Source organism: Ochlerotatus camptorhynchus, unplaced genomic scaffold (genome assembly GCF_037179485.1).
Source record: "Ochlerotatus camptorhynchus isolate MF236.1 unplaced genomic scaffold, CSIRO-AGI_Acam_v1.1 ptg000222l, whole genome shotgun sequence".
NCBI classification, from domain to species: Eukaryota; Metazoa; Arthropoda; class Insecta; order Diptera; family Culicidae; genus Ochlerotatus; species Ochlerotatus camptorhynchus.
This window is the reverse complement of record NW_027040712.1, coordinates 5,365,510-5,437,287: the sequence shown is the minus strand read 5'-3', so window position 1 is coordinate 5,437,287 and position 71,778 is coordinate 5,365,510. Positions and strand designations below refer to the sequence as shown.

Here is a 71,778-nt window from a genome sequence, read left to right as displayed (position 1 = left end):
TGTAATATTCAACAACTTTTTTTTCTGTGTGTGGTTACACATGTGGCTTTTATGTGTACACACAAAGAAAAATCGTTTCTAAAATTAAAAAAAACCATTGGTAGAATTGAAAGTTTGCATTGGTTGTTTTTGGTAGAAAGCGGTTAGCTTTCAAAACGATAGTCAGCAAACTGTCAAATCAAAAGTTGCTCGCTAGCAACTTTTAAAAGTTAAAACTTTCAAAAAGAATTGTACTTCTGTCAAATTAAAAGCGTGACTGTGTTAAAATTAAAGGCGGAATATTGTCATCATTTTGACTTGAAAATATGGTATAGTTAAAATGACATATGTGTAATTTTGAATTTAAAATACAATATTTTCAGAAGCAAAATAAGCAATTTTAATAAAAATAAAATTTATTTACTTTTCATAAATATTACATAGTGTTTTTATAAGAAATAAATCGAGAAAACAATATAAAAAGATCCAAGAATATGTGTTATCGATGGTGATGCTTTCGTTTACGTCTTGGCCTCGGTTTTGGAGCTGTCTTCACTTTGAGAGGAACCACAATGTTCAAGTGCGATAGCGATAGGCTCGGCGATAAGTGTATGGATAGGTACAGAAGAAGATGACCCAACAAATAACATTGTGATCGGTTCCCGGTCCATTTTCGTCTGACGTCAGATATTGAATCGGACCGTCGGCGAGGAAAGTTTATAAAAATTAGTAACACACTTTGCATCTACTGTAAACAGTCGTTGATTACTCACTTGGATTCTGAGCCGATTCATCCTACTTGCAGGGGGGTTGATGATTTCCAGTGTTCGCTTTTCATCTTCAGTGGGTTGAGTTGAATAATTTCGTTTAACCGAGGATCACGTTGCTTTCCTTGAGGACATCGATGAGCTGTACGGATGGCATCACTCTTACCTTGGGTTCTGCAAAAATATCCAGAGCATTATTCAATTGTATTCTCAAAATTGTACTTACAAACAAAAACTCACATCGATTGGAACAGCGCAACAATGTCTTTCCCGGGGAAATCTTTTGATTTGATAGTATTTTCTTTTCCGTTTTACCTGAAATTAAATTATTAAACTCAAATTTTTATATGTATTGTCATTTCATCTTACCTGCAGCGAATGTTTTTCGCGGAAGCTGCTATAATTACTTGTAATTGATAAATTGATTAAAGTTTCGTCCCAGTTTATTCTACCTCTTGGTCTGAGTGACATCGGTTCAAATTTAGCGGCAAAAGAAGGCACAGTGTTGCCAAAAACTTTGTTATGAATTGGTATTTTTGACAGTTTAACAACTTTTATTTAAAAAATATGAGCTTTTAAAATTACAAGTCGAAAGTGAAAGAAAAACTTTTAAGCAAACAAAATTACATTCATTTCGAATATTTTCGTAGTTAAAACTACGAAATTCAGGAAACTTTTAATTTGAAATTGCAATATTTTTATAAGAACCATTTTTATTTTTTGTGTGTACACATATGAAGTATGTGTCGGACACATAGATATTATTTATTGATCATATTGCAAAAATTCATGTGTGGGACACATAAAAACAATCTTTGAAATTTTATCAGCGTAGGATATCTGCGAGGATATCTGCACATAATACCTGGGAAAATTTAAAAATGCATAAGAAATAAAATAATAACAGAATTGGCAAATCAAAGTTGGTGCTCGTGGAGAATAGAAGAACTATAAAAGTGATGATGGTTTCAAAATTTTCCACGGGGAAGTATACGAGTGCAATCTTAAAATGCTTTTATTTTGCAAATGGAACATTTTATTTAAATCTGGTTGCTGCTACAGTGGTAGAAAAGCTCAAATCTATGTGTACACCTTAAAATCTGAAAAGAAATTATTTTTCTATATTATTTGTCTATTGAGTAGTCCTTAAGTTTTCTACTAACATAGCACCAACCAGATTTAAATAAAATGCTCAATTTGTAAAATAAAAGCATTTTAAGATTGCACTCGTATACTTCCCCGTGGAAAATTTTGAAACCATCATCACTTTCATAGTTCTTCTATTCTCAACGCGTGCCAACTTTGATTTGCCAATAAACTGAAGAGCTTTTTGAGCACAAACGAAGTGACAGACGGAGCGGCTTGAAAACTTTGGTGACTAACCTGCTATTGCAATTTTTCAGTGTACCACATGGCAACACCACTACTACTGGATTGTACCACATGGCAACACTACTATTGGATTGAACTAGCATTTTCACCAAATGTACTAGAATATTTTGGTTCTATCTCTTTCACTCTACTCAAAACTGAAATGCATAAAAAAAATGACAAAATGATACGCACTCTTTGCACCGAGCTTTGCACACTGTCAAAGAATCATTGTACACAAAATCAACTTTGTTCAAATCAAAACAAAAAAAACTAACCCATCTGGTGGATGATGGCACAAGCTTCCAAGAAAATTCTATTACAGTGAACCACATTATTTAAATGGATTTCTTCGCCAGTAAGTCGTCTGTCACTTCGTTTGTGTTTTTGAGTGTGTTGATTTACCTTTTAATTCCGTTATAATTGCGGGGGGGGGGGGGAATTCATCCATTCTACATTTAATTAAACGGCAGCAGCTGTTTTTTGATATTTTCAAAAAGTTGTGCGGGAATAACATTAACCCACAATTTAACAATAACATTAAACCATTACAATTTACATTTCCCAAACCATCTACAACAGAAGCACACTCCACACAGCAAAAAAATGTAATATCGATCAACGTAATTCAAACTGATAAAAATTCACTGCTAATTTTTATGTGTCCCACACATGAATTTTTGCAATGTGGATAAACAAATGATATATATGTGTCGGACACATAGTTCTTATGTGTTATGTGTACACATTAAATTCACGTGTAACCACACATACTATTAATTTGACCCATACATTTCATGTGTGCTTATGAATGGATTCTGTTAATGTGTTGTCACATGAAAATCATGTGGAATTTCCCATGGAAATTCGTCAATAAAAATGTGTGGAATTTTATAAGTTTAGTTATACTGAAAATAAGTGGTTTCTCCAAAAATATACCTAACTATTATCTTTGTTTCAGTGTACCCTCCATTCCTCACCAAATATGTACTTCCGAAAACCCGATTCAAAACCAAACCCGATTCAGGCCAACGTATTGATGAACGTATTGAAGTATTTTTATCGAATAAACGTGTATTTTGTGTAATGGATCATTGAAGATGCTGAGGTTTTGACAGCACCGTACTGTGGCTACCACAGTATTTTACATTGGTTCGTCCGTATACAGTAGCGCCAAATGAAAGCTGTGGTGGGTTCAAAATTCAGCCATCTAAAATGATCCATTATGCATTATTTTGCACTTTTTGAATATATGTAATTTTCTGTGTATTAGAAAAATATAAGTGTATTTTTATGCATTAATGTATTGAAAATCAGTTATAAGCGTATTCTGTCATTTCAGTGTTTATGTTTGCCACTCGAACCGAGGATCAAACTCACAATGTTGACGTTTTGTTTGACAAATGCAAAACACACGGTTACTTTAAAATACCCACTAATGAGTATAATCTAACCCATTTGCAAGAATACACTGAAACAAAGACCATAGTTATAAATACTATTTTGCAGAAAACACTTATTTTCAGTATAACTACGCTTAATACCATTAAATCTACCATGATTTCAGTATAGTTGACTATAAATATAAACAAAGTTAATACCATTCTGTCAAAACTACTGTGCTTACTCAAACGGCATAGTAGTTTTGATAGAAAAAATAGTAAAATTAAATGAATTTCGTTTCTGCACAAATCTATTGGTGGGAGTATTTAATTTAAACCATCAATATAGTAATTTTGCCAATAGATTTTGTTTCTGTGTAGAGACTTATCTTCACGCTAAGATCAGATAACCCAAATATAGGTTTACTTTACCCAAATCAGGCGAAAACTGCACGAACTCAGATATAGGTAAATTTTTTAACCCAAATATGGGTAAATTTAAATCAAATTTGCATAAAAATAAATCATTTATGGTTCACAAGAACCCATATTTGGGTTAAAAAAATTTACCCATATGTGAGTTTGTGCAATTTACGGCCAATCTCGGTAATCTCTTTGTACCGTCTAGGTAAACTGATCTTTGCGTGTTATAAACTCATTCTCGCTTATTACGCATTAATAAGGATCTGTTACCAAGGCTGTTACGCATTTATGAATAATCGTTACTTATTTGTGGGTCACCACTACTCATTAATGTTTTTTATTTAATAAATGATTTAAGCCACCTTTCTTAGATATGGGTGAAATTCTAATCATTATTCATTATTTTGTGATTCGAGCTCGGATTAAAATACAAAATAATAGATTTACGCATTTTGTTCGAATTCAGCATTTTGATTGAACATATTTTCGAATTTTTCGTGCAAATGACGAATTATCGTGTATTTTTATTATTCGTCGAATAAGTGTGTATTTTTTTTCCGAATTTTGTATTTTTTTTGCATTTTTTTGAGTAATGACGAGTAATGATGAATTTTTGTGTATTTTTTTCATTTACGCATTTTCGATTCATTCTCGAGAGCAGTGAATTGCCCCTCGCGAAAACCAGCCATCGGCCGAAATTCGGTTGCCTTCGCAACCACTTCCACCTTCGACTCGGAGCACCACCAAACCGTGACATTATCATCGTCCTCATCTTTTCGTTTCCCGTTGTTTTGCTTCCTTTTTTAACTGTTAAATTCCTCTCTATTGACAAATCCATGTTTCAATCGACCACCGTGACGCGGTGATATGTCCGAAATAATGTGTCAAACTGAATACATTTTTGAAATTTCAACCAAAAAACTATTATTTTCTATTTATTCTAGCGAGTTTCTGTGGAAGTCAAAACATGATCCGAGCAAAAAAGTAGTACTCGTAATATTTAATGGTATATAATGCTGAATTTTATCGTGCTTTGTTTCGAAAATATCTTCCAAATAAACAAACATCATCCAAATCACCCGAATCGTCCACCGACTAAATCTATTGTCACTTAAAAATTAATTTCAGTCGGTGTATTAATCAGCAGATTAAATCGTTTTTCGTCTGGTGCTACACCGAGCAATCGGCCTATTTAATAGTTTTTCGTCGATTGATTTAGTCGGCCAAACTTGTCTGTTGTTTTATCGGCAGATGATTTCAAACCTTAACATGTTTTCAGTAATTTATAAGCCTTGAAGTAGCTTTTTATTTAAAAACAATGCATTACAAAATAGTTTTATGCATTTTGTACAAGATTCATCCATGCTGACAAGAAATTTTCATGAAATTACATTGAAATTAAATTTTTTGCAAACAATCAATGAAATTTTCAAGGGCTGTCACAGACTTATCACCGTCGGTTAGTGCTTATTCCTGCCACCAGGTGCGCATGAGTTTAAGTTGGATTTCTCAATTGAAATCACTGAAATCTAACAACCCCCATACGACAGAGGAAGCAATGTGAATGCATCGCCATCACTCCATCAACCATTCAAACAGCGGGAGAAAGAAACAGACGACAAAATCACAATGTTTACATCAAGGCTCGCCCGAGGGCTCGCCCTTGAGGTTCACATCGCATTGGACCATACCGCGCCGCTCCTTCACAGCGACCTGGCAACTTCAAATACCGTAATCTGTAATGAGATATTTAGAGATGTGACCCGATATTTTAGAGATGTGATGGATAAAAAATGATATAATTAATTTTAGAGATTATATCATACACACTTATACCCCGGACAGACTATGGCTTATATCATGTAATATAGGCTTGCTTGCAATGAGCACTCATACATCTAGTTTTCACTGGAAATCCTTTATATGAGTGCTCATTGCAAGCCAGCCTATATTACATGATATAAGCCATAGTCTGTCCGGGGTATTAGACTGTGTTCCATTTGGTGAATTTTCACTTAAATTTGACACTTCGAAAATAAATTAAGAGATTCTATAACATTCCCCAGAAAACCATTCCCCATAATCTCATTCCCCAGAATGCACCATATTCCCTTCTTTGAAAATATAACAACAAGAAAGAATTACTTATTTGGATATACGATAAAGAAGGGAATATTCCCTTCTTTGAATATATAGAAGAAAACATCATTAATTCGTTAAATATATGATAATGAAGGGAATATTCCCTTCTTCGAAAATATAACAAAAGGAAATAATTAATTCTTTGGATATACGATAAAGAAGGAAATATTCATATATAAGGAAAATATAATATAATCGATAGCTTTTCGCAAGGGATTCGGGGTAATGAGTATTTGCGATAATAACGTGTGGAATTATGTTATAAGTTTGTAATCGGTAGTTCTGTAATATAAAACTGATATATAATATCAAATGACCAAAAAAAAAAGTGATAAATTACTAGTCATCATCTTTTCTGGGGAATGGTACATTCTGGGGAATGTTATAGAATCAAATTAAGATGTTCGAAAATCCCTCTGTTGTTGATCGGCCGATTTTCGAGAAAGCATCTGTCAAAGTTGATTCCTTGTCTGCCAAAAATAAGTCTGCTGGAATAGCAGGTTTATTTGAAAATTTTCCATCTGTCCAATTTAAGTGAAAATTCACCAAATGGAACACAGCCTTAGAAATTATCGCCGGCTTCGGCAATTTTAACCGAAACCTGAACTGTTCGGTAAAATTTATGCAATTAAATTCAGTTGCTTTTCAGCTACTTTGAAACGAAATCTCCACTAAAATGACAAGATTTGCTCATTTAAACAAGGTTAAACATGTTTTGAAATTATTTTCAAATTCAATAGCCTATAAAATGAAGTTCAAAGTTTTACTGAACGTTCAGCTGGTACTAAAGGATATTTTGGGTCGCTTTTAAAAATTTAGTCGATTGCTGAATTTATGTATGGGCCCAAATTAGGGGCATATAGGCCGAAATTACATCCATTGTCCCCTATTTCGAGTCTGAAGTCTGCACATCGAAATACGTAAATAATAGATACCAAAATTATTTAAGTGGAATTAAATGGAAGATAACCCTTTTTTGCTGTTTTATTTAAGCCATTTACCACAGGATTACATTTTTCAAGGTTCTTTTCGGATATCTATGCTGCATCGACTTGCAAAACTAACACCTGCTTCCAGAGTACAAATGTAAATCGAAATTTATTGTTCCACCCTATTCCGGTTCCGAACAACTTACCATACCACCCTGCACCATTCAAGCCGCAACAGGCTCTGCCTTCAAGCTATCGGCTGTTATGTCCTTCATTTCCTTGATGCCATCCTTGTCGATAACGGATACTTTGAAGTTGGGTAAGTTAATAATCAGTCGCTTCTGAATTTCGGTAACGCCTTTCTTCATTATTTCGTACGCCTCGGCCTGGGTGATCTTGGTATGATGATATCGATCCAGAATACTGGCCACAAACAAGCCACCATAACCGTGGGCTGCGTACTTTACTGGCAGTGAGTTGGCCAGATAGTCGATGTAGTGCAACTGAGCACCGTCCGCCTCGTCATAGCTAAAATGCAAGAAAAAAAAGTTCACGGCAATTCCAAGACGAAAGCGACCCATCGCGTAATACTTACCCTCCCACCAGTACATTCACTTGGTACGGAGTACGAGATCGCAGATAATCAGCCAAATTCTTCCGAGTGAAATGGGCAGCCGATTTCGGTCCCAACTCGTATCCGTTACGCATTTTGTATAGCAGAATGTTTTTGCTGATGTATTCCGTAAATTGCACCCGATCACCTGCCTCTCCAATCGTTGCCATCATCAGATTATCGGAAATCTTGTAGATTTTATTTTCATCTGTAAATAGTCGAAATTACATGGCATTTTTCCTCTTCTGGATCCTTTAAGGTTATGATAGACGACAAACAGTATATCCCAACCCGTTTATGCTTACCATCTTTCAGAACCATAATCGAATGGGCATGTGTGCAGTCCGCGGCCAGCATGACAAAGTCTGGACCACGAATTCCGATCAAAGTTTCCATTTTTTCGGGTAAAACGAAATAGTTTTGATGAAATTAACCGGAATCACTCGCTACGTAAAAACGGAATGACAAACAAAATTGTCGGGGCTGTTTTGTTGATGCTTGCTTTGACGTTTTAAGAGCGTCCATGAATGACGCAGCACTTGAGGGATAGGACAACGAATGCAGTGCTGGATGCCGGAACGAAAATCCGTTCGTTCATTTTAGATTATATTCAGGAGCACACCACACGGTAAGAAAAAAGTCCCCAACAGTAAGTTATTTTCACTCATACTTGCATGCAATTCGTATGGAATTTTCCACTGGATTTCTACCCAAAAGTAAGTTAGTTGTACACTAGAGTGATGCAACATTTGAAATTTTCGCTCCACAATACTTAAACGATTCCAAATCGGATCCTGACTAACCTCTCAAAATTTGAACCCATTTGGTGAGAAACTGAGATGGCACAAACCATTTGAAGTTTATATGGGAATTACTATGGTAAAACCAAGATTTTTGTTCATGTCTATCTAATAATTCACCATATCGGTTTGCTTCAAAAGCCTTCAACTGTACTTGTAGGAAATTTTTCCAGCTTCAACTTTGCTGAAGACTACTTTTTGACTAAATGTAAGGATCGAAAGTTATCAATGGTTCAATGCGCTGATGTCTTATGATCATGCTCAATCAACTGCTCAGCAGGCAACATTGGTGTTTCTGGGGCGTTGAATAGGACACAAAAATCATGGCTACTATGTCACACTGCAAAATACAGTGTTGCCTACAGAGCAGCTGCTTGATCATGTCGTAAGTTTACCAATCTCTTAAATAATTAATAACTTTTTCCTGTCTCGTTTTACATAGAAAAAATCTTCAGCAAAGTTGTAGCTGAGTAAATTTTCTCTAAGAATGGCTATCGAACTGTTCCGCAGCTCAATATGGAAAAAGACTAGAAGGCAATGAACAAAAAGTTGAGGTTTCCCATAGTAATTTACATGTAAACTTCAAATGGCTTGTGCGAAGTCTGTTTCTAACCAAATGAGTTGTAATTTTGGTAGGCTAATCAGGACCCGATTTGAAACCATTTTAGCACTGTGGAGCGAAAAAGTCAAATTTTGCATCAGTCTATTGTACACTCAAAAATATAACTAATCGAAGAAAGATTAAAATTTAAACATGTTATGGTTAAGCAATGTTTATGCATAGATCGGCTTAAAATTTGATCCCATAATTATACTAAGTTCGAATATTGGTGAGGAATTCGTCCAATGTTTATTAAATTGTAACGTTGACAGGATGAAGCTTGCAGTTGTTCGGTTAGTTTTTAAGATTACAATTCAGTTTTTTTTAGTTTTTAGCAAGGTTCTCAATTTTAGATACTCAGGATCGCTGACATCACCGTGGATTTTTACGGCTGGCTAGCCAGTTGCATGCATCGGAAGCATTGAAGAGCTGGATAAGTACTCATGTGTGCGAATGAGCGTTCGCCATAGAGCCATCGACCACTTTGAAATCCCGTCGAATTTCCTGGGAAATTCTCCACAGTGATTGCTGGTTCGAGTACGGTTCGATGCCCTTCACACAGAATCACTATCCGTTTGAGAATGCTGCGGATTTCCTAAGCAACAGCTTACCGGCTGACTTCATTGGCGAGGGAATCGATAAGACGCGTGGTTGTTGGTCATTTTAACGGATTTGTTCAACAAGCCCCCGTTCTAGAACCTATACTGCACCGGACTAATTAGTGCTGACTAGTAATTCGATGGTGGTGGTCCACAAGTGCGATGCGGCGATGCGGCTGAACTTGATTAACTCGGTACCATGTCCGGTAGTGAACCGGATTCTAACTCGAGCGGTTTTGTACGACGCAGGGATCAGAACAATTTATAAATAAATATTCTTATTTATTTCTATGCTGATAGGTACCTAGTACCAAGAAAATAAAATATTTTTTTGTTATTTTTGCAGCATTTTTGATTTGCATTAAAAAACAAAGCAAATGAAACTGACAGAAAAGCATACTCTAAATACAAATAAAATAGCAGTTATGAATCGAATAAATACATGCACTTTATTCTATCTCTATCTATGCGTAAATCATTTTTATACTAAGTTCGTATTCTCTCACTTTATACCAAGCTATGCGTCGGTCAGGAGAGTTGCGATTTAGCGTAACTTTTAATCTATTTATATTTGAAAATCTTTTGAGTGTACGCAAAAGTAGGTGAATATGATTATACCCAACTTTGGGTGTCCACTCTCTACACGGAGATGAAAAACTACCCAAAATTAAGCACATTTCCCTCAATTCCGGGGTTCAGCCCAATAACCCAAATTTGAGTAAATCGCATATAGTAGTTTCCATTTAACACCAGCAAAAAAACTACCTACTCTTAAGTATATTCTACCCAAAATTAAGTTTAATTCACGTAAATTTGAGAATATGCAATTTACTCAAAAGTAACTTATAATTATTGGGCCGAACTATATCGTTGGGTCGAATCTCTCGTTCCTTTTTTGACAACAATAATGAGTGCAAGTGAGAGGCTGAAGTCAATATTAAGTAAAAAGAACTCAAATTTTGGGTAGTATTTTTTCTCCGTGTACTACTCCTGTTGGGTGGTTTTGCCACCGACAAACCGACATGAATGACCTTACAAAGTACACGCAGAAAAATTTATCGTTGAAACAAAAATATTTGAGGTAAATTTAAACGTAAACTCAGTTTGTTCTGGCCACAAAAATAAACAAGGTTTATTTCAAACGTATTCCATGTGTGAAGTCATATGATATTAATGTTGTAAACAAAAATAATGTAACATTTATTTTAAAAATATTCGTGTTGAAAATAAACGTGAATATCAGGGGGTAAGTCACTCTGCCACCTTGTGTTAACCTCGGTGTTAACACCCACATAAACACACTTCGACACACCCGCAAACACCCTTCCGCAACATGAAAAAAAAATCTAATAATTCTGGCACCACTGTCCAGAATGTTGTTATTTTTGCAAATTTATTGAGTTATCAGCACCGACGAATTATCAGTTCGACACAGGTTCGACAGTGGCAGCAAAAAAAAGCTATTTTTACGTTATTTTCGGTTACGAAAATGAAAAAATACTGCAAATTCTGCGGAATAATTTTAGTGGAACCGCGCGAAACCAACAAATATTAGGAATAATAGCAAAAATGACTAATCAGTTAACAATCCAATTTCAACCTGTTCTTTCTAAATGAGCATGTCTCGGTACGCTGTTGTAACTGTTTTTTTTTTTCCACTGAAGGTGTCCACATACCACCTGAACAGTTTTTGGGAAGGAATTGGCTCGTGTCCACGGCCATACCAATAGTTATAAATGTGTATGAGGGGGGTCATGGTGTAGAATCTCTTACAGAAAATAACGTGATTTGCAACAGCACCTTGGAATAACCGAAACTGTAATATCCGCGCTTGAGATTGGCACCTGTTCATTCGTCGGTTGACTGAAATCCTTCCAAAGACCAATCAATGACCAGTGGATGCAAACCAGGCGTATATAAACCCCAAAGGCTCACATCGTCTATGGCTACTGTAATCGTGCCGAACGTACGAATGTCCCAACAGCTCCCACCTTCGCTGCCGAACTATTTACACCCCTCATAGAATCGAAGTGTTCCACAGCTGATAACGATGAAGAAAAGGCTGCTGTACAAATCGGTGCCATTAACGCCAGGACCTCGGTCAATTCTGAACAATAACGACTTACAAGCGGTATTAACTTTTTAAAGATTCTGCCTCGGATTCTGCTGCTCACGAGCGAGCTCACTAGGCTGCTCACTTTTTGTTTACTTTTGCTTTGATTTGTTTTTTGGGTAATATGGTTGCCAGTTAGCTTAAAATTTCGCTTGAAGTTTTGACAGCTTGGTCGACACGGAGAAACACCCAAAACACCCAGAAACTCACAAGAAACACAATCAGCACAGACACTAGGTGGCAAAGTGACATACCCCCTGTTCTCCAGATTTGTGTGAACAAAGTCTGAACAGAAGTTATTATTAAAAATAGTACAAGTATTATTAAGCATGAAGTGGAATAAAATCGTCAAGAAGTCGTTTCTTCAATAGGCAATTGTTTGTTGGGGAAGGTCCCGAAGAAACGTGCTCAACTTTTTGGCTCAGCTCTGGTACTATCTTCGGTCCCAAGCTAATCGATGCACCCCTCGAAACATTGGAAAATCCACGAACCCCTCATTTTATCTGTCAAATTTTCATAGCGAATCAAAACAAACATAGTGCAGTACTAGAATGTCGACTAGAATGGGGTACGTTAATCGTTTTCTTGGGACCAATAGGCTAGTCAAGTAGTGAGCCAATTTAAAATCGTTAGCTTCCACCGGTAGGTTATACTCATTGTAGGATGCCACTTGAAAAATCCAACTTTTGTGACTGATCATTTTCGATATTGAAATGTTCTACAAAATTGTAGAACTCATCATTTCCATAAACTTTGCTCGATAAAAGCCCCCTAAGATTTTCGGCTTTAACTTTAATGTGTGATTTTTTCAAAGGATGCTATGTCTCGGATTGTGCATGGTGAAATCCTTAGCATAGAGATTTTCACGTCCGGTTGTGTTGGTGCGATATGTGAGAGCGTGTTAGTGAATATCCGAGGAAAATACATAACAAATCGATGTCAAACTCATTTTGACAGATCTACTTTCATACATTTTTTAGGTTAGCCAGAGGAAAATAATAAACAACTTTACACGGCGTTGCTCCCGCTAGTGTGCGTGTGTTAAACGTCACTAATCTCTATAGGTGAAATCATTGATATTATTGACGATATAGAAGGTAAATGGGCGATACCCTCGGCGATACCGACGAAGTAGCGCTCTGCCACATGTTATCGTTTATAGTTGGTCATACAGCTGCTGTTTCATTCGCCAGGCATGTTTTCTCAGATTTGGGTAACATCATGTTTACCCATTTTAGTTGGTACCCGTCGTTTTGAAAGTACTGGAGGAAGTTTTGTGAAGTTTAACTCATTTTTGAGGAAATTTGCCAAAGCGTGAATTGTTCTCATTTTTATGCTCTGAAAGAGATCTGAATTCCGAACCCCGCTTAAAATGTAAAATAACTGTCAAAAAGTCTCCGTTCCTCTTTGATTGTGTAGAGTAGGCGCAGTAACATCACCACGCGAGAGACGCACGGCGCACGACGTGAAAGAGGTGGAAATTTGGTAGAAAATCGCGTTTGTTTTCCTTTCGTGGCTCGCGTTCGCGGATCGTTGGCATTTTTGTGCGTCGTCAAAAAAAAAAGTTCCAATTTTGCACTGCAAATCATTTCGGGGAACAGAGTGTTCAGAGTTCGCGGGCCAAAATTTTCCCCGAAAGGCATTTCGTTACGCGGTCGCGACGTCCGAAAAGTGTCCGTAAATGTGGCGCAGCAGTGAAGATGACCGAAATACTGCAACAAGACATCCAGCAGCTGCTGGAATATTTCTCCAAAAATCTATACCGTGCAAAGGAGTGCGATGTTGTACGTATTGAATTTCGCCTAATTTGGCTATTTTGCTCGATAGTGAAGGGATTTTTCGTACGGCAAACGATAGCCGACGAAAGAATGTGCACTTTGACGGTGGCCACGATAGGATTATGTTCGAAGGATGGAACAAATTATGATTTGTTGGCGTATCAACTTCTTCTGTGACGGTCTGACCCCACTTGCAGTCATGTGCTGTAACGTGGTATCGCTTGGAGGAAAAAGAGAAAAAAAATGCAACCCTAACCTAATCACCTACATTCGAGTGGGGCTTCTCGATTGTTTGTTGTTGCTGGAGGCCACCTAGCATCGACACAAGCCCCCAAGAAATACGCTTCTTCCCGCTAAAGATTACCCATTCTGAGTCTGAGTATGCAACATTTGCTGTAGCTTCTTTGTACTCTTGTTAGTCAGCTCCTCGTCCGAGAAACACCCTCCACCTCCCTCACCCGTCTTTGTTATGTTTACATTCGAATTTTACTTTCTGTTTTCGCTTGGACTTCGATCGTGCGATATATAAAATTGAGCGTGTCCACCTCGTGTGATTACTCTTGTTGGTCCTTTGTGCCACTGTTTGTAGTGTTATTTTTAGAAACAGAAAAACCGGACCGTTTTGGGGAACAAACTCTTGCTTGTATTTATAGGTAAACTGAAATATTGATGACCAAGGAAGCGTATTCTGCCGTCAAAAAAATGTCAAACATTGCAAATTGAACTAAGTCTTATTTGAATTGCATCTGTAGCATTAGAACTTAAAGAAGACAATCTTGAACGGACACCTCGATACTGCTTCTCACTTTGTTTTGCAAGCTATTTTTGAAATAATATTGTTTATGTATTTACTCGCTTTTTGCCTTCACGATTTCGCACTTGCTTACTGTAACTACTAGCTGCTGATGACGCTAATGCTCACCCCCGGTGGTGTATGAAATCGAATCCTTGTTTCTCCCGTTATTTATGTTGTTTTTATTGTGGTCAATTCGGTTTGTTTTTGTGTTATCATCACCGTTCCGTCGCAAGTCTATCGTTATGATGTGGGGCGCCAAAGTCACAATGACGACGACGACAGCGCAAGGACAGACACAGATAAGACGCATTTTTTTGCTGTCTTCTACTGACTAATGCCTTCTTTAGACTAGAGCCCTTTTAGTACATGTTACACTAAACGGCTAACTCAAAGGGACTTTGCAATCAAGGAAGTCTTGTAACATGTTGCAATTACCTAATTAGGTCAGTGAGTGGAGGCATTTTTATGGCCCAAAGCCACCATAGTTTGAAGTAATCATCCCAAGATGTCTTCAGATGGGCTTTCCCCTTGATTCCACTGAATAATGTTATTATTATCCCAGTCATTCCATTGAAATGTTTATAACTAAAATGCCTTCAAAATTATCTATATAGTGTTAACTACCCCATTTCCGGCCTATTAAGCACAACCTGAACTTAGTCTTTCTTAATCTAGCGCAGTTTAGCACCAAACAGAATGTTATTATTACTGATGGCTTCCAAATTTATTTACCTTTCCAATGGTTGGCCTCCCTTAGCTCAATCGGTAAAGGCGCAGCTACAAAGCAAGATGCTGGAGGTGGCTGGGTTCAATTTCCCGGTCCGGTCTAGGAATTTTTCGGGTTGGAAAATTGGTACAAGCTCTCAATTAAATAACTGTGGAAGTGCATCTAGAACACTAAGTTGAGAAAACGCAATAAGCTAATATGCGATATGCATTAAGCTTGAAACGCGAAGAAGAAGAAGAAACCAATCGTTGAGATATTGTCAAAAGTTTAACACTGCTTCTTGACGCCAGTCTAAGTATTCTAAATTCGGCCTAACGCATTGAAACGCCAATGAATTCACTTCGGCCTATCGGATGAGGATTCAAATTGATTCGGTCGGAGCGCTTCTTTTGTTTTTGTGAATTCAAGAGCAAATTTTCATTATGTCGTAAGTAACATTCGCACCGATCCGAGAAAAATAAAGTTTTGTTTTGATGACCGAAAAGTTATTCCTATTTCCAATTAAACACATATAATCTGGTTTCTGGTTTTTGAGTCAAAAGTTATTATACGTCGTTTGGTGGCCCCTATTGTTACTTAAGTCAAAGTGTATTTACCAGGATATTCGGGAGAATTATCAATTACGTCTCCTTACATGCAGCCCATTCATCATTTTAGTACCACCGAAATCATCTTAGCAACAAACAGTTCGATTTATTCACTTTAATAATGAGGAAGCGAAACGACGAAAGTACACTTTTCACGGGTTTCTCAGTGCTGTTACTTAAGGCAAACGGCATCTCCATAGAAATCGGGTGGCTTAAGTAACATCGAAAACTATTTTGATCGGAAGGTGATTACGTCAAAAAGCAATTCGACTGGTAAATAAATTTAAAAATGAGATGTGATCCTATATTCGGACAGTATATTTGTTTGTTTATTTGTTATGGTTGCATCAACAGACTAGAAATAGTCCCAATGATGTGTTGTAAAAAATACAGATTATACAGACGACATACATATACTACAGTTACTACAGTTACAAACAAAAATAACTAGGAAAGCATTGTCAAGTTACTAAAAATGTATAAGTCTTAAATTTTACACTTAGCTGTTGGGCGTAAAGCGTCTTCGGTCAGCAAAAAAGGCAGAGAATTTTCGGCGAAGCATATTCCGTGTCAAGTGGAAATCGAACATCGACGCTACTCGGTTGAACACTAGCTGCAAGCCGTAAATAGCGCTCCCTATGCTATAATTAGTTCGAAGAAGTGGAAGTCTCAGCATAAGACTGTTGCGTAGTGATCGAGGTTGAACATTAATGTTCACTTGTTGCAGAATTGCTTCGCAGTCAATTCTTCCTTGCAGAGTATCGGCGACGGTTAAGGCTCTGAAAACATCTCTTCGGATACGTAAGGGCTCGATATTGATCAATTGGCAGCGATTCTCGTAGCTTGGAAGACGAAGTGGGTATCTCCAAGGCAGCTTACGGAGCGCGAAGCGAAGAAAACGTCGTTGAACAGATTCAATTCGCTCGGCCCCATTATTGTAGTTCGGGCTCCAGACAGCAGAGCAGTATTCCAACGTAGATCGTACGAGAGAGCAATAGAGCGATTTCAAGCAGTAAATGTCCGTGAAGTTCTTAGTAATCTTGAAGACAAAGCCAAGCGTTCTGGACGCTTTGTCGACGACATACGATATATGGTGTGAGTATGTCAGCTTTGAGTCTAGAAAAACGCCTAAGTCTTTCACGCAGTGCACCCGTTCGATAGTCGTGCCTAGTAGTTTGTAGTTGAAAATAATCGGTTGTTTCTTGCGTGAGAAAGTAACAACTGTACACTTAGCTGGGTTGACCACCAGTCGGTTTAGACTACACCAGTCAGCAAAGATATCAATCTGATTTTGGAGAGAACGGCAGTCGGCGAGTGAGCTGATGCGCAGAAAAACTTTCAGATCGTCTGCAAACGATAATCGTGGCTCTGTGATAACATGGTGAACGTCGTCGAAGTAGAGGAGAAATACCAATGGTCCCAGATGGCTGCCCTGAGGTATACCGGACTTTGCGCAGAAGCTTGCTGAGCGACAAGTACCCAAAGTTACTGTCAATTGGCGCTCCGTGAGGTATGAACGAAACCATCTCAAAAGATTTCCACCGATCCCTAGTCTATCAAGCTTAGCGATCGCAATTTCGTGGTTCAGCTTATCGAAGGCTGCCGTAAGATCTGTGTAGATAACGTCCGTTTGGGTCCGAGCAATCAAACTGTCTGTGATGTAAGACGTTAGGCACAGCAGGTTCGTAGTTGTGGAACGCCCAGTTATGAATCCGTGTTGATCTGTACTTAGATATTGCCTGCAATGCGCATTTAGGGACTCTATGACAACCAATTCAAAAAGTTTTGATACAGCACTCAGCGATGTGATTCCTCGGTAGTTGTTTACGTCGCGTTTGCTTCCCTTTTTATGAACAGGAAACATATCCGCAGTCTTCCAGCAAGACGGAAAGATGCCGCTGGAAAGAGAGAGCTGGAATATGCGGCGCAGTGGATCTAAAAGACAAGTGATGTTCTTTTTAAGAATAATCGACGGAACACCATCGGGTCCAGCCTTAGTTGAAGTCTTAAGTTTAGATGCTGCTCTAGAAATCGTATCTGTAGTGGCTTCGACCATGCTGAGCGTTTGGTTGATCAAAGGAACATTACTGGCCGCGGAAGTAATGATATTAGCGGAGAGTTGCTCGGCTACAAACACACTAGCAAATTTGGCTGAGAACAGGTTGCAAATGTCTTGTTGATTTCCAGCAGTTTCACCATTAAAAATCATGGAAGAGGGTAAGCCGACTTCCCTGCGTTGCTCATTTACGAAGTTCCAGAAGGATTTCGGGTGTGATTTTAGCCGCCGTTGAATCCTCCTTTGATAGCGTTGAAAACAGAGACGACTTAACCGCTTATACTCGTGGTTGAGTCTGACATAGTAGCATTTCAGTGGCAGTGTGCGGAGTTTAGTAAATCTTCTGAGAGCAGCCTTCTTAGTTCTTTTCAACGAGCGAAGATCTTTCGTCATCCACGGGACGCGAGAGTCGATATGGATGATCTTTTTGGAAACGTGTCTGTCAATGACATATGCCAAGACGTGAGAAAAGGTTTGTGCAGCAATGTTGACGTCTACAGGATCTAGAATATGCTCCCAATCTATATTAGACAGCACATGGACGATACTGCAATGGTCAGCTCTACGGAAGTCATATGACACAGCGTTTGGAGTGCTGGTGAAATCATGGACAATATTATTTTCGATCACGATAACTAAAGCAGGGTGATGATGCACTACCTTGACTAAAGGTTCGGGTGCCGTGGAGAGGAAAGGAGCTGTATCACGAGCACTCACAAAGCAGAGATCCAGGGTGCGGTTGTTTTCATTCAACAGGCCATTGATTTGTGACAGAATTGCGGTACTATAACTGTCCAGGAGCTGGATGGTTCCTACGTGGAAAGATGAACGCTCGTGATCAGGACAAAAGAAACCACTATGGGTTGGAGTCCATGCAATGTCCGGTAGGTTAAAATCGCCAAGAACAATAACTTCGTCGGAAGGGCCTGCTTTGTCTGAAGCGGCCAAGACGGATCGACAATGTGCGTCAATAAGCTCCAAGTCACGGGTTCGATCTGGAGGAATGTACACTGCACAGAGAAGCAATTGACGATCACCAAGTTGAATAGCCACCCACATTTGTTCAACCCTGTTCCAGGAATCGTCCTCGATAACTTCTGCTTTCAGCTTGGAATTAACTGCGATAAGGACGCCTCCCCCAGTAGTTTTCCTACTATTATTCGTGTTTCGATCGCAGCGAAATATTTCGTAGCCAGCACCAAAGACATAGTTTGAAATGGTTCGATAATTGAGCCATGTTTCGGTCAAAACTAAAATGTCGTAGCAGTGATCCATGACGGCCAGATGATAATCTTCCACGAGGCCGTTCATACCACCAACGTTCTGATAGTAAATCGTTATGTCCGACCTCCGCTGTTCGGGAACAACGGAAGGTTCAGCGTGTAGTTGCATTTGGGAGCTGGTAGATGTCACTTGACGGAGGAAGGATGTTCGAGTAGGGTCGCTGGAAACCAAGATATTTTCAGGCGATAATATATTCGTCGGTTGATCATACTTGCCAATAACAGGAATGTGGAAGACCCCTTCTCCCATCTCAAACGCAGGGCCGGGACGACTGCTGGTTGCTGGCAGGAGGGGCTCGACTGCGATGAGTGGAATAGGGGCTTCCTCAGGGCGGACGGCAAGAATGCGTCCCGGAGTGCAGCTGACTGTGGTGGCTCCATGTTGCCGACTGGCAGATGTTTGAGGTGAGTTGAAGGCACTGGAATTATGATCATCATCAGGCAGTGAAAGTTCGCTAGTAAGTGTGTACTTGCCTAATATAGCAAGCTGGGAGACCCTCAATCCACATCTAAACTCAGGGCCAGGACGACTTGGATGAACGCTGGCTGCAATAGGCGCGACTGATTTAGAGGAACTGGGGACTCCCAAAATGCTTTCTACGTTGCGTCCTGGTTGAGAAGTAATTTGCCTCAATAGATTTTCAGAGGGCATCACCGAAAATTCGCTTTGGACCGGGGTCAGAATAACCTGAGTATGGGAGAACTCATCACGCAACGATAAACTTAAATCACAGAGGTACTTGCCTATGCAAGCATGGTGGAAGACCCCCTTTCCACCACCAACTACAGGGCCGAGACGACTATGTTGAACGAAGGCGGCGGTAGGCGGGACTATGTTGGGGCGATCGGGGGCTTCCATCAGACTTTCTACGGTGCGTCTCGGGGGCATTGTTGATTCGTCAGATGAGGGGATTAAGGGGTGACTATTATACTGGGTGTACCTAAAGGGGCTGGCATATCGAGAGGTGCTGGTGTCCCAAACGGTGTGCCCGTTGGAGAGCCACCCGGAATAGTCTCTGGAACAGCAGGGAGTGCTTGGATATCAGGAGGTAGCCACACATTGTTTTTCGCCTGAGTATCCTCGAATTCTCTGTATACAATCCCCTGTGGCCAAGTTTCAGGGTTCAAAGCGTTCTCTCTTAGTTTCATTGGAATGCCGACCTTGTAGGAGATGAAGTTCATCGATAGTGGGTCGGTGCCTTTTTTCACTAAAGAGACGACTTTAACTGGTTCAGTCGTTCGCAGTCCATCACGAACAAGTTTCTCAACCACATCTCTCTTAACACTGGGGTGAAACCGGGAAAGGTAAACCCAAAACAGGCTTGATGGAGCATTTACAGCGAGCGTATCGCTAGTTCCAATGACTCTTGTTCCAGTAGTCGGTTTAGTCGGTGTTTCCGTATCACCTCGACGGCGTTTTGAGGGGCGATCATGATTCGGTCTAGCAGATGTACCTGGGGTAGCAGCATTAACTATGTGAGTGAGTTGAGCGACCTGATTGTTGTTTTTGGCCATTTCGGTTTTCAGCTCGGATAAGCCGGTCAGCTGACTACCTATCACCGTCGAAATTACGTTACCGAGGGATGAAACAGTGTTTCTGAATCGGGCGTACTTCATCAACTTGCTACATTCATCACACATCCAGAACAAATTGATTTTCTCACGAAGAATCCTGACGAACGGCAAGTTCAAATTAATGCATCTCACATGATACACTTGGTCGCAGAACCCCATACATTCGATGTGGTCTTCGTCCGGTTTCACTGTTTTGGCACAGCGGTCGCACGCACTTGTACTGGTCATTTCGTTGAACGGAATTAATGCCCTATACGCGTAAAATGCCCAATAAGCAGATTACTAAATCCAGATGTAGGTGGCGCGTCGAATGTTAGACGAACGATCGAAAGGTGGTTTTTGCAACACCACTAGCACAACAAACAGAAAATTCTATGGATGACTGGCAATTTCACAACACCAAATATACGGTAAAACTAAATAAAGTCAACACGAATCAACTGATTTCCACTTTCCACGTAAATTCACAAAACTAGAGTTTACAGAGGTACACGAATAACTTCAGTGAAGTGACTTTGAATGGACTAAAACAAACAGAAACCGGCTGCGAATGAGCAGTGTTACTATCAAAACAAACTTCTATATATATATATAGTATATAGTGTAATAGCAGGAGCATCGATTGACACTGATAGCTCGACTTTGTTTACCTATGTTACATTCGACGTAATGAAAATTTGCTCTTATGGGTGCAAACCTTCATAGCACGCGATCTCATTGACTTCGTTCGGTAGCTTATTAACTAAAGTATAGTACCAAACGCATAATTGACTTGTTAACGCCGAAATCATGGATTTATTTGAAGTTTACTGCTTGATAGGCCCAAAATGGGCGATTATGTCGAAGTAGTTCTCTACCCTACCACTTTTGGAAACCCTTCTAGGAAATTCTTAGAATTCAATCAATTCAATCTTGGTATTCTTAATAATTCTCGCGAATTTTCTTATAATTTTATGTAAATTTTTAACATTTGGAGTGTTCATCTCAGAATTCTAGAGCAACATATGAAAAGGGCTCATGAGCCAAATGTATAATTGGCTTTAAACGACGACATTGGGGCATTGAGTCTGGTCGCCAGTGTAATTTTGGTGACCAATACACCTTCCATGCAGCAATCAAAGAGATAAAGATGAGATGGCTCTTAGATAATGACGGAAAAGATCATACGACGGGAGGCTTCAAATGCCTAGCATATAAAAAGGCGATGGCAGGCCAACAGTAATGGAGGTAACCCAAATAAACCTCAATCATTGCGACACTGGTCAGCAACTGTCGCAGTCGACAACAGAAACAAAGTTCGACGTTGCAATCATTGCGGAACCGTATCGAGTCCCTCCAGATAACGGTAACTGGGTGGCGGATAGAGCTGGGATGGCTGCTATACAAGTTATGGGTAGATACCCTATTCAAGAAGTGGTTGCGAGCTCATACGAAGGTTTCGTGATCGTCAAAATTAACGGAATCTTCATATGTAGTTGTTACGCACCCCCCAGATGGACGATGGAGCAGTTCCGTGAGATGCTGCATGGGCTTACCGAAGAGCTGATTGGACAACGACCGATAGTCATCGAAGGAGACTTGGGCTTGGGCAGTGGAATGGGGAAGAAGATGGAACAAGAGGGCACAGTCTGCTGGAAGCTCTGGCAAAACTAGAAGTTATGCTGGTCAACGAAGGCACCAGCAGCACTTTTCGCAGAGATGGTCGGGAATCCATTATCGACGTTACTTTCTGCAGTCCGTCGCTGGTGACAAACATGGATTAGAGAGTATGTGAAGGATATACCCATAGCGACCATCAGACGATACGATATGGCATCGGCCAATGGAATACTGTGGCAGTACGGAGGACGAGAACTTGTAACCGGAAGTGGAAGACGCAGGATTTCGAGAAGGATCTTTTCGTTAAGGCAGTCCGTGTGGACAGGAGCCCCGTGGTTCTGGACGAGCTGACAGAAACGTTAGTTAGAGTCACATGCCGAGTTAGTGACACGAAAATGCCGAGGAAACTCGCGCCAAATAACAGACGGCGTCCAGATTACTGGTAGAACGAGGCACATAGCACCCCCCGCGCTAGTTGTCTCAGAGCCAGAAGACGGGTTCAGAAAGCAAGAACTGAAGCAGACAGAGAGGAACGAAGAGGAGAGTTTCGAGCGGCCAGGGCCGCACTTAAACAAGAGATAAGGCAGAGCAAGTTCAACTGTTTTAAGGAGCTGTGTCGAGACGTTGATGCCAACCCCTGGGGCGACGCATACCGAGTCATAGCGAAGATCAGAGGTCCAACGATGCCCGCTGAAATTTGCCCAGAGAAGCTGAAAATAACCGTGGAAGGACTTTTCCCGAAGCACGACCCAACGACCTGGCCACCTACACCGTACGAAGAAGGAGCGGGAGATAACGTCGAAGTCACCAACGAAGAACTCGTAGCAGTGGCGAAAGGATTGAAGGTGAAGAAAGCTCCCGGTCCGGATGGAATCCCCAACGTAGCGTTGAAAGCGGCGATCCAGGCATCCCCGGACATGTTCAGGATGGTGCTGCAGAAATGCCTCGACGAGGGTCACTTCCCTGACAGGTGGAAAATATAGAAGCTAGTGTTGCTGCCGAAACAAGGAAAACCGCCGGGGGATCCAGCATCGTGCCTGCTGGATACACTCGGAAAACTCTTGGAGAGGATCATCCTAAACAGGCTGACAAAATGACAGTGGTCGACAGAGCTGAGAAGGCGTCCAAACAGAAGCGGAGAGGAGATCGATATTGCGCCGTGATAACGATCGACGTCAAGAATGCGTTCAACAGCTGGGAGGCCATCGCCGATGCACTGTATAGAATGAGGGTCCCTGACTACCTATGCAGGATCCTCAGGAGTTATTTCCAGAACCGGGTTCTGGTTTACGAGACAGACATGGGACAGAGATCGATTAGGATCACAGCGGGAGTTCCACAAGGCTCCATCCTTGGTCCAGCGCTCTGGAACGGGATGTACAACGGCGTGCTGTCGGGAGTGTGGCAACATCGATGAAACGCCGGAGCATGTGGTATTCGACTGTCCAAGGTTCGAGGCAGTGCGAAGGGTGATGCCCGTCCTTAACGTGGAGAATGTCGTCGTTGAAATGTGTCGAGAGACGGGCACTTAGAATGCCGTCAACAGGGCAGTCACGCAGATTATTTCGGAGCTGCAGCGTAAATGGAGAGAAGAGCAGCGATCTAGCAATGCCAGCTAGCGCTGAGAGTACGACAAGTGCACCCCCCGAAGTAGTCGCTTCACAGTGGTCCCTCGGGAATCCAGGCAGAGGAGAGAGTAAGGAATGGGTTTTAGTGGAGCTGCACTAGGGAACTAGTGGATACCACACCGTGCCAATTTCATTACAGGCCAGGCTTCTTGAAGCTTTCCTACACGAAACGAAAATCAGTTATTTTATTCATGTGTTTTACTTATACATTTTTGCCAAAACATCAGCCTTATACATTCCATAAGACTGATAAGACAAACCACATAGGTCCTATAAGAATGCATAAAAGGTATGTGTGACCGCTTATACATTTCATTTGACACATGATCTTCATTAACTTTTTGCAACGCGTCTGCTTATTAGTTGACTTATGCATTTCTTGATAGAGCTGGAATTAGGGCGTAACAGCTTTTGTAAACAATGACTTTCGATGATTTCTCGAAACTCAAGGCACACCTACGCAAATTAACATAACCAAGACTTCCCCTATCCGATAATGACGTGGATTTGAGTGAGCGAGCCTTGGCTTTCTAGAAATCATCGAGAGAAGTCATTGTTTACTAAAGCTGTTACGCCCTAATTCCAGCTCTATCTAGATTTTATGAATAATCAGCAATGGAAATTTTCCAAAAGGTATAAGGAGATTTCTATCCGTGTAAACCTTACTAAAAAAAACACACACAGACACACACACACATATATAGATTTAGATTTACCGAGAAAATTGCCAAAATCTCGAGAAAAGGCGGTAAATTGCTAATCTGTATTTGCTGGTAGAGGCCTTCCAGGAGATATTATATTTTAAATTGTATGCTGTATAAACTCATCTAGACGAAGTTCGAAGGTCTTGAAACAAAATGAGGATTCCCAAGAGTTCTTCAAAACATGTTTCACAGTATGTTAAGCGAAGGTCGGAGACCTTATAAAAGTACCGCATTGAATTTAGGTCGACGCTTGATCTTCTAGTGACGATGGCCATTATGACAAGCATTTGCTTTTTTTTTCCGACATACGCGTTACGTTACGATCCCACTGTAGTCTGCCGTATTTTACTAGTTTCACAACATTCGCTCCCAATCTGGGTCAACTCGTGCTGTCTAATATACTGAAAAATAACAATAGTAATTAACACATATTCCTCCCTTCGTTTTACACTTCTCCAGGGCGATGAAATCGTGCATCGATGCAGTGTGCTGATGCGAATGGACTACAGCGTAGTCGACATCCCGAATCCGAACGGTGAACTCTCGGCACACTACCCGGTCAAACTGCTGATCCCCGAGCAGGAAGTGAAAAAGACTTATCCCCTCGGGACAAACGTAACCGATACGTACGGCGAGTACAATCCAGGCGACGTCACTACCAACGCTCGCAATGGAGAGGGCTCCGATGCCAGATGTTCGCCGCCAAACCGCGATCAGGTGATCGTCGATGGCAAGCTGGACGCGCAGCGGTTACGGTACTTGATATTGCGGGCGCGACTAGCACGGTGCCGGGCTCGGTTTCCACTGCCGGTTATCCTGTACAATGGGAAATATGTCTGCCGATCGGCAACGCTATCCGGTGGACCGGAGATCTACGGTCGGTCCGGATTGGAGTACTTTGCATACGCAGCGGAAGCTACGTTACCGGAACCTGGAGGTGAGTTGGGAAATAGAATGCTACGATCTTTTGTAATAGATTCCATTTCCGATCCTGAACCAGACGAAGCCTACGAAGCACAGGAAGAATCTTCGTCGGACGAACCGGAATCCAAAGATTGGCCACTATTTGGGCGGTTGCGCAGGAAAGACATCCGTCTGCTGAAAGCACTCAACGTAGGAACCATCATCGATTTTATGGTGGAGAATAAGAAAGTTAAGTTCTGGCTGAACGTTACCTCATCGGAGAAAGTGGACAAAGAAAATCGGTACAGCTTCTTTAAGATACTTGCACTGCCTTATCCTGGTTGCGAATTCTTCCGGGAGTACCGCGATAACAACTGTCACGGTGAGGGACTGATATTCGATTGGAACCAATCGTACGTGGACGCAGGAATTCGCGTTCCCGAGGACACGGTTACGGCTCAGTTGAATATTGACTGGCACAACTACAAACAGTGGGATCTTGTGAAAATAACTCAAAACTATCTTCGATTGCTGCTCAAGTATCTACAGGAGAGCAGTTCCGGCATATTGGTCCACTGTATCAGCGGTTGGGATCGAACGCCGCTGTTCGTATCGCTGTTGAGAATATCTCTTTGGGCGGATGGTGCAATTCATCAGTCGTTGGATGCGGCTCAGATGCTCTACTTTACGATCGCGTACGATTGGCTGCTATTTGGCCACAATTTACCCGACCGGCTGAACAAGGGCGAAGTCATATTCTACTTCTGTTTCTACATACTCAAATACATCGTTGACGAGGAGTACAGTGTCTTAACTCACAGGCAAGCTGCAACATACTAGTGAAGCGGACAAAAGCTTAAAGCAATGTTTACTTGCAGATTCCGAAGTCAACACAGTAGCGGTAGCAGTAGTATAGACGTGATTAGAACCGATAGCGATAGTATGCTCGATGCACTGTTGCTGGACGGTGAAAGCCGAGGATCCAGCGTCTCGTTGAACTCGGTGTCTAGCTACACAAGCGGGAGAAGCTCATCGACGCACGATACGCAGACGTGCGTGAGTACCGGCATCGGATTGACCAGCGGTGGGGCAAGCAATAGTATAGCAATCACAACCCGCAATGGAAATGCTAGGATCGGTGCGGGCGGTGCGCACGGTTGCAACGTCGACGATAGCGTAAACTCATTGAATGGGTAAGTACAGTCTTGTCGGATGGTCTTATGCGGATTGTGATTTTGTTTTGTTTGTTTTTTTTTTGCAGCAATAACGGTTTTTCAGCACATAGTCATGGTAGTGGTAGCAGTATTGGATGCATATCTCACGATAGCTCAAACCACAATAATCAATGGTCACCGCAACCAAGAAGGTAGGTCACATTTTCTTGGAATGAGCCGACGCTCGATAGTCTGCTTGTACCTAAAAAGTAGTAACGACACAAACTCAAGATTTTGATCGGTCAAAACATCTGGGATGGTTGGTTTGGTTGGTTGAACTAATTTATTACAATTTTGTTATCAACTGTGCTCTGATAACCTATAGAAAATAACAATCTTATCTACTAGCTAGACCAGACAAGTTGACAATTAAATTGGTTGTCGATACATTCTACACTAATAGCGATAGCGGTGGCCCAGAAATTACACAAAAATTGATTTATGCGGATAGCATGGGGTTAGTTTTGAGCATGTCTGCTGATATGCGGTAGACCCCTGGAGCCTTGTTGCATTTCATGCTTCGAAAAGCTGCTTCTATCCTTGCAGTGATCAAGCATGGGAAAAATCGTTTCATTTTGCATTTACTACTCACGCACACGCATACAACATAAGAAACGAGTAGTAGATTGTGCGATACGCACTGATTTCGTTCGTATTCTCATTGCTTCCATTTTCTTCGATGAACACAGAATTCTAGACAAACATTTCAAAAGGTCCTATCTGACATTGAAGCTGATTGGAGAAAAATGAATTTGAAGTTTTGCAGTATGTTTTTAAATGTCATTTTTAATTACGTAATAAAACGATGACTTTTCGTATTCTAAAACGCACATGAAACACTTAGAATTTGACTGAAGTGTTTGTTGTTTCCTATTATTCAAAATTATCAGGTTTAATTCGTGGTTTTGTTACATAGGACCTTGGGTTTTTTTCAGTATCAGTTAGGACCTGTCGCATTGGTCTGATAGTAAATATTAATGTTACTTAGGACCTTGGTAAGAATATGGTTTGGAGGTCGGATAGTTACAACTTCAATATTATTAGTAGTTGTTGAGGGGCTAAAAACTGCTAATCTGTGATTTTATTAAATAAATAACGTTTGTATTAAGAACTTGTGGAGTTTTTTTTTTGCTGATGTACACACTTCATCTAGCTCGGTAAAATCTCCAACAGCCGATTACCTCGGCATTTACTTTTGCTGATATGTTTGCAAAATATATGTTTGTTCGATGAGATCTCAGCAAAATCTAATTTGTTAACTGAGTCTCGGCAATTGTTTTACTGAATTTCAGCAAAATAAATTGTAGAACTACTCGGCTGTTGGAATCACGGCGAAAAAATTTAAGTATGTATGCATAGAAAGTGTAAGGATATGAAAAATTTCCATTTTTATTTATTCGGATATATTTTAATAAACAAACTGTTGTTGTCTATTTCATTCAACTTTATTTGCTTTGACTTTTATTAGCACAAGCTGCTCAATCAATGTTTTACATTCATTCATTTTATTCTATCAAATCAACATCGCTGTCTTCCAGTGGATCAAGATCTGCCTCAAAGTGGTCCACAACGGTATTCTTTGCTCTTCTTCCCTTTTTTGCCGGAACTAAAGATTTAAGGAATGTCGCGTAATAATCTTTTTGCTTGATATATGGCATCAGTTTGCGAAGATCGTCCAATTTTGCGCTTGGCAATTCAAGTGGTTGATCTGCAATTGGTTTCAAATCCACGCTTGAAATATCGCATGTGGGATTTGACAGAATTTGGATTCTGTCAAATAGTTCATCACTAACATCTTCTTTAAACTCCACAAATCCAGGAAAATCGGTAGAATATCTAAATACCATTGTATTTCTCATGCGGAACAGATTGTCTTTAAGAGACTTTTTTGGTATTGTATACCTCTGGTCTAATGATTTCAAATTCAACATTTGGTTTTGCTCCAACTCAATTACGTTGAATGGGATTCGACGGCGAATACTGCTTATGAGGATTGCCCAATCATGAGGGATTTCAATATCAGTTGTGTTTTTCTTCTTTGCCCTTTCTATGGCTCCATGGACTGTATCGACCTCCATATGGGAGTGTCCACTTAGCATAAATTTGTGGAGAATATGTAATTTTCTTCCTCGCTTCGCCATTTTCTCGATGAAGTATGAGAACAGAAAAATAATGGTCTTGTTATTATTCTGGCCAGAACACCGGTCACTGTAATAGATGACGGTTTCTACCGAAGCAGGTAGCTTACGAAGATCTTGTAAAAGACAAGACCCGATTTTTTGTGACCCTCTTTTTGCTTTGGTCTCGTCCCATAAGTAGCAATATGCAGAATTCTCACCAACATACGTAGTAAAAATAGTGAGGTTGTAGGTGTACAACTGCCTACTGTAAAACGCTTCGCCGTTAGTCAGGAATGGAGTTGGGAGCTGCTTTTGCAGGTCAAAAGATGATGTACTTATGGATGAATCAGCTTTTGCCAATTTTACATCCTTCTTTTTTTCGTCGTAGATTCTCTTGGCACTGTTTTGATGGTTATCGAGCAAAAGCTGTAGTTCATTTTTTCTTGTGGGACTCGTTTCTATCTTAATTTCAACAGTCAACCGGTCACACTTTCCACATGTATCGACTTTCGGTTTCCTAAAGCTGAGATTCTGGGTCTTAAAAATCATCCGGTAACTGTTGTAGTGTACAGGAATCAAATTTTCGGTGGCACATTTGTTTTGATACATTTCGTATATGCGGCGAATATTTAAATCACTGGAGAGATACAATTTGTTAGATTTCTCTCGAGAATAGTGACTGGAGTACGCAGGGAATGACATAATTTGTTTCTGGATAAAGTTCAGGTGATCCTGGCTAATATGTTGGCGACTACTGTTTTCTTGCCGACCATCGTCAGCAGCGATTCCCAATCCTGCAACAATTTTCCCGGCTAGAACGCGCATCTTTCTACTCCCAATGTCGTATGTCCCTTGAAACATAACCTTGCATACTTTTGTAGATCCTTTAATGCTAGGCAACAGGTACACCCGGCTATATGTGCGTCTTGAATTCACCACCTGTAGAATATAATAAGCAAATTTTAGCAGACCGGTATACGAAGTAGCTCAAATGCACTTTAGGGCACTTCACCACTATGGACAGACTGTTTACAAACATTGCAGCCACTATTCAATTGATTTAACATAACACAATCATCTGAGCCTTAACAGGCCCTTAAACATGTGCCATGTTTCATACAATCATTATCAACCATAGGACACATATGCGTATAAAATCAGTATGCGAGTGAAGCAACATAATGCTCACAATTTTAAAAAGTACACATCCATTTTCCAAAACACACACACACACTCACAACGTACCTGTGATCTAGCCGTGTGCTTAACCATGATATGATTGGCCAAAAATTGATTTTGGCTATGAAAGTTCAACCGCAGGAGGTTCCGAAGAAGTTTTTGCCGAATTTCATTCGAGTACTTCTCGAAGCACTTCAACTTGCAACTGCACGGTGGCTTCACTTCTCGTGCAGGCACTATCGTTCCGTCTTTCCTGACATATGACAGACCCTTCTCTCTACTTCTGAAATTTTGTTTTTGAATGCTCTCCTTCTTTTTTTTCAATTGTCTTTCCTTATCAAGCACATCGATGCAATGACCATCTGTTGATGGTAACGTATCCTTTGTGCTGCTTGAAGATAGATTTTCTACTGGAAATTTAAATTTAAATATTTAGTGCTAGGTTTAAGAAAAAAAAGCAAAATAAATTTACTTACCATCTTCTACGTTGGCTTCATGATCGCTAAGCTGATTGAATTTTTCGAAATATTCATATATGGTTAGATCGTTTAAAAACAAATGATCGTTTTTCTCTTGGTCATCATCTGATAATAGGCTGTCTGAGATAGCTGACCATGTAGCAGAATCATCCAAAACGGAATTCTTATCCAATTTGGCCATATTAGAACTTGTAGCATCCTTTGACAAGTCAAGCGGTACGTTGTCAGCAACATGCTCTAAGATATCAGAATGAGTAGCAGATTTATCAGGATCAGTCAATTTGCTGATGTTAGTTTTCTTCGTGCGGAGGTCCAATGCCGCAGACTCCTCCATGCTTCCCATAGTATAATTTGCAGTCTTGTTTGCAGCATCGTTATACAGGTCAACAGCCGGATCGATTGCATAGAAGGATTCATTTCGTTCCGCTCGAGGGGTTGAAGTGGCTACCCTAGAGAAGGAGGGTGTTGTGCTGATATCCAATGGAGAATCAAATTTTGCCTCGCCACTACGTTCCAGAACTGAAAAATGAACTTCGTCCAGACCAGCTTGTTGCCACGGAATCGTAAATGAAAATTTGCCATCTCCTACTTCCCGGTTAGAAGTTTGATCCATAGGACTGGTGCTTGCGTCTCTTACACTCTTACGTCTTTGCAAAACAGCTAAAATTTTGAAAAAAAAACTTGTTAAATTCTGTTTATTGAAAAAAAAAAAAAGAGTTTCTCACCTCCGTAATCTAAGGAACATTCTGACCATATGGTTCTACTTGATTTCACTGATCGGTTCATGGGACTTGTACTGGCATTTTTGACTGGTTTTCGTGATCTTCGAAGGGATGCATAAGGGTGATCCAATAAAACACTTACTCTGCTCTGATGTGTTTTATTAGAGCCTCGATTTGAACGACTGCGAGAGCGGCAGCAGTTGGTCTGACATTGGGAGGGTGACCGGGAAGAGGAAATGTAGGTCGAAAGATGCGATGAAATACCTAGACTGCTCTGGTCTATAGTTCCATGACATGTACGACTGTGAAGATGGGTGCAGTTGGTTCGACAACGGAGGGGTTTTCTAGAATACGAACTGTAGGTCACGCTGCTCTCATCTGTAATACCAGGATCTCGACATTTTTGACTGTGTGAGCCTTGGCAAGGGTGGTTTAAGCTGGTCTGATAACTGTGGGATGCCCGAGAAGAAGAGCTGTACGTCGTCACTGACAAAGAGTTTTCATCTGCAACTGTATAATAAAAAAAAAACATTGGTGTTCCAAACATAACTTTACGTATTACCTACCATTGTATATAGAAGATCGTTTTGATATTTCGTTTTCGCTCATTCTGAAATTTCTGTAGAAGACACTCGACGAACTAGTACTGGTACTCCTGCTGTAGTCCGAGGTGGTAGTCTTGCGATTAGGCACATTCGAACTGTATTTTGGCTTGGTTGTAGGAACATCCTCACAAACAACATATGAAGCTACTTCACTGTAGCAACCAACGCTTATGTCCGTGGCCAGCATTGTGTCATGACAATCGGCGATTCTCTCAGCGGCATCTAGCATTTCATAAAAAAATATTTAATTGCATGATTTGACTATCAATGTTTAGATTTTAAACTTACCGATTAGCAACTGAATTTTACTCGAAATTGAATCCATTTTACGTCTCGTTAAAGTAAATATTTAAGGTTATTTGCTGAATAATTGTATTTTTGTTTTGTATTCGGTATTGTATTGAGTTTTCGTTTTACTATTCCACGTGAAACACGAGATGAATCAAAGGTCCAATCAGCATCTGTCAAACTTTTTGATAGAATGACAGATTGGACTGTAAATACGTTTAATGTCCAATCAGAAGGCTGTGCGATATTATAAAAAAAATTCAAATTGGACGTTTTTTCACATTTTTTTTTTATTATTCTGGTATTTGATAAACAAAATGTTTAGAGCAAAACTTGGTGATGGTGAGCTCTGCTGTACAGAGAAGCATTAAAATCGATTTGTTTACAAATGTCAGATAGGACCTTTTGAAATGTTTGTCTAGAATTGAGCAAAACAGACAGCTGACCTTAACATGAATGATTTTGAGTGAAGTAGTGTGGATGATTCATCACAAACTATTTTTTGCATGCTGAGCCTTTTACAATTGCATTTTTTTTTTATTGCGTTTATTTATAAGGCCCCCTCGCCTATTAGGCATTGCTTGGGCCGATGACCATTATTTACAATGAGATCCCTTCCCGCTTTTATTTTTCAAATAAAACGTATTATCCCATATTTGATAAGTTGCATTATTTTCATCTAAACGATCTATTTGCTGACCAGTCTTCTGGGTGCACTGATCAGCACGAACTTTCTTTTTTTCGTTCTCCTTGTGTTTCGACAGCCGGCGTTTGTTGGTATTTTCATTGAAATCCTTTGTTGCGTTTGATGAGCTGGTGCTAGAGTTTTCGTCGTTGGTTGAAGTGTGATGATCCTCGGTTTGATTGTCGGTGTTTCGCTGTTGTTCTTCTGCTGAGAACCCGGTGAAAGCAGGAGATGATTGACCCGATGTCGTTGGCTGGTTTTGTTCGATATCAATCGACGGGAAATCATCGAGACTGAATACCCCCTCGGTTGGTGGAGCTGCTGGAGCGGTGCTATTGTTCGATGTGGCTACATCCAAACATTTCTGTTTGGGATGTGCTGCTCGGCCACAATGGCGGCACGTTTTTGGTTGCTTGTCATACGTTACCAACGTTGTTTCGTTGTCGACCGTGATGTACGATGGAATGGCGCTTTCGAGTCGCATTCGCAAAACTCGAACACCGCTCATGAATCCTGGGAAGTAGTGCTTCCATTTCTCATGTCGACTGGAAATCACTGTCCCGTACTTTGCCATGTGGTTCATAACAGTGGCTTGTGGCCATGCCAGAGGAAGATCATGCACTCGAACGGTCACTGCTTCACAATCCACATATACCGGGATTTTGAACTCACTCTTCGCACAGAGAATCGCGTGTTTATAGTTGTGCGCCTTTTCATAGCGCAAGGCAACTTCATTGTCTATCATCTCAATAAAAACACAATTTCGGACGTTATGAAACTGAATGCATCTAACGTCCGAATATTGAAGCTTAATATTGTTCTCGAAGAATTTTTGCACTTTTCCCGCATTGGGACGAACTGGAAGGACACTGAAGTCAACAACAAGTGTGTTTTTACGAACTACACTCATTTTCGCTACAATATTTCACCAAGTTAAGCAGAGCAGAAAGAGAACACGTCCGATGAATACGAGTAATGGCTGTCGAATGACAATTGCATTCTGCACAAGAAAACTTTCGACGAAGCGCATCAGGGGAGAAATGAAAGTCGAAAACATATGCAACTTTGTTGAATGTTCTCTGCAGCCCGCAAATCGCACCGTGTGCTCCATAATTTGTGCGACGTAGAGGCTGTCTTAGCATAAGGTTATTACGAAGCGGTCGAGGTTGAACATTCAGGTCAATTTGCCTCAGGATAGCCTCGCAATCTGTCCTTCCTTGCAGTATATCGGCCACGGTTAGGGCTCTGCTTGTGTCTCTTCTAGTCCCGAGAAGTGCTAGGTCGATAAGTTGACAACGGCTTTCGTAACTGGGTAATCGAAACGGATCATTCCAAGGCAATCTACGCAACGCAAAACGAAGAAAGTGACGTTGAACAGATTCAATTCTCACGGCACCATTGTTATAGTTTGGGTTCCAAAACGCTGAACAATACTCAAGCGTCGATCGAACAAGCGAACAATAGAGAGATTTTAGACAGTAGATATCAGTGAAGTTTTTAGCTATCCTAAAAATGAACCCTAAAGTTCTTGATGCCTTATCAACAACATATGCAATGTGTTGCTTGAATGAAAGCTGCGAATCGAAGATCAAACCCAAGTCTTTCACCTGATTCACGCGTTCGATTGTCGAGCCAAGTAGGTCATAGCTAAATATTATCGGTTGTTGTTTTCGTGAGAACGTAATAGCGGAGCATTTGACTGGATTCACTACCATTCTGTTTAACCTGCACCAACTAGCAAATACATTCAGTTGACGTTGAAGAAAGTGACAGTCAGCAATGGAGCAGATTCGTAGCAAGATTTTGAGGTCATCTGCATATAATAACGGAGGAGCTTCGATGACCGATGCACGTCGTTGAAGTATAGTATAAAAATTAACGGTCCCATGTGGCTTCCCTGAGGTATACCTGATGTGGCGAAGAAGCTAGCTGATCTGCAATCTCCTATGGCAACCTTTAGTTGCCGATCGGTAAGATATGATCGAAACCAACTCAAAAGATTACCGCATACATCGAGCCTGCCGAGTTTAGCAATCGCAATAGCATGGTTCAACTTGTCGAATGCTGCGGATAGGTTTGAATAAATAACGTCCGTTTGAACCCGATCCGACATGCTTTCGGTTATATACGATGTGAGACACAGCAGATTGGTGGTTGTAGAGCGGCCCACAGTAAACCCATGTTGATCAGCACTCAAATACTGCTTGCAATGGGACAGCAACGGTTCCACAATCACTAGATCGAATAGCTTCAAAATGGTACTTAACGATTAGTTATCCACAGCTCGTTTCCTTCCTTTTTTGACATGTGCGCAAATTTCCAGCAAGATTGAAATATGCCACTGGAGAGAGACATTCAGAACAGGCGAAGAAGCAGAATTAACAAGCTTGCAATATGTCTCTTCAAAAATACAGATGGAACTCCATCAGGTCCAGGATTGAAGGATGACTTGAGTCGCGGCCTTGGAAATCATCTCAGCATTAACATCAATTGCACCCAGCGTTTGATCATTTACTGGATCGTTCCTAGCTGCCAGGGTAATATGGTGGTCAGTTAGTATCTCATTAGTGAATACACTGGCAAACTTTTCGGAAAAAAAGGTGGCATATATCCTGAACAGTGGCAGCAACTTCTCCGTTGAATTCCATAGACGATGGGAGCCCGGATTCCCTGCGTTGCTCGTTCACGTAGTTCCTAAAGGATTTCGGGTGTAGCTTAAGTTTGCGCTGGATGCCTCGTTGGAAACTTGAAAAGCATTCACGACTGACTCGCTGGTACATGTGGTTCAGCCTCACATAATGTAGTTTCAGAGGAAGCGTGCGATACTTCGTAAATCTTCTCAATGCTGTTCTCTTGATTGACTTCAACCTACGTAGCTCTCTCGTCTGCCAGGGAGGGTGAGACACTCTGTGGTGAGTTCTTTTCAGGACGTGTCTGTCAATGACATATGCCAAGACATGTGAAAAGCTTTGCGCTGCAGCCTCAACGTCATCTGGATCAAGGATGTTCTCCCATACCATGCTAGACAATACATCTTTTAAGTCATAAGAAACCGTAGCAGGATAGTCGTCGAAATCACGATCGAGATTGTCATCAACAGTGACAATTAGAGGAGGGTGATGTGGAACTAGCTTAGCTAGTGCACAAGGAGCCGAGGAAATTAATGGAGCCCTGTCCTGTGTGCTCACGAAGCAGAGGTCCAAACTACGATCATTTTCGTTAACTACATGGTTAATTTGAGAAAGCGTCGCTGCACTGTAGTTGTAGAGAAGGCTAATAGCTCCTGCGTGAAATGTAGAGCTATCAGGATCTGGGTACAGGAATCCGCTATGAGATGGACTCCACGAAACGCCTGGCAGACTGAAGTCATCAAAAATGTATATCTCATCAACTGGATTGGCACTTTCGATAACTGTGAAAACTGACCAACGGTGAGTTCATTGTCGAGGACTCGATCAGGTGGAATGTACAGAGCGCATAGAAATAGTGTGCGATCACCCAGATTGATGGCTGTCCAAACCTGCTCCACATAGTTCCATGAATCGTTCTCGATGGCCTTTGCCTCCAACCCGCCACGGACAGCTACAAGGACACCTCCACCAGTAGATTTACGGCTGTTGTTAGGATTCCGATCGCAACGAAAGACCTCGTAGTCAGGACGGAAGACTTGACTGGAAAGCGTTCGATAATCGAGCCACGTTTCGCACAGGACAATTATATCGTAGCAACAATCCGATACAGCTAGGCGGTACTTTTCAACATCAGAATTAATTCCACCGACGTTTTGGTAGAAGATCACGACGTCCTGCTTGCGGCAAGGAATCGAACGACTGCTCTCCCTGGAAATCACAGATACATCAGGTAATAACTAACCATCATCAAGTCTCATTGGATACTCGCCATAGTGAGTGGGTTGGAAGACCCCCTCTCCACATCCGACATCAGGTCCGGAACGACTATGATGAACGAAGGCTGCTGATGGCAGGACTGAGACGGAGGGATTGGGGGCTTCCATGGGGCTTTCTACGGCGCGTTCCGGGTTTCCAGGATTGGGAGTTACAGAGGCATAATCACAATGACTAACATAGTCAGAATTGCTGAAAATTTGATCGGCATCAGGCAGTGAACAGTCAATATATTGATTGTACTTGCTTGTAGAGGCAAGGTGGAAGACTCCTGATTCATATCCAGCCACATGTCCAGGACGACTATGCTGAACGCTGGCAGGAATCGGCACGAAGGGCTGGAGGAACCATGAGCTTCCAAAGAGCGGTCTATTGTGCGTCCCGGAGATGAATTAGGATTGTTCGAACAGTAAAGCGGATGTTGTGAATGAGCAGTATCAGAAGTGCTTCTCAACTGGAAATAGCCGGCAGATGCTTGAGGCGTTGCAATGGAACACGGAAGCTGATCAGGAAAATTACTGTAACTAATGTATGCAAACTTGCCTGAAAACGATGGTTGGGAGACCCTACCACCGAACTCGACCGCAGTTCCAGAACGACTTTGATGGCGGGAAACAGCTAGTGCGACTGGATCGAGTGGTTCGAGGTTTAAATGATTAATGATTGCCCCGTCACCTTTTCGTGTTATGGGATGTAAGATTTACAATCGATTCCTAGTACTGACTACTTCGAACTATGGGAACAGGATTTTTCAGTAATGAAACATCTTAGTCCTTGTTACTTTTTATGCCTTCCCTAATAAACAAGTACCATAAACGAACTGTATTCCGGATGGTTTGGATGATACTCCGAACACGTTGTTAAGCTCTCTTTTATGGTTTTTTTTATTAGGGTTGTTGAATCGGCTTTGTTCACCGAGGATGATCTTGAAAGAAGGAAAAAATGAGTTAGTTAGTCCGTATTCGTTTTTCCCTAGGTTGCAGTGGTTAACACTAGGGTTCTGAAGTAAGGTCATTGTCGGTATCATTGTTTAATGTTGTTGCAAAGGAATCAAATTTTGACGATAAAGGGGCGTTTGGAGAATGCTCTCACTCTTCGATGGGTATAAATAGCGGAACCTTTCAATTATAACCGATTCCTTGCGATGAAGGCAAGAATGACAACTGTTTCAAAACCGAATAATACTACTTCATCATTTCTCAATAGTGATAAGTAAGAGTAAGGATTAATAAGACATGGACTAAACTAGACACGGGATATGCTACAATAGATCAACATTACTGGTCGCAGTGGTTTTATGTCCCGTACAGAGTAAATGAAATGATGAATTGAAACCAAGAAAAGCATGACCTTTTGCTTTCAGAAGATCGCACTTTACGATGCGCGTAATAGAAAACACAGACAGATCAATGCGAAGAGTAAAGCCATTTGTTTGGACAGTAAGCTTCCCCTTAAACGCTTATACACGTTTTTTAAAGTAAGCGTAAATCAAACGTCCAGTCCTCTATTGAGTAAAAGGAAATCTTTATCTTTCTATTCCTAACATGATATATCTCTTTCCTACAGAACTAGTCCCGTAACAGTGCCAAGCGCAAACAGGCTAAGACAACGCCAGGAGTCTTCGTCGTCGCTTTCGGTTGGAAGCTGGCAGATGGTCACCGGTACCGGAAGCTATCGTAGCGCCGAGTCAGTTAACGAAATGCATTCCCATCTGCAGCAGAATCCCGGATATAACTGCCCTAACCCTCAACATCATCACCATCAGCATCAACACCAGCAGCAGCAGCATCAGACCTGCACCAGCAACCAAACGCCCAGTAATAATGCGTCACCGTTCTACCCGCAGCAGCAGGGTGGCATCAATCCAGGGCCATCGAACAGCGCTTCCACCACACCAAATGCCAACCAACATCATCCCAGTCAGGAGTCAAGTTGCTGTACGGTCATCGACGGCGAGTACTACCCGAGCCATCTCGACCTATACGCCATGTGAGTCGTACGGATTCCTACTTTGCGACCTAGCCAAACTCTTCCGTCTCATTCTATTCCAACACCTGCCTGTTTGCTAATTTCATTTCTATCGCTCTTTCACAGACGACGCGAACGCCTCACACAGCTGCGGACGCTGTTCTACAACTGTTACTTCTCAACGATTGCATTCAAGTTCAACTCCGGTCCGGATTCCGCCCTCGGCAGTTTGCTGGGGAACTTTGCCGAAAAGGTTGGCCTAGCGAGTCGAACTTCCGTCTAGACTTCAGACAGCGTAGATATTTTGGGCCGCGTGTGTCTTCCGTTTTAACGATAGTTACGAAAAAAAAGAAGTCTCTCTCTCTATCTCTGTTCTGATCGAAAATGAAACCAATGAGGAGCCTCCGATAACCCGAAGGAATGCTTTTGTATAAGGCAAACTTTGTCGACAGTGGGAATAAATAACGAAACACACCGAAGTGATGTTCATTTCAGATATTCGATGTAACTATTACATGCTATAATAACCGCGCGATTATTGAAGAGGAAGTAGTGTAGGGTTCTATTATGCGATGATTTAGAAAGATTGATCGGATTATAGAGAAGAAAAAAAAAGAAGATTTAATTGCGAAAGAGGGAGTCGCTTTTTGACTATTTCATCTATAAGTTATTATCGTTGTTGATACTGTATTACATTTTGTGGATAATTTGCCTTGTTTAGTAGAAGAAAACAAACGTGCTAGAAGATTTTATATTTACTATTTTTTTTTTACTTTCTCATTTTAACTCGCAAACATTTACCGCATAAAAAAAAAAACCAAGAAACAATAAATCACTAATTTCCAATAATAGACGGTCATCCTCGTGTAAACTACACTTATCAGGAAAAAATATATTGTGAACAATAAACAGATACATTTTGCATTTAAAACATGGCTACGTATTCTGTTATAAATTTAGCATCTTATTTAACCTCGGAAAAGCTCAAAGATTGGCCCCCATCAGGTTAACCACTCGGTTTTTGTAGCGCTTGGAAATGTCCTTCTCTATCTGACCTTGCAGGATCTTGGTCTGTTCGATTATCTTGGTCAACGTGGGCTTTAGATCAACGCTCTGCTGACGGAAGCTGATCGATTTATTTTTCATTAGCTTTTCCGTATCTTTCATTTTGTCTATAGCTACCAGTTTTTGCTTCAACTTAGAGGTAAGAATATCCACGTACTTTGACGAATGTTTAATCTGATGTAAATGCTGAATAAGCGGGCTGTTAGTTTTGCCATAGATGACATCAACTTGTACCAGCATCTGCGATAGGCTCTTGGTATCATGATCTGGGAAATTGTCCATCATCGTTAGTGATAGGATCTGAACCTTATCAGCAGTACTCAACTCATACAGTCTCATCTTAAGGAATGCCTCCAACTCCAACAGCTCGTTAATCAATTTTTCCCTATAAACAGGTGAATCGAAAATACTATACGACTCGTCACCCTTCGCCACACCCCCAGCATTTCCATCACCTTCAACGACTATTCCGCTCTCTTCCAGGGAAATATTGAAATCGATCTCATTCGCATTCGCCGCTGCCTCCTCCGGAGCTCCCCAATCAATATCACCCACCTCCAGATTGACATCTCCTCCGTCCACCGCACCGAAGTCAATTCCGCCATTGCCAAAATCAATAGCACCGCCGTCATCACCGAAATCTATCTCTCCCGGTGCAGCTTCTTCTTCCAATTCAAACTTGACCGGTGGTTCCTCGATCGACAGCGGTGATTCCGAGTACAAGAACTCGTACACCGTCGTATTACCAGACGTCGCAACATGTCGCAACACTGGTAAGCATCCTTCATTTCCCATAAAGGCACTGTAGAGTTCTATCGCCTTCTTGAGCGCCGAAACCGTGCCGGCAATTTCATTCAACATCTTCGGAAGCTCACCCACCTTTGTCACCAGCTCCTGCCGTACGTTCTCCCCAGCGATACCCAACTGTTTACACAGACTATGGTACTCCCCCAGAACAACATTCTCCGATCGCTTGAGGTCTTCAATTTTTTTCTCCGCTTCATCACCCAGCTGCTCAAAGTTTTTAATTTGCTTTCGAATCCCAGGCACTTCGTAGTTTATGTTCCGAACCAAGATCTGGGCTGCTTCTGCCAAATATAAACTATCCTTCTCGTACAGCTTCAGAATCTCCTGCCAGTCCTTCATCCGCTGGCTTCCGTATCGTCCGAACACATTCTTGGTATCGGCTTCCGTCGTCTTAAGAATGTCAATGATCTGCTGACAGTGAAAGTAGTTGATATCTAAAAACGCAAATCACACATCAATTCAATTGCCATATCATAACTAACCATCTCGGTTTCGGATACATACGAGCTCCCTTCAACAGCTGCACCAGCCCGTCGTGAGCTGGCATATCGGTCAGGGCATTGCTGATTTTGCTGCGAACTTCGCGAACATGCATATGCCAATTTTTGTTCACGATTCGTCTCGATACGAGCCAGTCCTGAAGTTTGCCAGCGTGGATATCGATCGGGATGTCCGCTTCCTGTAATGGGCAACGGTAGTCATTAGAGAATTTTCGTAGACGGGTAGATAATCTGTGTACTTACGTTCATTGTATCGGAAGAGAATTAAATTTCAGCTCGTACGAAGTAAAAGGTGAAACCAAAATAAATAACCATCCACGTATCCTTTTAGTAAAAGTCGTCTGCCAAAAGCTGATTCAATCGAACTGTCAAAATGTACTGCACGGACGAGGAGAGTACCTCAAAATTGAGTTGTATTTTACACAGAAAAAAAAGGTTGTTGAATTTTACATCCAAACAGCTTACCACAGACAAACAGACATAACACTGGCAATTTGTTCATCGAACACGCATTTAACGGTCAATTTAAATGTTTTTAGTTGGTAATACCGCCACCTGTGGCGCGCATAGTCAATAACCCTTGTGTTTGACGTTTACACACTACCGCCATCTGTTCAGCGTACTACCCATCACAGTATACTCAACAGATGGCGGTAGTGTTTTAGCAACGATGTTTTAAATTGAAAAGTATTCAATGTGTTATGTCTGTTTGTCTGTGAGCTTACTGTCGTTCTGATATCATGGAAAAGTTCAAAAAATTTCGTAGAAGTGGGAACCCGTAAAAAAATCCAATAAAAATACAATGATTTTCATTGTCATTGTAACCATGATATTTGCTGTCAAAACCAGGCTTCCAAATAGTACAGCCTTCTCGCGACAGTTGGTTTATACCTGAATTGACTGTTGCTTTGTGTGCTTTACTGCCGCTTGCTACCGTACGTTCAGATCTGAATTCGAAGTGTATTGGCAACAGCGCACGCACGAACGAATGAAAGCTGTATTAGAAAAGTCGCATCTATACCCGCTTTGCTAAAATCATCGTGCTTGGAACGTAGTGAACCGAATGGGCTGTATTTATACATTTCTTTATGACCAGGTTCTCAATGTTTCTGTCGTCATAACAGCCTTCACAAACCGACGACATCCCTCAGCTTACCCAAGTGGCTGTCACGAGACATTATATACAACTGATATACGGCAGTGGAGTATGGAAGAAACTCAGAAGAATGATCCCGAACAGATATGTCGGCTCGATGTCGGATCAATGTAAGGTCAATTTATGGTCGACGTCGGCCAAATGTCGGGTCGATGTCGGGTCAATTGTGTGTTTATGTCGGGTCAATGTCGGGTCAACATCGGGTTGGGGTTTGGTAGAAGTCAGGTTGGTGTCGGGTAGGCTTATATTTTTCGCCGGAGACCGCGCGTTTTTAAAAAAATATCGGATGAAAATTTTGCAATGGGCAGCACGAACGTGATAGCAACCGAACGAGCTCCGGAGACAGCAGCAACGAATCGGCAGTTCGACGGACTGCTTGTTGTATGTACGAGGAACGTTACGAATGACCATCCGAGGCTGTCATAGCCGAACGAACAAAATACATGACTAAGAACGAGCTGTCGTGTACTGCACAAGACGGCAACGTTGCATGTCGTATAACAGCCTCACTGTGGGCTGTCGCTTATAGCTCAATCTCAAGGCTGTCGTAGGGAAAAGAAAGCGACAGCCGTTGGTATACTGTCATGAGGCAGTACTTTTGGTATGCCTGGTCAAAACATTGGACATTTTTTTATTACCATAAAATCACAACGAAATTCATGGTTCACAACAATGAAAATCATGGTATTTGAGAAATTTACAATAAAAAAGGGTTGTTAAGCATCTTCTTAATAATATAAAAAAGTGATTTTTCCCGAACAAATTTGATCTCATCACACTAATTTTCGTTGTTTGAGCATTGTATCGTTAAAAATCGAAATTTATTTTTTCTCCCGCACAATAATTTAACAATAAATTTTAATGTACTCATACCAAGGGGTAAGTCACTCAGCACATTGTGCCGGAATTATATTCTACACAGCTTGGGCACATCCATCGGCACATTTTCGGTATACCTTCAGCACAATCTCGTAGGCATTAAATTGTTGCAAATAAAATGGGAGCACTGCTGGACAACTGTCATTGAAGTTGTTCAGAACATTACGTGTTATTTGACTGTATGTTCAGGAACATCTTCTAATTGAATATACCAGAGGAACTCAGACCAGCAGTTCACTTATAGATCTAAATACGAAATGTAGGTTCTAGAGTGGACTGAAAAGGAAGAGACAGTTAATCAGACCTCATTAATACCCTTAATTCAAATAATGCTGCAACTCACACAAAACAAACTAAAGAAGTCTATTCATTACCCTCTATAGTCGGTCTCCAACAATGCTCCCTACCGGTTCCAACTCTTTCCAGCCGAAAGGCTAGGTTTCCGGTCCGCCTTTGAGGGCATTATAAAACACTAAAACACAGGACTTTTATTACCCTATGGATCACAAAACACCGAAATTTCGCACAATCGCCACTTCCCGCGTCATCCTCAATCCGATTTATCCTTGCGATTTCAAACCAAAACATTCAAGGTGTCAGAAATACCGGATTGCTGGGATGGATATTTTACAAATATTCGCAGCTTGCTCTATGACCGGCACAATCAGCATACTTGCGGCACACTGACAAAAAAGATGACCCAAAATTGGTGTGCGGAGTGACCTACCCCTTGACTCATACAGTAAAAAACATTGCAATTTCGTTGTTTTATTATAATTATTTTTTTCTGGTGGAAACCTCTTTATTGTTCAGGAACCTGAATTTTGAAATCATTAGATGTTAAAATAAGGTACACAGCAAAAAAAAATGTAATATCGATCAATGTAATTTAATTTGATGTATGAGAATTCCGCACAAATTCAGGAAATTTCGTGCGTCGAACTTTGCAGAAATTAACGAGAAACGTAGACGTGCAGCAAACTTTGATGAAGTTTTGTGGACTGCGTAAATACTTCATAGAAGTACAGGGCATTTTGAAAAAGTTTGGGGAATTTCGTAGAGATAGAAGACTTCAGAGATCTTCATTTCAGTTTAGGGAACTTCATAGCAGTTTGTCAGATATCTTAAAAAGCTCTATGAACTTCCTGAAGATGAAGATTTCGGACCATCGTTCTATTTCAAGGAACTTTGAAATTTGAGTAAATTTTCTAAAACTTAAGTTAATTTTGTAAATGTTCAGGAAACGTTGCACAGCGTATTCTTTCAGATGTGCTCCCTAGACAGCCAGGAAATATAAACAAACAGTAAGATCAAATAATTCACTCCACAGAACGGATCTAGTAATGGGAAGTGAATGATTTGATCTTACCGTTTGCAGCATCCGGGCCCCGAGAACAGCAGCCATCAGCTCGAGACGAGGAACCGATTGTAGTTTTAGTGGAGCTACCTTTGAGCGTGACATCACCAGCGAACACCTCACGTTTTCGTTGATTACTGCTCTGAAGTAGGCTGCACAACCGTACGCGTGAATGCTTGCATCGGTGAAGACATGCAGCTCTAGAGAGTTGATCGACGATGAGCGGGTGTCTTTGAAGTAGCAGCGAGGTATGTGTAGGTCTTCCACCATCGGTAACTGACGCGCCCAGTGTTCCCACATCTCAAGGCTCTTGTCGTCCCATTCGCACCCCGTGCGCCACAGATCTTGCACCACAATTTTTCCGTGAGTCGTAAATGGTGTGAGCAAACCTAATGGGTCGAAGAATCCCATCACGCAGCTCAGAACTATCCTCTTCGTAGGACGCTCACCTTCCAGCAAGTACGGTCTCACGTCTTGCCGATGCTCCTTCGAAAACGAAAACTCGTCCTGTTTTGGATCCCAGATGATTCCAAGCACTCGCTCCGTTCCACTTTCTTTGTCCCGGTTGAAATGCACCGACTGCTCTTTTTTGATTTCTCCCAGTTCCTCAAGAAACGCTTCGGAGTTCGATACCCAGTTCCTGATCTCGAAACCTCCTTTCGAGTGAACATATCTAACCTCTTTCGCTCTTTTGACTACCTCTTGGATTGTATCGACGCTGTCGAAGTAGTCGTCGACGTAGTGCTTCTCTATTATCGCCACTGCTGCTTCTGGAAACTCCGTGGAAAACTCGATGGCATTTTTGTTTTTCACATACTGCGCTTGACATGGTGAACATTTTGACCCAAACGTTGCGACGTCCATTATGTACACGTTTGGAGAATCGCTTGATGAGTTTCTGAACACGAACATTTGCACCTTCTTATCTGCTGCCCGAATCAGTAGTTGGTGATACATCTCCCGGATATCTCCGCCGAATCCGATTGGTCGTTCTCGAAAACGATTGAGAACAACCGGTATCGGAGTGAGCATGTCCGGACCAGTGAGCTCCTGGGAATTCAAGGAGACACCATTCACTGTTGCCGCTGCATCCCACACCAGTCGTACTTTTCCAGGCTTCTTAGGGTTCAACACTACGTTGATGGGAAGGAACCATGACTCCTGCGGATCGAATTCAGCCAATTCTTCCGGTGTCGCTAGATGTGCGTAGACCTTTTGCTGGTACTCCACGATCTACTTTCGCACATTCTCGTACAGCTCCGGTGTCTTCTCCAATCGTATCTCCAGCTGTTTTAATCTGCGGAAACTTCGGTTTATCAGATTTCCACAGCATTCCGGTTTCGAAACGGTCACCAACACGAACGGTAGTTCGCTCTAAAATCTCCCGAGCTCGTTTCTCCTCCTTTGACTCCTGCGATACAGCTACCACCGATTCCTCCAGTGAGTAATGCTCCTTCAGCATGTGGTGCAGATCTTCTTTGGTGATTTCGTGATGATACCCAATGACGTTCTGCTCACGTTTGGCTTGTCCTCCAATTGGACCGTAGACTGACCATCCAAGTTTGGACCGTACAGCGATTGGCTCCCCTTGCTCTCCAAGTTTAGCTTCCATTGGTGCGATGGCGTGAAGATTGTTCAATCCGATGAGCATACCGGGTCTTTGCCTTGGATACGACGACATCGGTAGATCACGGAGAAAATGGTATGCAGTAGAAATTTCGGCACCGTCCAGTGATTGACTAGGCAGAAGAAGTTGTTCTACGGTCTGTACGCAGCTTTTCCCCGTTTCCGGAAGTGGATATCCACAGGTTCATCTTCGTTGACTCTTTTTCCGCTCGAGTGACATCAACGGTCCATTTGATCGTGAGCGGATGGAGAACTCCTTTTGCCCCTAGACGGTCGGTCAACGATCGCTCCACCAACGTAATTGAAGCTCCTTCGTCCAGAAAAGCTAGCGTCTTCACCGTTGGATTTCCGCTGTGCAGTGACACTGGGATCATTCGGAAGCGGATTGTCCCTTGCGGATGAATGTGAGTGTTCATCACATTTGACGATGCTAGAGGATGCAGCAGAGGATGATGACGCTCTTGACACTCGCCAACGTTGCATCTAATCTTGAACCGACACGGTGCTTTTCCGTGGTCGTTCAGACAGGTTCTACACAGCTTACCCTTGTCAACGACGTTCATGCGATCCGCAAATGACATCGTCTTAAAGTCTTGGCAGAACCGTAGCCGGTGATCTGTACGCTTGCACGCTTTGCAAGGCTTTAGACTCCCGGGTGTTGTGGTGTTAACTGGAGTTTTGTCCTTCCAACTTCCAATCTCGCTATGGTTATAAACCGCTCCTTTTTCCTTCATTCCTCCTTTACCAGCTTTTCCATACCGACTGTCCCTAGCTTTTCCTTTCACCTCGACGCAAGCATTTGCTTCGCATGCCTCCGATACGATTTTCGAGAGGAAATCGGCAAATGTCCTCAAAGTGATCTTCTTCTTTTTTTGGTTTTGAAGCGCACCCATTCACGCTTATCGGAGGAAGGAAGCTTGTCCACCAGACTCTGTACCAACAATGGATTGACAAGATGCTGTTTCAGGTCCGCCGCTTCAAGATGGTCACAAAGTTGTTCTACCGCATTTCCGAAAGGAATAAACGTTCCCAACCGCTCGGCTTTTGGAGGATCCAACTGATTTACCTTCTCTAGGTGATAATGTAGCAGCTGTTCCGGACGACCGTAGAGTTGTCGTAATTTGACGATTAATTTCGGTACGGATTTGGGTAGCAGCAACTGTCCCCGGACACTTTCCAAAGCTGGTCCTTTCAGCAACAATCAATACGAAACTAACGATTTTAAATTGGCTCACCACTTTAGTAGCCTATTGGTCCCAAGCAAACGATTAACGTACCCTATTCTAGTTGAAATTCTATTACTACACTATGTTTGTTTTGATTCGCTATGAAAGTTTGACAGATAACATCAGGGGTGTGTGGATTCATGCAGAACATGCAGGGGTGAGTGAAATAGCTTGGGACCGTTGTTCTGGTACTGAGTGAGCCAAAAATAATAATGATTTTCTTCGGGACCCAGTGGTCTTAGAGTTACCTCTATGCTTTCAGGCTCTCCTGTAGACGGACAAGATTCTCCACGTCATTGTATCCACAAGCTTCGTTTGACGCTACGTAACTGCCAATGAACAGAGGCCATTCCTCTGGATTCCCAGTGAAAATGGGAAGTTTCCTGGAAATTCCATTTCGTGCAGCCAATTGCGCCTTCGTAGGTATAGCGGATTGCTGCTCCAGCCCGTGTTGAACTACTTTCTTCTTTTCTTGCTTCTTCTTCGAATTCTTTTTAGGTTTCTTTTCTTCCTCTGATTCCTCTCCAGACTCTTTAGATGATTCTTCGGATTCCTCGCTTTCTTCTTCTTCTGAGCTGTCTTCTCCGGAATCAGTTTCCTCCTCTTCACTGTCTTCTTCGCTATCTTCATCTTCGGAAACAGCTTTTTTCTCATCTTTACAATGACCTCCAGTACCATTGGTTGGTTTCGATCCACTATAATTTTTCTCCTGCGCATGCTTGAACGATTTCGATTGTCCCTCCTGAGGATCCTGCTTTTTTCCTAGCCGTTTTGAGTTCTTCAAAAAGGCCTTCAACTTTTCTTTCACGCCTGCCCTCTTATCCTGGTACTTTGCTCGCATTTGCTCCATTTGGTCCAAATGTTCTTGTTCATCCTTGAGTGCTTCCTCTAGCAACTCCTTTTCCTGCGCCATTTCCTGCTTCCTCATCTCATTTTCCATTTGGAGTCTCTTTTGCTTCAGGCTACGATCCATATCCATCCTTTTCTTCCACAGCAGACGTTCCACCTCCAATTCCCTCTCCTTCGCTCTTTGCTCCTTCTCTAGCTTTTTTAGTTTTTCCTCGAGAAGCGAACCGGACTGCTGATCGGACTTAACGCTTGAAATGTCAGAGTTGTCGTCCGTTGCGAGCGTCTTCTTGGAAGATTTTCCTTTCTTCTTACGTTTTTCCACAATCTTTTCCTGCTCTTCCTCAACCTGCTGACATTTCTCTGTCGGGCAAAACCACTTCTCCTGATCGTGGACGTTTTCCTCCTGCACTCCTACACAACGGTAATGAAACCATTTGTTACAGTTATCGCAGGCAATCATCCCTCCATCAGTCTCGGAAATTGTCGAACAGGAACCACAGGCCGTCATAGTGAGATTCACACTCATCGTAGGTATTTGAGGTTATCCGTTTATCTATTTTAAAGATTTGTTCGGAATACTACTTAAAGATTGCACTATCTTTTTATAGCAGCTGATTTACGCAGCTTTAACTGCAAAGTTTAATCCTACATTAGTTTCACATTATCAAATCAATCAATTAACTTACAATAGATAGTTTTCCTTATTATCTCGTCCTACGAGTGGTGCGTTGAAGCTTTTACTTTTGTTCCAACACTAGTCTGGGTATCATTATATAATTAGTCCCAATCGCACATAATTCAAATCTTGCGATAAATTCATGGATTACTTACTTTTCTAGTCGGGATCTTTGTCCACCTTTCTAGTCACTAGTTTACGGTATCTGTAATTTTAGATTTAGTTTTGTCTTCCAGTGTTATCCAACCTAGATAAAGTAGCTATTTTATATCATCGTTTTTCATAACTGTAACTCAACAAATTTACCCTCAATTACTGGTAGCGCAATTTTCTAACTGATCAATTACACTTCTATCAACACTATTTTAATTACATTAGTAATTCCACTATAATAAAAGTTTTTAATTTACTCACTTATCAACATTCCATATACTTTAGGTCTCGATTTGTTTTTATTTACTGTTCTCCTTTCAATTCCTTCGTTTACCTAACAGCGATATGGCGTTATCACTAGACTGGTATTTGGCCCAAACCGTGTGGCCAGTTTTCTTTACAATCAGCATTGGCTGATGATTTTCTGATCTGCGAGTTGCTAAAAAAAGGATGACTCAAGAATTTGCATAAGTTTTTGAATATCAGAATTTTTCAAATGGATTGATCAACTTTACAAATTTAAACCATACACTCTGGCAATCCGGCGAGCGGATGCGACGAGATTTTGAATCATATTCCGGTGCTGCGCTGATCCTGGTGGAAACATGGTGATTTGATTGGTTGATCTGTTGCAGGTTGTAGCGATGGCTGTACGACTTTCTGGTAATTCGTTTGTTGTAGCGAGATAGTGGCGCCTGGTGGTCGCTTTGTGGAATTGGTCCCGATACTCAGGCACTTCCTTCTGACCACAAACGTTTGTGGTAGAGTGAAAGAGATAGAACTATAGAGGTACCCGCATAAAAGCGAACCATGCGAATGGTTTTGTAACATCGATCAACTTTATGTGGAATATATCGCGAATTGGTTGCCTGTAATTTACTGATTACCGATTCACGATATATTCCACGTAAAGTTGAGCGATAATACAAAACCATTAATGTACCTTACTGACTACCATAACCATTACCATTAAAGTTCTCAAATCATAAGTAAAAACGTTCTTATATAGTTCTCTTTCTGAAAATGTATGGAGAAAACAAGAATTTGGAATGGTAATGGTTCTTAACAACCCATTATTTGTAAGGTCCAGTTCCAAAAAACCATAATACATAAGGTTGAAACTTTATGATTAAACGTTCATGTAAAGTTCCATAACCATTTCAGTTAAAGTTTAGCAGGGATTATAAACAATTTTTAACCATTTTAGGTAAGGTCAATTTATGGTTCGCGTTTATGCGGGTAACTCTAATGGCGGTAAGCTCCAATCGGTATTATCCTCGGATTAAATCCCGATCAAGAATATCCGGCTGCTTTGATGTCGACATCACAGTTATTCAACACGATGTTATGCAAACACTTTGCAGATCATTCAAACAGGGACGGTATTAAAAGTTAATCCGAGTTGGAGCTTACCGCCATAAGACTAGAAGGTCCCGAAATAACGTGCTCAACTTTTTGGCTCAGCTCTGCACTCAAAAGATTTTCAAATCTAAATAGATTAAAAGTTACGCTAAATCGCAACTCTCCTGACCGACGCATAGATTGGTATAAAGGGAGAGAAAACTGACTTAGTATAAAAATGCTTTATGCAGTCAAATGTATAAAGTGCGAATATTCAAATGATGCATAAATGCGATTTATTCCATGAATAGTATTTTTATGTGCTGGTCAGTGATATTTCCAATGTTATTAATTTTAAACCTAATAATAATGTTACAGGAGGAAATTTATTGTCAATTATTATTTATCACAATAAATCATATAACATAAACTGGATTAATTAATAATGATATGCAGAAAATTCGAACCGATAAATAAGTGCAATAGTGGGTATCCAAAATGTTATCTATGAGGTTTCCGTGGGCATTGAGATGTGGCAACTTGGATCAGCTGCTATCCGGTGATTCCTCGTGTTGATCGTTTCCACAAGATTGATATTGACAGGACAGCCGAATCTCCTAGCAAAATCTACACAGCACATCCATCAAAGGGGCAAACAATCGCTTGGCCTATGGCGATTTCAAAACTGTAGTCTCACGCTTCCGAAATTGTTCAAACGGTCTGATATCAATCCGCGCCAGTTTCGTTCAAGTTCGGAGTGTCTTTATAGTTAGCCCCCTACCTCGCCCCCTACTGTCCAACATGCGGAAGAAATTGACCGTGATGGTGCAAACCGAATGGCGCTAGCGAGTGATCGGATTCAGGTTCATATTTTTTGGCGTTGTAACCGGCCTGGAAAGAGAGGATGTTTGGATCTAGTTTAGAGTTGGCACTTGGCAAGCGAAACTGTTCAAATTCACCTTACCAGCAGTTCTTCACCGTTTCAAAACCGGTCATCTTCATTCGGTGCCACGAAGGTCCTAAGCTTGCAAACATGGTGCAATTGAATTTTGGAGATTGTGGTACTTGGGCTTATTTGCTTGCCAACGTTGCTTGAAGCTAAAAACAAAATTATTATTCAAGTATTCTTCTCAAATCTTAACTGATTCAATTCTTCAATACTTACTAAAGCTTTGTTTACTCCTTGGTGAACTATGGATAAAGACAAGGACAGGAATTCCTATTCCTGATTGTCAACATATCCTGCAGCGTGTGAAGCTCGACGAGAGGGCTGGAACGATAATGGAGTCTTTCCAAAACAGTTTTCGTCCTTCAGCACTTTTAATTCTTGTACAGCTTTGCTGTCAGCGGTATACACTGATCGAATTCTTTGCCAGTAGTCGGACTTAGTATAATTTTGATAAAATAAAATAATCGAATCAATGTATAAACATTGGTTATGCATAAAATCAGTGCTAACATTTGAAAACGGCACAAAAGCCATTTGTAAACAAATGGTTTGTGGGCCCTTTACTCACTACTTGAAGTACACCCACGCGACACAACAGCAACATCGGGTAGGGGAAATTTTCCCCTTCCTGACGATGCTGTTGGTTTGCGTGGGCGTTCTGCGGGTAGCGAGTAAAGGGCCCAAAAACCATTTGTTTACAAATGGCTTTTGCGCCGTTTTCAAATGTTAGCACTGAAATGATTAAATTTTAATCTTTCTTATTTTAGTAATATTTTTGAGTGTGGTACTCTTTTCGGTCCCAAGCTAATCGATTCACCCCTCGAAACATAGGAAAAACGAATAACCCCTCATTTTATCTGTCAAACAAACATTGCGTAGTACTAGAATTTCGACTAGAATGGGGTACGTTAATCGTTTGTATGGGACCAATAGGCTAGTCAAGTAGTGAGCTAATTTAAAATCGTTACTTTCGTATTGATTGTTGATAGAACCAAAACATTCTAGTACAATCCATTAGTAGTGTTGCCATGTGGTACAAGCCAGTAGTAGTGGTGTTGCCGTGTGGTACACTGAAAAATTGCAATAGCAGGTGCGTCACCAAAGTTTTCGAGCTGCTCCGTCTGTCACTTCGTTTGTGCTACAGGCTTGATTACTGAAAACTCAGTCGTTTAAAATCACAATAAAATTTTACCGACTTCGGTAATCTAAACTCTGTGTGTACACTAAAACAAAGATAATAGTTAGGAATACTATTTTGCAGAAAACACTTATTTTCAGTATAACTACGCTTAATACCGTTAAATCCACCACTATAAATATAATCAAATTTACTACCATTCTGTCAAAACTACTATGCTGACTCAAACGGTATAGTAGTTTTGAAAGAAAAAATAGTCAAATTAAACGAATTTCGTTTCTGCACAAATCTATTGGTGGGAATATTTAATTTAAACCATCAATATAGTATTTTTGCCAATGGATTTTGTTTCTGTGTACATTTCGCCAAACTGGGTAGATTTCCATAACTTTTTGGGTAGTTTTAAAAACGAGTAAAAGTATTAACTTAAACTTGTGGGTTATTTTTTAAAATATGTTGATGTAGCAAAAAAAGTGTACTGATGTTGTTTTGCAAAAGAATAATAAAAAAATAAGTTTTATTTACGTTTGCTTGTTTAAGCGCAATCTCCAAAACATGTTTTTTCGATAATCATCAATAGATTTCTACAATCGGTCAGAGGTAATGGCATGCAATACTACTGCCAAAATATTAATATTAAACATCACAAAGTCTAGACAGGATGTCCACGGGGAAAAACATCTGGCAAGCGGCGGCCACTGGAGATCCGATTGCACTCCAGCAATGTCTGCAGAAGAAATCCAGCAAGAACAGGCTCATCAAGGTGGGACACTTTCGCGATAACCATAACTGGACCTTGTTGCATCATACGGTGGCTAGTGGGAATTCGGAATGTGTCGAGCTACTGCTCTCCAAGACCGACATTGATGTGAAGGCTCGTTGCTACGAAGGCCGTACAGCACTATTCCTGGCCTGTATGAAGGAAGTCCAGATCGAGATCGCCGAAATGTTACTGGCAAAGAATGCAACCCTTGTAAACGTATCAAACAACGAATACATTACTCCTCTACACATAGCCGTAGAACGACGGAACTTGAACCTGGTCGAACTACTAGTTGAACATGGCGCTAACGTAAATGCACCAGATTTCGCCGGAGAAACTCCGCTCCATTCGGCGTTGGAATTTGGACACGTAGAGATTCTGGTTCACTTGCTGTACGTTGGACACGCTGATGCAAATGTACGATCGGAAAACGATATCGACGCGCTGGAGATGTTGGCCGCACGAGGGAATTACGATTTGAAGACGAAAATTGCCTGCTTCAAGCTACTCTTCAACTACATGCACAGGAAGCAGGAATACCGGCAGAAATACCGGATGGAAGATATTTATGCTGTGGCGTTACTTAGCTACCGGTCAACGTCCCTAATTCCTTATTTTGTGGAAATCGCTTTACTGTGGGAAGCGAACCTCGATAAACGACGATTGGCTAGAGAACTTCTGGAAGGACCCAGAGATCAGTATCAGACCAGCAGGTTTAGTGATCGCGTGAACAGGAATCTGTACCATTTCCTTGCGTTGTTGCTCTCTGATGATGAAGGAATACGACGACTGCAGGATGATTTCATGAACTATGAAGTAATCTATAGCCACTCGTTGATCCAGAATGAACTGGTTGCCCTGAGTGTTGCGGCAATTCGTGAAGATGACAACGAGAAAAAACTGCGGATGCTGTTGGAATATCTTGATTTCGTGAAGCACCTGGTTTACTTTTTCTCGGATCATCTGGCGGAAACGTTAGATATGATCAAGAACGTTCTAATGAACGATGAAGCAGACCAGAACGAAGCGATGACCGCGGTTGAGCTGTACCGATACGAAACGGTCGTGAATAAAATAATAGAAATTACTTCAGTGGAAGCCGACACGGTTCTGCTCACCATGACTGCCTCGGTGAGTGATCTTCATTTGCAGGCGAAGTTTTTCCATCCGGTCGTCGGATTCTGCACGGATGTTTTCATGGACGAACGTTGGCTAACGGCTGCCAATCTCGAGAAGGCAATGTACTCCAAACTGTTGCATAGGCACGGAACGCTCCGGTTGGTACAGAGTTGCCACGGGTACCGGTTCGAGGAGTTCACGCTGCTGCGACAGACGCGGGATGTCGTCCGTAAAGCGGTGCTCAATGCCATCGACGAGGACGAGAAGAAACGCGATTTGGTGTTCGTTGCACGGTTGAACGCGTTGGAAATTCCACAGAATTTGATCCGGTACTTGCGATATCTGTAAGTTGTGATTTAGGTACGTGTTTTTGTTTACCCCAAAGAAAAACGAATACATTTTGAACGGAAGTGGGTTGCGTTTTTCAAATATCTTTCCGAATGTTCTTGTGTCTAATGATACGAATCAGTTTCCACTATAGAACATTTTCAAGGCATACTCAGTGCGCCCCAGGTAAATCTACTGTCTCCCACGGCATGTTCGGCGGAAATCATCCAGGGTTATTCCCGTTTTCGAACGAATCGAATTTTACACACAAAAGTCGCAGCAAGAAGATCGCTGACGGTTCGGACCGGTCCAGTGTCAAATTTGAACGGCCCCCAAGAGCATGGCTATCACAGCTTCTCATATCTGTTCAACTTGCGACCGAACCAAAACTTGCCATTGCACACGGCGCACTCGTAAAACATCTTTATTAAAATTTAATTCAGGATTTAGGTTTTATTTTCAGTTGTTCTTTAGTACGCTTCGAGACACAGGATAATGATTCATAGGAGAAGATTTGTGAGCAATTCAAGACCTTTTGCTGTTCGTTCAATTCCGAAAGTATTGAAAAATATCAATCTAGGATTTTCTCAACATTTTCATTAGATTAAGTATTGCAAATTTCCTTTTGCTTATACTAGACCGATTAATTTATAGTTTATATGCAATCAATGAGCTTTTGATGACAACTGACACAGTTCGTAAAACAAATTAAATTGATGACCTACCTTACACACTAGGAGATTAATACCGTTGTTGGAATCCGCCCTGCTGAGAATTGTTGAACATCATCTGCTGCTGCTGCTGTTGTTGTTGCTGCTGCTGTTGCTGCTGAGCCGCTGCAGCAGCGGCTGCTGCTTGCTGGGCTTGTTGCTGATAGTCCTGTTGATTCATACCGTTCCCGGGCTGTCCGCTTGGGCCGGACATGCGTACCCTTTTGGCGGCACTGTGATCCATTCCGCCCTGTGCTTGCTGTTGTTGCTGCATTTGCTGTTGTTGTTGTTGTTGCTGCTGCTGCTGCTGTTGGGATTGCTGGTTCTGTTGCTGTTGTTGGAAGGATGAAGTGTGGTTAACAGTAGAGGTATAAAGTGTTAAAATTATACTTACGTTTGCCTGCTGTTGCTGGTTTTGCTGCTGATTCTGATGCTTGAGAAAGGGTAAAGAAATTAATAAGATTAGGACGTACCAACGAATTCAAACAACTTACATTTGCCTGCTGCTGTTGTTGGTTTTGTTGTGCTTGTTGCTGTAGAAAGAAATCGGAAATCAGTACAAGTGTTAGCGTGAACAATTGAATCATAAGCTTACGTTGGCCTGCTGCTGCTGCTGTTGCTGTTGTTGTTGTTGTTGTTGTTGTTGTTGTTGTTGCTGCTGCTGTTGTTGTTGCTGCTGTTGCTGTTGTTGTTGCTGCTGTTGCCGTTTGCTTTCGCCCTTGTCGTCTTGGTCCTCATCGGTGAGGAATTCACGCTTCGGATAAGGTATAGGGCAACCGGCAAAGACGTCCGCCGTAGGCATGGGATCTTCTGAAAAGTAGGGATCTAGCATGGCCTGTTCCGAAGTTATACGCTTGTTCGGATCCATCAGCAGCAGCTTTTGTAGCAGATGGAACGCCTTGCTGTCCGGTTTGATCTTGTGGCGTTCCATGTACTTGACCAGAGAGCAGTTTGCGTAGCTGTGAGGGGAGACAGTGAAAGCATCGATGGAGTTAAAGCGGTACAGTTATTCGCGCCAATTACATACTTGGATCGCTTAAAGTCCTTCGTGAGCGTATGATGTTCGGGCATTTTCCGGATATCTTCCCAGTCCTTGTCCTGAGGGAAGCCCATCACATTGAAGATTCGGTCCAGTTGGTCATGATGATAGGGGTTGCTCGTTTTGATGTCCTCCTGGCGGCAGTGAAATATCGGTTCCGATGTGAGCAGCTCCGCAAAAATGCATCCAATTGCCCAGATATCGATGGCTTTCGTGTAATGTCGAGCTCCCAGCAACAATTCCGGTGCACGATACCAGAATGTTACTACGACTGGATCGAGATCCGCTAGCGGTTTCAGTGGCGCATTGAACAACCTAGCGAAACCCATATCGGCGATCTTCACACGTCCACGTTCGTTCCCTTCTCCCATCACGAGAATGTTGGCAGGTTTCTAAAATATTCAACATTCTTTTAAATCGGAATCTACCAAGACAGTCCAATCTGAACCAACCAGATCTCTATGCAGAACCCAATTGCTGTGCAGATAGTGAATTCCGTCCAATATCTGGTACAGTAAGCTCTTGACCATCCCTTTCGGTACCATAACCGGCTTCTTGGTGGCCTTTGCAGCGCGATGGAACTTGATTATGTGCCACAGATCGTGTTCGGCATAATCGAAGAGTAACCAAACCTTCCGGTCTGTATGCGACAGAAACACCCGTATGAGGTTGATGACGTTGGGATGCTTCAACTCTCGGAGTAGCTGCAGGGAACAAACATATTATATGAAAATCTAAAACTTTAACCAGTTTGAAAAAGGCGCCAAACCTACCGCAATCTCCCGGCAAGCCGACATCGACAGGCCGGTTCCCTCGATTTGCTTCAGAGCGTAGTCTTTCGTGTCGTTGCTTTCTTTCCGGTGCGCTTTGTAGACGTGTCCGTACGTTCCCCGGCCGACCTTACAGCCTTCGTATTCGAACAGGTCTTCCACCTTGGCTCGCTCCTGCTGCGTCTTCATTTTGAACTCGTAATCCATCATAACAGCGTTGCTCATAGCAGCGAAACGGGGATAAATTTTTGTAAATAGAGTTTGTCACTGGCGAACACGTTAATTCACTTGATCGATGGTTACGGCGATTTCGCGATCTCTTGAGTAACTGTAGAACACAATTAATCAAACAGAAAATCGGGAATAGATAGTAAAATTGCTATTTAAAGTTTAATCTGCTGTGAATCCGCTATTCAACGACGGAACTGTAAACAATTCCGATCAAATTTTGTTCCGAAGATTGCGTCCGTCATCCACCAGTATACACGATTATTTCGTTTTCCTCATAAGTTTTATTTTTTTCGTTCTATACTGAACAAAATAACTGCAACATTTTACCTCTGCCAAACTAGCAGGAAAATTCGAGCAAGAAAAATTTTTTTTTTTGCGCCGCCTATGTATCAAACGACGAACTACCAGCAAGAAAAAAAACTTTCCTGCTAGCTTCACATTTTTTTTGCTCCGAAGAGCTTTTTTCCTGCTAACTTCACATTTGCCTGCTGTTCAGAGCTTTTTTCCTGCTCAGTTCACACTAAGAGCTTTTTCCCTGCTGGATTGACAATTTTGAATATAAAAGTGCAGTGATGCCAAAACTACGTAGTTTTCTCGTGAATAAGTTATATATTATTTCATAGGTAAAATGAATATAATGATTAAGTAGATTCAGGGCAGGTTCGGATGTTTTCTGAAAGCAGTTAAAGAAGGTTTCGAAAAAATATTATCTGAGTTTAAAGATCCAGCAATGGGCTAGACAAACTTATATGGGTACGCTCACTTTTAAAGTAGATGTCGAGCCTGTATAAATTTTCGTATCGTTTTCATAGAATGGGGAGTTCAAAAAAGGTTAGGATTTCTTTATTAGGGAGGCTTTCAGCCTGATGCTGGTTCGCCTCCGGAGGACCAAAAGAACTTTAAGGACATTTCCAAAAAAATCTTTGATAAAGTTATTTTAAGCCATTGGCAAATTTTGATTCATCTCTAAGTACACTAGATTTACATGTAGCTTGTAAATATTATCTTACCTTTTGTTTGCTGGAATTGATCTTGATTTATACCTGATTTAGCTTTGGAATTGAATGTATCTAAAATAAACTTTGTTGAAAACAAAATTGCAAGGTATAGAAAATATTTGCGGTTATCTTGACAATTTGACACTCCTCCAAAGAGTTAACAATTATCAGAACTATAATTGAAATCTACTTTTACTTATCTGATGATTCAAAGAACAATCTGTACAAAATAATATTGTTATAAATTATAAATAATAAATGTTAGGCACGACTCGAATCTTTTTTTAGATAACTTGATAAATACATAAGTTCACGTGGACATCAGGAAAGGGGGGAGGGTGAGTCTTTGTCCACGCTTGTTCACGTAGGGGCGAGTAAAAAATCATACTTTTTCTGTCCACGTAGCATATAAATGGCAAAAAAAATTCTCTTGGTAGGGGACACTAGTATTCCAGTATTTCAATCGTTAAGTATAACATTATAATCAGATTAACAATGAAAAACGAACTGGTTACATATATAAATTTCTTCTACACTTTACATTTGCTTTGTGTCCCCTCAAATGCTCAGAAGTATTTTCAGCTATCAATAGTACAATAATATTCAACAATGCATCTTTTTATTGCCGTTACAGCTATAAGGGTATTATAATATGTATATAATGTTTGTGGGGAGCAATATAAATAAATAAATAAATAACTCGATGTTAATGTTAATCATAGAACTTTTTCATTCTGGGATTTCGATGTTGAATCACCTGGACTCATCAAACATACAGACATATTTCTACCTTGGAAACGCGGAGAACTGATCGGAACTTTTAATTAAAAACAGAATCTATCATGTGACACATCAAACCAGTTTTATTAAAACTTAAGTGTATTAAATGATTCTGGATGCCCAGTTAGACCAAATCCAATCCATTTGTAATAAAGTTCTAGGTGAGATAATACGTGCCATGGTAATATGGTAATATACTCGATAATATAACCAAAAACAAAGATTTAGATATTTTTCAAATCTGCGAATTTTTTTAACCCAAAATTATTATGGCAACTACTGATCTGAGTGCTATCTTTAAAAAGTTCAAGAAAATATACCATTAGTGATATCACCCCGTGGCGCGTGTTAGCCCGCTTTCCATCCAGAATTATTTCAGACATTTCTTAGTAAATGGCTAAAACCTAACAAGAATCGGAATCCTTTAAATTTTAAATTTTAAAAACTATGGTAAGAATGGGTTTCACTATATATGGATAATGGCCTATTAAGGCTCATTGCCAGGCATGGAAAATCATTTACATACATTCATTTCATGCAATCATTTACATTCATTTGCCTCTATTTTTTTTCATGAATAGCAATCCGCAAAATGATGTATACAGCTTTAGTAGGTTTTTTTTTATTAGCTAATACTTTTACCCATAACTCAAATCTGTATCTCTTATGCATCACGAACTGGAGCGGGCAGAACTTGTTACTGTTTTTCAGTTAATGTAAAATACATTCACTAAAAAACAGTAGGTGGCTTCTGTTCGCTCTGGTTCGTCATTCATAAGAGATACGGATTTGAGTTGTTAAAATAAGTTGTAGCTAATAACAAAACCTACAAAAGCTCCATACATCATTTTGCGGAATTCTATTGATGAAAAAAGTTAGGGCAAATGAATGTAAATGAATGCACGAAATGAATGCAAATGATTTTCCATGCCTACTTGTTGCTTTTGTTTTGTGTTGATTTGTTGTATTTAAATCGGTTAGGTACATCATGCCTGCGCCGGTGGTGACTGCTTCTAACCTCAATGGGTCTGGGTTCAATCCCAGCCGAGGTCGGTCGAATTTTTCTGAGGCATAAAAATCTCTGGTCAGCTGTTCCTTCGGAAGGGCAGAAATGCCGTTGGTCCCGGCCCATGTGTGTTGAATGGGTGCGATATCCTACGCAGGGTGTGGAAGCAGCCTTCCTGCACATTCGATGGGTATTCGATGTCCGTCGGTGATTGGCACTAGATTGCGGAACAAAGACCGAAGTTAAATAAAGCGATTAAGAAGAAGAAGGAGGAGATTATTGCTATTATTGCCGTATTATTTCCTATACGGCAAACGCCATCCGCCAATTAAACATGAATAGGGTGTTAAAACTTATGCTATTTCACTAGCGCTAATTAGCCAGCATCTAGCAAAAAAGCTCATCAGCACAATGTAAACAGGGTATCAGCGTCTACCAGCATGATTTTCAGGAGCAACTGAAATTCGCGCTAGTTGGCTAGTATACTAGCGCTAGCTAATCAGCACAGATGAAAACAAATGTAGGTAGGTACAGTAGCAAAATGCGAAGCAAGCAGGAAAAAAGCTCACACAAGGACGATAGCAGAGTACACACGATTCTTTTTTTGCTGTCCGGGCCACGCCTCTCGTATTCACTCTGCTGTATCAAGTAGTAGGTAAGAACTTTTTTCCTGCTATCTTCACATTTCGCTGCTGTACAGAGCTTTTTTCCTGCTGAGTTCACTGTTTCGAAGAAAATAGAGCTTTTTCCCTGCTGGATTGTACATTGTTGAACTGCTACTACTAGTGTTTATTTATTCGCTAGTGTTTATTAAATTGATCATACAAATGTTGATGGCTGAAGTTTAAAATTATTTAAGTAAATCAACATATTAGCACGAAGTAGAAATATTAATTGAAAGTTGTAACAAACGAAGAAAGAAAGGGATATTGATAATAGCAAATTCTTATTACAAAGAGGGTTTTTTTCCTTTTGGTATATTTTCATCAATTTCTCAGTAGTTATTGAATATATCTAATTTATTTTTGGTAGGTTGCATCTTAGGATCTTTGTTTAAGCACAGATATAACACTTGCATGTTTTCATCCAATATGCATTTAACGGTCAATTTACGTTTGACGTTTACACACTACCGCCATCTGATGATCGTACTGGCCATTACCATTACCAGATGGCGGTAATGTTTTAATGACTAGATCTTATAGCAAAAAATACTCAATGCGTTATGTCCGTTTGCCTGTGGTTTATTGGTACGTATGCGCAGTTTTTAAAAATATATGACGATACCCATTCAGTAGTGAACAGTTTAGTTAGAAATTGACTGGTTAGAGAGAGGAAGAGAAAATTAGATAAAATTCTTCCAATGATGATAACTAGGAGCCTAACCAGATTGAATTTGTTTGCCTTCAGCAAATTTGTTTACCTGGATAAGACCATTGTGGCAGGAAACATTTGAGTTGCGAATTTACTTGCATTTATAAGAGTACGAGATCCGTTCATAGCGATCAGTTTAGTTTAGAATTAATTCCTCAGGTGACACTAGAGTAAAACATTGTTCATTGCTAACTTGACCAAACTCGAGACCATTTAAGACATTCCTTTCTTAAGAAAAGTAGATAAAATTGGCTTGGTTAGTTTATTAATAAACAGCTCAGTTAAAAATTGACTCATTAGGTGGTGCCAGAGTGCGAAATTTGGACTGCTAGTTGATAAAGTATTTAAGAATTTAGCATTATGATTTGTGGCAAGCCTGTGTGAAAGAAATTAAAGCAATTTATATTAATTTTCATTTGAATAGCGTAGATGTACGAGTTATGGCTATACATTACATTTATGATGTGTCCCAGTAATGGCCTCTAAAGGAATTCCATTTGCCAATCTTTGGAATTTATTACTCTAATGGAAAATATCCATTCTGGAAAATGTTGCTATCACTCAAAAAATTTATCACATATCTAATGGATGAAAACCATGTGAATTTCACATAGCTTTCATGTGATCACATAGCTAAAAATCCCACCACAAAATCACATGAATATTATGAGGCCGATGAAATTCATATGAAAAATCATATAAAATGATCGCATAAATGTCATGTGAAATTCAGATGAATTTCATTAATTTTGTTTATGGATGAAAATCATTTGCGTTTCCAATGGAAGCTACATGAAAACTATTTTCGGTGTAGTCCATTGTGAGAACTGTAATTTCGTTTGCTGTTAAAAAAAAGCACAAAGTTTGTAAGAAATCGGTTGTATTTATGCCATTTTTTGTGTGTAAATTATTAATTATTTGCGGGGCGACTCCGGCGTAGTGTTCAACATCCATACCTCTTAATCCAAAGATCACGAGTTCAAATCTCGCCACCGGGCAAGTCATAAATGACCCAAGAGCGTTAAAGTGATTTAACACGGTGGTGGTAATTCAGTTCAGTACTGATTCTTCAAACATACTTTTTAGATTTTTTCAAATGTTTCTTCATGTATATAGAGAAGAGTATATCTTGGAATACAACCAGCACCGAGATGAATTTTAATATGATTTAAACTTTTTTTTTCGATTTTTGTTTCAAAACGTGTGTATTCAGTGTGCTAGCCGTTTGACCCTTTTTTGTATGCATCTTTTATTGATCAATTTAACATCAGCCAAATAAATAAACACTAAGGTAGGTGTACCAGTTATGGCTATACGTTTTTATTATGGTACGGTACCTTCTAATTATTACCTATGGAATCTCCATAGGCCATAATAGGAACACACCACAACATGAATGTATAGCTATTACTGGTACACCTACCCTACACTCAAAAAATAAATCACATTTCCAATGGAAAATATCCATTAGAATTTCACATAACTTCCATGTGATCTCATAATTGGGACAAAATCACATAAACCTCATGTGTCCAATGAAATTTATGTGATTTATCACATAGTATTCATGTGATCATATAAATGGTATATGAATTTCAGATAAAAATCATAAATTTTGTTATTGGAAAAATATCATGTGTGTTCCCAATGGAAACTATATGAAAACTTTTTTCGGTGTAGTATCAAAGAAGTTAAAAAAAAACCGAATATTTTTTTCGGAGGGACGTATCTGCTTTTGTAAACAATCGATCGTCGATGTGGCGTACCTGTTAGCTCGCCCACGCATTCACTACCATCAGATACTTAAAATTTTCCCCTACCCTAGTGGTGTTAGTATACGTGGGTGAGCTACCAATTAAGTCAAATCAATGATCAAATATATTGTTTACAAAAACAGATACGTCCCTTCGGAAAAGTAATCGAGAATTTACAATCCTTCCCTGCTGCATTAATTTCTAGAAAAGTGTGAAATCAGCAGGAAAAAAGCTCTGCACAGTAGCGGAATGTGAAGGCAGCAGGAAAAAAGCTCTTACCTACGAGAGACATAGCAGCGCCGGACAGCACAAAAAAAAAAATCGTGTGTACTCTGCGATCGTGAGAGCTTTTTTCCTGCTTGCTTCGCATTTTGCTGCTGTACCTACCTACATTTTGTTCCTGCTTACTGTTGAATTGGTGGACTGGGCAATAATCCGAAGCCAGTATTGATTCAATGTAGCGCAGGGAGCCTGTCGTTCAGAAAAACGATTATGAGGATGATGAACTAAAACGATTTAAATATATCAATTCTGACTGGTCAGCATTTATGTCAACTTTTTAAACCAATTGAATTCAACTGAGTTGATCATTTGACTTGCCTAGTCTAAACCCAGCTTTAGGTAACCGCCTCCTTATCTATGAGTTGAACCAGAAACGTCTCGTAAAATGCTATATAGTCGGGTAATATTATAATAACCGGTGGCCCCGGTTGTGATTCGGCGTTTCGTAGTACTCCCATATTTAATGCTGAAGTAGGTACATGGTTCAATTAATTGAATTCAAATTTTATAAGATAATATTAAAATTTCTCGTGTACATATTAAAAAGTTTTGAAGTTGTTTTTCGTTTTGGCATTTATTTGAAATTATTCCAAAATTGCAAAATAAAAAGATTATAATTTTCATTATTTTGTCTATGTGGACAATTTTCCACGAAGTTCATCATCTCTCAGACCGTTAGGATAAATATCGAAGAAATAATTAAGCAGGTTATGGAACAAGCTATGGCATTTTCCAATCAAGGAAATGCACAAATAAAAACCAATCAAGGTAAAAAATTGTCGAAAATTGTGGGTGTTAGCGAAATTGAAATTAGGAATTATTTTGGTAGGTACTACACTCGCTACTAAGTTATTGCGTAGCCTTAACAATTTCCAAAAAAAAAACTAATTTAATTCTATGTTAGTAATTTAATTACTTATATTAGTTAATGTTTAAAAAAAGGTACTCACCAGTGCATCTTTTGAGCTGCAGTCCTACATGATCTTGGTCCATTCCTCATGGTAGATTCGGAGTCACTGGTACACTTTCGAGCTGTTTGTTCGTTGTTCGTTCCTCGACATCAGTATTTCGCGACGATCAGTCAGAGATTACAAGTTCTTTCCCACGCTATTTTTGTTGTTTTTTTTTCGATTATTTTGGAAAAATCTAAAACGAAAGCGAAAAGGATTAGTTCAAGATAAATCAATTTAATTTACCTAATACTCCACCGTTGTCCATCAAGCTCTCCGATTACCTTCGTTGCAAATGGCAATCTGGTTGTTTTCGGGAAACTCGTAATCGGTCGGTTGTTTGGGGGCACTGGATTTGTCGCGCGGCCGCTGGTGTTCCGTGGAGATGTCCGGTTTCAACTTCCTCCACGTAATTTCTTAGCTAGTTTCTTGGTTCAGTCCCACGATGAAATCTGTAGACAAAAATATAATTAATATATGTGATATCAACAATAATAAATACCGAATACTCCCCCGGTTTAATCAGCATTGCGATTAAATTACATATTAAATATGGAAATTTGAGTCACTTTTATCGTTCAAACAAACTGGTAGAAAACAGGAAACTAATCGGATGTTTTGTTTATTTTCCTTTCGTTCGACTTCGTCATCACTGAGATTAAAGTGCCTTAAAGAGAAGGTAACTTAAATAAGCACCAAAAACAGGTCAAACATTTACAATGCAGCAGGAAAAAGCTTTCATTTCTAGTAAAAGAGTGAACTCCGCAGGAAAAAAGCTCTGTATAGCAGCGGAATGTGAAGGCAGCAGGAAAAAAGCTCTTACCTACGAGAGGCGTAGCCGCGCCTACAGCAAAAAAAAGGAATCATTTGTACTCTGCGATCGTCCTTGTGAAAGCTTTTTTCCTGCTTGTTTCGCATTTTGCTGCTGTGTACCTACCTATATTTTGTTCCTGCATAGTGTTGAATTAGCGGACGACGTTTGCCGTCTACACTCTAAGCTATGATTACCTAAAATTATCGGTAAAAAAATATTGGTATTATTTATCAAAATTGTTACTTTCTAGTTTAAATAGGCTTTTTTCTACTATAAACTGGGAAGTTAATTATTGGTAATCCATGATTACCGATAATTTAGGTATGTGCACTTTTTTCGATTATCGGTAATTTTTACCGATATCTAGGTATTCTTTACCGACTTTTAAGTATGTGCATCCTGGCGTGTAGAATAATACGAAGCCAGTACACTGTTTCAATACAGCGCAGGAGAGCCTGTCGTTAACAGGATGATGCACCTATCTAAACAATTTATGCCGCGGATACACTTGAATGGCAAACTGTGCTATGAGCATGAGCATTACCAAAATCTTTATTTTTAAATAAGTGTAATATGTGTTTGATGCTTTATTATATTAATTAAACTATCGTTTGTTTTTTGACCAGCTTTAATTAACTCTATTCTGGTTACTGGTTTATCGTTGGGAGAGATATTAGTTTCATTTTTTAGTATTAATTTAACCATATCACATGGTGACAAGTACAAAGGTTAATTCAATTTTTGGATTGGTCGAATTGGAAAACAAGCCATTTTTGCAACTCACAAACTGATTGATTCATATTCATGTTAGTAGCTCGAAGATTTAACGAGATTTTTGACATTTGAATCGCGTCAGATATAAAAATTATGAACAATCCGACTAAACTTAAAAAAATTTAAGTTTGTGCATTGCGATAAAATGCTAGAAAATTGATTAAACTTATGTACACTATCAACAGATGAAACTATCTTTTAGTGTTTTACTGGTTTTTAGGGGAAAAACTACTGAGTTTACTGATTTAAGAAAATGAAAGCACATATACAGGAATTTAATGTAGAATTATGGAGTTGAAAAAAAATCTAGTTTAATTTGAGGTATAAAAAATCTTTAAATAAGCGTAACATATACTCCAATATCGCAATATTGGAAGAGCATGTTGACACTATTGGCTGCATAATGAAAAATCAAGCAGCTAAATTTTAAAATTGGTCAGTTTTCATATACAGCGAAAAACAAGTCAACCCGTTGTAACCTTTATAGTGGTGTACAGATTTTAGTAAATTTTGAATAATTTTAAAGAATAATAATGTGACTAAATATGATTTAAATATGAGCTAATTTTGTTCACTGTATCAAGAAACAATAACAGATTAAAAAATGGTAATCTAATAAGAAATGACAGCGGCGCCGTTAGTGTAGTGGTAAGCGTGACTACCTCTCACCCCAAAGGGTCTAGCACAGACACACAGACAACACTCGCAAAATGTTCATCGAACAAGCATTTAGTATCGTAGTTGGTTGTACCGCCACCTGTGCACACTAACATTCTTTCACAGATTTCTGTAAAATTTTACCGAAATCTCAACAGCTGAACGTTCGGTAAACAGTTTACAGTTTTCCTGTATTTTTTTACAGATATCTGTGAAAAAATCACAGATATTTGTGAAAAGGTACAGGAAATCTTTGAAACTGTTTATCGAACTTTCAGCTGTTGAGATTTCGGTAAAATTTTACAGATTTGTGTAAAAATTTCTAAGTGTGTGGCGCGCATAGTCAATTCACTTGCGTTTGACGTTTTCACACTACCGCCATCTGTTCAACGTACTACTCACCACAGTGTGCTCAACAGATGGCAGATATGTTTTAGCGACGATGTTTTACAGTGAGAAATATTCAATGTGTTATATCTGTTTGTCTGTGGGCCTAGGTGCAATCCCAGTCGGACGGGATTTTCTAAGGCATACAATCTCTCATGAATTTCATAAGCGCGCATTATTAAAAAAGATTTTCGTCTAACATGAGGTAACTTTTATGCACCTCTAACTATTCGATTTTCCCAAGCGTGGATAGACAGGTGGTCCAGACACATCAGGACCCGTAGTCTTAACGTCCATGGTTTGGTCCCAGTCTGCTCCGTTTCATTTTTTTGTTTCGACATTATTTTTCATAGGCAAATCAATGAAATTCATACCGATTTCTTGTGGCTAAAATTCATAAGTGGTTCTTATGGAATTCTTAAGTTCTTTGGCCTCAGAGCTGATCATGCCTTCCTGTGGAAGGGAAGTTAAGCCGTTGCTCCCCGGTCCATAAGTTGATTGGTCGATAGGTAGGGTCCAGCTGTAGGAGCTCCCTGGCATCGGTATCATTGGTACTCTGCACGAAAAACAAAATAGACGGAAAATAAATCAAGAAAAAATTGTTATATTAAACGATTTACACTAGAGTCGCTCTTTACGCGAGTGATACGTCCCGCGTAAAAAAAAACGCGTAAATTCCAAAATCCGCGTAAAAAACCGTGTAAAAAAACCGCGTAAAAAGCGACTCCAGTGTATAAACCGCGTAAATTCTGAAGTACGCTTAAAAAAAAAATCCAAAATCCGCGTAAAAAAAAACCGTGTAAATTCCGAAATCCTCGTAAAAAAACCGCGTGAAGCCGCGAAAATCAGTTTCTTCCTTAGATTTTTGAGAAAATTTACATGTAAAAATTGTTTTTCTATCTCATCATGAAAAAAATATTGGACTCTCAGCAAAACCGAAAAGTTGACGTTTTGTGGTTTTTTGATTCCAACTTAATGCCATGATAAATTACAAAAAACATTTTTGCACGTGAATTTTCTTTAAAAAACCCGAAAAATGTGATTTTTTTAGATTTTTTATATCTTTTCCCAATAATTTTAGAAAAATCAAAACTCAATTTTTATTTTCGGAGCGGTATGCTTCCCCTTAATAAAGGCTTTACCAATTAAGCCACAAATGATACCGATAATTTTTTAAATTCTTTTTACTTTTTCTGATAAAATCTGATTTAGTAATCGAAATAACTTGCCAAGTAACACAAATTCATAGAATTGTGTTGAATAAGTTGCTTTACATCCAAAATAAGTCTTATAAAGGTTATATCAACTGTTATAGAACATGTGTATAGAACTATATTTGCGAAGAATTTTTGTCTACCAAAGGGTGGAACTAGAGTCGGTGTATAATGAGTCACGCCAAGAGTGAAGCCAAGTCTACCTATTGAACTGTCAAACCGGCTACCTTTCGTGCAAAGTAAACAAGCATTACGATGCTATGAAAGGTCCACGAAAGGTATTGCAACTAAATATAAAATATAATCGAAGAAATGATCATATACACGCAGTGAGCATTACATTTGTCATGCGATACGGTTTGTAATGATCAGTAATGACAATTTCTACTATTTTTCTTTAAGATATTTCGACAAAATCACTGATATAATAATGATTTACTACAGCCGTTAATTTTTTTCTTCGCTAGAAGTCATTTGAAGTTGATGCAGCTGTTGCCAAGTTAAAAGAAAGGGAATCTTTCGAAAACGGTGATGTGAGTTCAACTGTTTTTCTCTTGGCGTGACTCTTTATACACCGACTCTAGGTGGAACATATCAAAATGACAATGTAATTTATATACTAGCATAGAATCTAGTCCAAAATAAATAGTCCTATACTTGACGGATCGTGTACATCTAACCAACTTTGTTCAAGGCAGGAGTCTTAAGTTGGATAAAGGGCATAAAATAAATCAAAATCAATATTTACCAAAATGGTCTTATCTCTATACCAACAAGGTTTTTTTCTTCTTCTTAATCTTGTTTTTTGTCTAGCTTGTTTTCCGTGCTGAGCACCAGGGTTGAAAAAATCACCAGCATTCACTATGAAATGAATTTTTCATCCATAGTGAACTTTGATGAATTTTAGTGATTTTTTCAGCCCTGCTGAGCACCAAACCTGGACCCTACCCATCGACACATCAACTCATGAACCGGGGACCAACGGCTTTACTTCCCTTCCACAAGAAGGTGTGATCAGAAACTTTATGTCTCAGAAAATCCCGACGGCGACGACTGGGATATATCAACAACGTTGCTGATGATAGGAAACTTCAATTTAGCCACGATCCTACCTTGCCACTATAAAAACTCTATTTGAACTATGGCACCACCTAGAGAGTCACAAAAAAACTTTATTTGTACTCTGGTACTGGTACCGCGTTGTGAGTTAATTGCTAACTAAACTGTTCACTATTCAACGGGTCTCATCAATTTGAACATTTTTGCTGGAGATAGGAAACTTTTATCTGGTCTAGATCCAGAATTATCACAAGAAGAACTTTATTTGTACTCTGGAGCCAACTTGTGGGTCAATTCCCAACTAAACTATTCACCACAAAATGAGTCTTGTCAATTTGAACAACTTTGCTGAAAAAAGGAAACTTCTATCTGGTCTTGCTCCTAAGTGATCAATGGAAGAATTTTATGTGTACTCTGGCGCGACCCAGTGAGTCAATACCCAACTAAAGTGTTCATTACTGAAAAAACTCATTCATTTGAACAGCATTGCTGAAAACAGGAAACTTCTATCTGGTCTCGATCCCTTGTTATCACTAGAAGACATTTATTTGTACTCTGGCGCCTTGTATGACAATGTTTTTAAATATTGACTAATGTATGTAAGTACTAACATATAATTAAGTAGTTTATCAAAAATTGTTGAACGCTTTCGTTCGAAATCTTTTTTTTTGTAGTGATCACAGTGGCAACATACACTTGCTTAAACTCTACACTGGACCCCTTTTTATTGATAAAAATTTGCTTCTATGAGCCTCTATTTTAAATCAACACACAGACGTTCCTAGACTATGGTGCCCGTTTGGTCACTGTTGTTTTTGTGTTGATCCAAATAGTTTTGGTAATATAATTGCGCATTCTTGTTTTTTTAAAGGTTGATTTTCGTCCCAGTCTTGTCTTCTGTTGTCACTTATTTTGTCATTTTGTCTTGTATATTAACCCCCACTTGTGTGTCAACTTGTGTCTATTGTCCTTCCCCATCTTTTTTTTTTTTTTTTTTTTTCCTTTATTAACGAGACTTTCAGCCTTAGGCTGGTTCATCTCTACCCCTTCCCCATCTGTTTTAAACTCGTTTTGTTACTCTGTCATGACTAATTTCATTGATATATAAAAAATAATAATGTCAATTATAGGATAATATGGTTATTTTTCGATTACTTTTTAAAAAGGGACGCACCACCTCCTGTAAACAATGCATCCGTTCCCTTGAAAAAGTTATCAAGATTTCTACTAATTAATGAATTATTGACAATTGCCTATCATGATCCTTGGCTCCACCATAATTTTTACTTACCACTTTTTGATTATTTATCAAATACCTCTCCGAGTATATAACGCCAAGATGCCTTGTTGGTTTCTGGTCTCATTTGGATTGGTCCGGAATTTGTTTGATATCCTGTTCGAAGTAATTATATTCCTTCTACTTAGTCCATTGAAATCACGTTATATGTTTGAGTTCCAGCTCCATATGATTCGCCATTCATAAAGATAATGGGTTAACATGGAGAAAAGCATACATAAAGGTAGATTAGTATTAGTTGTACTTGATCCAAACAATAGAAAGAAGCATAGATAAATCAGTAGGAAAATAAAACTAATATATAGCTAAAAGTGCAATGGATGAGTGTTAGTTCCGGGATCATTTTAGTGTTAAGAGTTATGTTAGTTTTGATCCGTATTCAGCCCCTCCAGTACTATTTACAGCAATTGTGATAAAATTATGTGACACTGCTACTACTACTACTACTACTATGTTAGATGTATGACTTGTCAATTTTCGCTAGAGAAGAATACTGTTTTCTAACGCAACGCAATGTTTCAATGAAGGTGTCTTTCAATAAATCACTCAATTAGATTTTTGAAAATTTGCTCAAAAGGGTTTAGTTGACACATCATACCTTACCGAAAACTAAAGCACAACAATCCTAATTCTTATATCTAACCTATCAACATATTTAACACATCTTTCCTAAAACTTCACTTATTCGTAAGCGCCTGATTGAAGATATGACTTTCGCTATTGACATTGCCTGTAATTAACAAATATACTAAATAGGAAGATTTATTATAAAATTTCAAAGGCTAGCCGCCTCCCTAAGCGGACCCCCCGCGTCCTATCTCTTATGTTAATTGACTTTCTGAATTATCTTATTGAAGTTCATTTGATGATTATTTAGTCTTATTTAATAAATAACTGAAATCTCGAATCTACCCACACAATCATAACTCATGCTTGTAAACTAAAATTGAATGTGTTTCAAGTACTTCTGGCTTTGACATATATTAATTATTTCTTTATTCGTCCCAGGTGACACCTTCAAGTGACTAAAATGCTTCACTTTTTGCGATCTAGCAGATACGCCTCATCGACGTTCCATTGTTTGCAAAAGCAGATACGTCCCTCCGAAAAAAATATTCGAGAATTTTTTAACTGCTTTGATACTAGGGTAGGTGTACCAGTTATGGTGCGTTGGTGTGTTCCTATTATGGCCTATGGAGATTCCATAGGCCATAATTAGAACACACCATAA

General features: G+C 40.2%; 5 protein-coding genes across 7 annotated transcripts; 2 read left to right on the top strand and 3 right to left on the bottom strand.

The window, feature by feature from the left end:
• Positions 1-7,147: 7,147 nt before the first annotated feature.
• LOC135703892 (proteasome subunit beta type-2-like) lies at positions 7,148-8,049 on the bottom strand. The gene is made up of 3 exons (XM_065225257.1): positions 7,912-8,049; positions 7,589-7,814; positions 7,148-7,521 (listed from the first exon to the last, which is right to left on the bottom strand). Exons 1-3 carry the CDS (start codon positions 8,000-8,002, stop codon positions 7,218-7,220), a joined length of 621 nt encoding a protein of 206 aa, XP_065081329.1. The 5' UTR covers positions 8,003-8,049; the 3' UTR covers positions 7,148-7,217.
• Positions 8,050-13,157: 5,108 nt separating this feature from the next.
• Positions 13,158-39,451, top strand: EDTP (Egg-derived tyrosine phosphatase). Of its 2 annotated transcripts, none has more exons than XM_065225209.1 (7): positions 13,158-13,503; positions 24,912-25,389; positions 25,453-26,176; positions 26,234-26,548; positions 26,617-26,721; positions 38,119-38,541; positions 38,647-39,451. In XM_065225209.1, the coding sequence occupies exons 1-7, from the start codon at positions 13,420-13,422 to the stop codon at positions 38,801-38,803; spliced, it is 2,286 nt and encodes a 761-aa protein (XP_065081281.1). In that variant the 5' UTR covers positions 13,158-13,419; the 3' UTR covers positions 38,804-39,451. The 2 variants fall into 2 exon arrangements, with proteins under 2 accessions (XP_065081281.1, XP_065081280.1); XM_065225208.1 differs by having other exon boundaries at positions 25,429-26,176.
• Positions 38,958-41,195, bottom strand: LOC135703873 (CDK5RAP3-like protein). The gene is made up of 3 exons (XM_065225228.1): positions 41,136-41,195; positions 40,897-41,071; positions 38,958-40,826 (listed from the first exon to the last, which is right to left on the bottom strand). The coding sequence occupies exons 1-3, from the start codon at positions 41,139-41,141 to the stop codon at positions 39,505-39,507; spliced, it is 1,503 nt and encodes a 500-aa protein (XP_065081300.1). The 5' UTR covers positions 41,142-41,195; the 3' UTR covers positions 38,958-39,504.
• An 11,579-nt stretch (positions 41,196-52,774) lies between these two features.
• On the top strand, positions 52,775-54,518 carry LOC135703832 (uveal autoantigen with coiled-coil domains and ankyrin repeats-like). Its single transcript, XM_065225158.1, has 2 exons — positions 52,775-52,842; positions 52,899-54,518. The coding sequence occupies exon 2, from the start codon at positions 52,904-52,906 to the stop codon at positions 54,470-54,472; it is 1,569 nt and encodes a 522-aa protein (XP_065081230.1). The 5' UTR covers positions 52,775-52,842; positions 52,899-52,903; the 3' UTR covers positions 54,473-54,518.
• Positions 54,519-55,136: 618 nt separating this feature from the next.
• On the bottom strand, positions 55,137-57,415 carry Cdk8 (cyclin-dependent kinase 8). Of its 2 annotated transcripts, none has more exons than XM_065225156.1 (7): positions 56,974-57,415; positions 56,653-56,904; positions 56,189-56,592; positions 55,757-56,120; positions 55,656-55,694; positions 55,556-55,594; positions 55,137-55,492 (listed from the first exon to the last, which is right to left on the bottom strand). In XM_065225156.1, the coding sequence occupies exons 1-7, from the start codon at positions 57,193-57,195 to the stop codon at positions 55,193-55,195; spliced, it is 1,620 nt and encodes a 539-aa protein (XP_065081228.1). In that variant the 5' UTR covers positions 57,196-57,415; the 3' UTR covers positions 55,137-55,192. The 2 variants fall into 2 exon arrangements, with proteins under 2 accessions (XP_065081228.1, XP_065081229.1); XM_065225157.1 differs by having other exon boundaries at positions 55,556-55,588.
• Positions 57,416-71,778: the final 14,363 nt, after the last annotated feature.

Bases quoted from the DNA above. Each gene is read 5' to 3' on its own strand.
- LOC135703892 (XM_065225257.1), bottom strand. From the start codon at position 8,002: ATGGAAACTTTGATCGGAATTCGTGGTCCAGACTTTGTCATGCTGGCC. The intron at 7,815-7,911 runs GTAAGCATAAAC...GACTATTTACAG, and splicing joins GATTATGGTTCTGAAAGATG to ATGAAAATAAAATCTACAAG. The intron at 7,522-7,588 runs GTAAGTATTACG...CTTGCATTTTAG, and splicing joins GTGAATGTACTGGTGGGAGG to CTATGACGAGGCGGACGGTG.
- EDTP (XM_065225208.1), top strand. From the start codon at position 13,420: ATGACCGAAATACTGCAACAAGACATCCAGCAGCTGCTGGAATATTTC. The intron at 13,504-24,911 runs GTACGTATTGAA...ACACTTCTCCAG, and splicing joins GTGCAAAGGAGTGCGATGTT to GGCGATGAAATCGTGCATCG. The intron at 25,390-25,428 runs GTGAGTTGGGAA...CTTTTGTAATAG, and splicing joins TACGTTACCGGAACCTGGAG to ATTCCATTTCCGATCCTGAA.
- LOC135703873 (XM_065225228.1), bottom strand. The intron at 40,827-40,896 runs GTATGTATCCGA...TTGCGTTTTTAG, and splicing joins GCAGCTGTTGAAGGGAGCTC to ATATCAACTACTTTCACTGT.
- LOC135703832 (XM_065225158.1), top strand. From the start codon at position 52,904: ATGTCCACGGGGAAAAACATCTGGCAAGCGGCGGCCACTGGAGATCCG.
- Cdk8 (XM_065225156.1), bottom strand. From the start codon at position 57,195: ATGAGCAACGCTGTTATGATGGATTACGAGTTCAAAATGAAGACGCAG. The intron at 56,121-56,188 runs GTATGTAATTGG...CTCCCCTCACAG, and splicing joins AAGGACTTTAAGCGATCCAA to CTACGCAAACTGCTCTCTGG. The intron at 55,695-55,756 runs GTAAGCTTATGA...TTCTTTCTACAG, and splicing joins AGCAGCAGCAGCAGGCCAAC to CAACAAGCACAACAAAACCA.